The 69,326-nt window shown below is 48.8% G+C and overlaps 1 long non-coding RNA gene across 1 annotated transcript; it reads left to right on the forward strand.

Moving 5' to 3' along the window:
• Positions 1-12,798: 12,798 nt before the first annotated feature.
• Positions 12,799-41,579, forward strand: LOC128150182 (uncharacterized). The gene is made up of 3 exons (XR_008237964.1): positions 12,799-12,902; positions 13,340-13,477; positions 41,147-41,579. It is a non-coding gene; the product is annotated as an uncharacterized LOC128150182 (long non-coding RNA).
• Positions 41,580-69,326: the final 27,747 nt, after the last annotated feature.

The raw sequence follows: 69,326 nt of genomic DNA on the forward strand, positions 1-69,326 counted from the left end.
TTGAAACGCACTGCACAGATGAACCTTTGGCATCTGGCTTTGCCTACATTTGGGTGCAGCTAGGCAAAATTGTTGCTCTGCAGGAGTACAAAGATAATTCACCATCAGTGTTGCACATGGGGAGCGGCCACCCCCTGGATATAGGTCCCCTTAGTGCAGGTCCAAGTCGTGCTCTGGTGTAACCATGCTCCTCCTTATCATTGCAAGCAACAGGAGAACCAGCATTGTCTTCCAACTGCCAGGTGAGCTGTCTCTTTCCCATTTTAGTCCCTGTAGGAAGTTCTCAGCAGCTGAGGACGTGGAGTTTCATCCCTGTGATGTTGACCTGCTTTGAGATGCCTTGAGGCACAATCAAAACCAGAACAAAATCTCCCAAATGCTAGCCTAGTCACCTGAACAAACCCAGGGATGCAAGGAGCAATGGCCTTTTAACGCATGTGCTCTGAGCTCTTAAAAAGCAATCCTGGGCATGAAGCATCTCTCTATGAACAAGAGCAATTACTGTCCCTAAATCCTTGCTTGAGGAGAAAAGCTCTGGGTGTTTCATGGTTCAAATGATGCCTTTTTGCTTATGTTTGGACAGAAAAGGAATGGGTTTAGGAAAGCAAAGGTCTGGACCTGAGAGAAGCACTGCAGAGTTTAATTATGCACCTGTCTGATGCCTCCACGGTTGGCAGCATCTGTGTAAATGCATCTATGCTTCCAGGAGCATGTTGTAAGTGTCTACATAACTTGCTGCTGCAAGGTTGTCGCTGCTGTGTTTCAGGGTCTCCTGGTGAAAAGCTGGGTTAAAGGCTGGGGATGGATGGGCACTGTTGTGACCGGTTTAGGGTTTTTTTGCCTGGGTGTGCTTGGGCAGGGGTGAAGCGTGCCGGGGCTCCCTGCAGGAGAAGGGCTGCGTGTGAAGGTGTGGAGCATCCCTTGAGCCGCAGCTCTGCCTTGGGCCCTCCCGCAGGCCAGCAGCGTCGATAGCACAGCGGCATCAGCTTTTCAGCCACTCTGGTTAGAAAGGTGTCTCTTTTCTACAGCTATCATCCACCTTCAGAAAGGGCTGTGTGAGCCCGGCAGGAGAGCAGCTCTGCTGAAGTAAGCTCAAACCGGTGATAACAAAAATGAAAGCTTGTGAGCGTTGTTTTTAGGAGGGGGAGGGAAGAGGTTTCAGGCCCAATACCTTCAGCAGAAAAAACCTGCTTCACTTGGGAAATGCCTAGGACGGGTGTTAGCGCTGCGTGTGAACCTGGTGATGAGCAGAGCTGGAGAAAATGAGAGCCGTTGCGAAGTGAGGAAGGGCACCGTGGGTGGCTGCTAGCTGGGGGCAGAAAGAGGAGGAGGATGGGGACAGGGTTGTAAGGTGCCATAGCAGGGGGCTGCGCTGCCGAAGGTCCTTTATGGGTCTGTGGTTTCATGCCTGAAGGGCTGGATGTGCACCCAGGACATACCCTGGGGTGCCTGTGCCCCTCTGCAGCTCCTGATGTTAGCTTGGTCGTACTTCACCTGGAGGAAGGGGCGAGTGGGGCTCAGCTTTGTCATGCTGCACCGATGGCCACGACACGAGCTCAAAGTGTGGGGTAGCTGCTTGTAATACCCTGGTGTGGTTTGGGTGCCAGAACTGGAGACAGACCAGCTGGGGAAGAGCTTCAGAGCCTGAAAGCGTCTTCAAGTTTGACGAGCCATAACCCTTGCTAGCGAAGCGCCATCAACAGAAATTACTTTGGTGGGGCTGGAGCACAGATAAATCCACTGATGAGGCTCTGGTACCACTCTAGGAAATGTGAGTCATAGCTACCCGGGGCTGGTGGGAAGCCCTGGGAGATTAACTGGTCTCCATAGTGTAGGAGAGAGCACCAGCCTTTATCCTCTGATCCCACCTTTCCTATAATGACTCTAAAAGGAGGAGTGGGCTCAAGGCAAGAGAAGTATTTTTGTTGTTGTTGTTTCAAACCAGACTTTATCCTGTTAATGAAGAGCTTTTTCCCCCCAACCCACGTTACCAGCCCCGGGAGAGTTGTTTTGTGCTTTTTCCATGTTGAAACAAAAAAACCCAGCCCTGTACTTGGGGTCAGAGACCTGTACTTTGCCTGCTGAAGACAGCAAAAGTAGGACAAGAAGAGGGGGAAGATAGCAGTGGCTGGTGAGCCAAGCAAGCAGAGCCTAGAGGAGTGAACCACTGCCCATTGCAACAAGCAGCATTCACAACTAAGGCATAACAAAGTCAAACACACTATCTTGAGAGCCCTGAGGGGTGGGAAGACGGAGTGGGGAGGGAAGCCGCAAAGGAAACATGCATTGAGCACTTGTTCACTGCCAGAGCTGTAACCACACAGTGTTACCGTAGCAGCGACCATCAGCTTCATCTGATAAAAATAAGCAAGGAAGTCAAGTGTATGAGAAGGAGAGGATGTCAGAAGCCAAGCATGAAAATGTCACAGCAGCTTTGCTTTTATTTTCAATACTTCCTTCTTTATTCTGCCCTCGGCTGGCTCAGGACCCCAGGTATTTCCTGCTCCATCAGTCCCAGAGTGTGTCCTGCCACTAAGTACCTCTCTCCCACACATCCCACAGACCCAGGTGCCTTCGTGGCTGTGTGCTGGTGTGCGTGACACCCTGCCGTACCTGCTGGGAGCCGCACGCACGCAGCCTACGGCTCTGCTGCCGGCCGCAGAGATGGAGCAGCAGCCAGCACCTGGGCCGGCTACGGTGAGGCAGCTCCGCAGCATCTCTGGGGTCACGTTGGCTGATGCCTTTGGCTCTGGCCTGCAAAGGTGGGGATCTATACAAGGGAAAACACGGGAATAAAATCCCAGAGTGGTCACTGCCATGTAACAGCCCGCTCCTGCTGTGCTCCAGGCTGGGGTGAGGAGACAGCCCAGGTTTGCGGCTTTCTCCAGCTGTGCTGGGGGAGGAAAAAAGGGCGGCTTTATTACAGGGGTTTTAAACTCTTCCCCACATGTTCTCTGCGTTCAGAAGCGTGAGCCGGGTGGGTTACAATCAGCTCAACAACTATTTGTCAAGTGCAAACCCCCGAGCGGGGTTTGACAACTCTTTTCCACTACGGTTGTTGCCAGCGCTGCGGCTGTCGAGTCTGCTTTGGATGCTGCCTGCGGGGGTGAGGACCAACCCCTGCTTCAACCAGAGCCGCGGCGGGATTTCCCCCAGATAAAACCGTGCCTGTTTGGTGACCGGAGTGGCAACACCCCTGCGTCCCGCGGGCTGGACGTGAGCTGGTTGAAGCTGTGTGGTCGGGCAAACTGCAGAGGTGGAGGTGCTCGCCATGCACCCTCGGGTGGGGAAACCCTTTCCAGTGTGCTGAAAGGGCTGTGCATGTGTGGGATTTGCCACTCAACCCCCCTACCCTCCCCTGCTCTGGCACCCGCAGTTCGCTTTACCCTCTGCACAGCCTTTTAAGTAATGGGCACATTCTGACATTGAATTGGGTTTAATCCGGTAATGCTCCAGCTGATGGGATTTGGGATACCCTCACAAGAGGGGAAGGCAGAGGGGCTTTAGAGCAGGGTCTTGTGCGCAACCTTCCTCTGACGATGGGACCGAGGGGAGGCTTTGCAGGGGCTCGTTGGGGCTCGTCAGTCCTCGCCAGGCTCAGCTGATCCACGCTGGGGTTATTATCCCCTGCACCCGAGGACAAAAGGACTTCACAGTGTTCAATCCCATGACCTGTCTATCCGTGGGACGCTCAGCTGAGCTGAAATGGGATTTGCCAAAATCCGCAGCGCTCGGATGCCGATTCGTGGCTGGGTCTGCTGCGGGTGCATGGCTGCGGTAGAGGGGAGAGCCTGCCGGCGTTCGTATGGGGCAGGCAAAAGCCACGTTGCGTGCCACCGCACACCCTGCCGGTGCTCCCAGATGGACACCCGGGCTGTCCCGGCCCATTCCAGGGCCTTTCTGAGCTGCCCAGCAGGTGCTTGCATTTCACAGACTGTATCCTGCCCGTGTGCTCTTCTCCACACAGCATCCGTTCTGTTTTTTTCCTGGTAGCAGCCAAAGAGATTTCTCTAGGGCCTCCTCCTATGTCTGCCTTGCTTAATTTGAGCAGCTAAACCTCTGTAACTACTACTGACCTCTGTAAAACATGATTGGCTATAGTTTTCATGAAGTATAATATTTAACTTAAGTATTTGATGCTTTGTAGGGACTTGCCATCAGTCACTTTCCATACCTTTCTCTTCCAACAAACCTTAGACATTTGTTTACAGGGGAGGTTCCCGGTGTGATGAAACTGCAGTCAGTTTTGAGGAAACCTGATCAGAAGAAATCTCCAGAGCCTCTGCTGTCAGGAGAGATGGTTTATTTGGCTGAGTTTCACTCAGGCAGCCAGCAAAAAGCTTCCAGTTGCAGACCCTGTGATGCCACCTCCCATCCTGGCACTGGGCTAGTCATGCTGAACTGCCTCTGCCATAATTAAAACTTGGGTGTCTAGCCTGAAATAATTGTTTAGTCTCCTCCTGTACTCCACAGAAGGAGGTAAACACCTCCAGAAGGTGATTCATTTTAACAGCCTATCTGGAAAGAATGAGTTCTTGGAGGTCCTCCGGCTCTCGCTAGCGAGAAGATGTAGATAACCATGTAGTTTGCGTGCCTGACTCTCAGGTAGCTGAAGCTAGGTGAGCTGAACCTCACCCCTAGTTTCTTTTGTGCTTTCACCTTGTTGAGTTTGCCCCTTCACACGTCAATGCCTTCGTTTCTATAACAGAAAAAGGTCTATACATCCATGGCCAGCCATTCTGCATGCAGCCAGTAGATCAAGTTCACTGTAAAATTCACATTCCTTAATTGCCAGAACCGCTCCCCCCCGCTCCAAACCAGCAGGGCGTCAGTGACACAAAGTGACATAACAGGGTGAAAAAAAACGCAAGAGGGAATGGGAAGACTGAGGAAAACATAGCAAGAGTGTGCCGTGAAGACCATGGATGGAGGTGGAAGGAGAGGTTGCGGGGGTAAAGCACATGCAGCTTGTGCCACCTGCATGCGGCTTGCCTTGGCTTAACTTGAGGGAGGAGGGGAGGGAGGAAGGCAGAACTGGCCTCTGCCTCCCAGCCAGGTCCAGTTCAGGGGCACATTCATTCCCACTCACAACTGCCTAGCCCATGGACATCGCGTCAACTTCGATCATGCTGAAAGTCAGGCATGCGCTGGAGATGCTACCCGATGTAGGCGAGAGCTTTCCAGAAGTATGGCCACATAGTACAGGGCTCCGTTTAGCTTGGAAAACATGTGGTTTAAATAGCATCAGTCTCCCTTGGGAGGAAAATTAGTTTAAAGTGTAAGAAAAGAGAGTTCATGAACTCATTTTCTGAAGTGTCTGAACCCAAAATTAGCTAGAGAGGTTCACAAACCCTTCAACTTCGTGAGGCTCATCCCACCTGAGCTGAGGAAAGCAGTTAGACCGAAAAGGTTAAATACACTCCTCGTCTTTTGTCTCCAGCCCAGCTGTAGGGCCTGATCCTGTTTGCTCCCTCACTCCCACATGCATGGTTTCCCTCCCAGAGAAACCTCTGGCTGCAGGTTGGCTGGACTAGACTCTTCCCACAGATTTCAAGGGGATGCTGATCTTTTAACCTCCTCTGCTGGGGTCTTGCAACCAGTCTGTCTTACCAGGAAAGAAAATATGGGAACCACCAGCGTGCTAGAAGAAACAGCAGCTTCCCCCGTCCCCTCACGAAATGCAGGCTCCGTAACACCCCTTGAAACGTTTCGCAGGCTGAACGCCCATGAGTGGTGGTAAGTAGCAGATTGCCATTTGCCCTTCATCTGGCTGCAGATGCAGTGGTATGTGGCGATGTATGGGTAGTAAACCACTCTGTGAGCAGAGCAGATGAAAGCCTCTGTAAAAGCACGGTAGAAGAAGCATTGTTAGCGAGGACAGTATTTTTACTTAGCATCTGTTGATGCCAGCCTCACCGTAACTAGAAAGATATGTGAGAAAATGATGCCTCTAAAGTTTTATTTCATGTCTTGCCTGCTATTTACCATGCTATAGAAAGACCCAGTCTAGAGCTACTTCAATGTTCAAGTGCTTAACACAAAGGTGCGTGAAAGGGCTTGCAGGTTTAGGACCTGTTTTCCTCACTCAGCTGCCTTGTTCCTCCAGACAAAAGCAAGCCTTGGGAAATGACTGCCAAAGCTTTGCCCGTGACCAAAATGCAGTGGAGGACTGGCGGGAGGACGGGTTACCGACAGGCGCTGATAACAAGCTGACTTTGCTAATTACTGTTTTTAAAGTCCAAAGTCATTGGAAAAAATGAGTAAAGTTACATTTTGCACACCAGCGACAAGAAGAAAGCGTGCTGGAATGTCTGAGTCACCGCTTTGAGCACTCCTAATTATACAGAGATATAGCTTTCATATGCTGCGTTACATATTACAAATGTGCGGAGATGCTTGGAGAAGCCTGGTGGCTGTCTTTATGCATGTTGTTTACCAGAAGATTTGAGGCTAGGTCAGATGACCCCCAGTTAGAGGGGGGTTTTTTTGGTTGGTTTTTGGTTTGGTTTTTGACTGTGGGTTTTTTTAGATGATTTTATTTGTTTTACAGAAATTGGAGCGAAGTCTGAAACAAGCAAACTGAAATAGTAGGTAATGATTTTCTTCCAGCCCTGATGTGTGGTACAGCACAGGCGGGAGCGTGGCTCACCCACCCAGCTGCTTCATGCATGTGTGCTTCATGCAAGCACACACTCACACGCGATGTGCCTTTTACCCTGTGTCTGTACGGTGCCTGTCTTGAAACCTGTCATGGTGCTTGGTCCCTTGGGAGTTTCTCTAACCCAGATAACAATTTTGCTCTGTGCGTCTGTATCAGCCCCTTGCTGGCAGCCTAAGTGGCACATGGAAACCAACCGCTGGTCCAAACTTCCAGACCAAATTGCGGTGGTTGCACCAGTCAGGGCATGGCTGGTCTCTGCTGATGGTGAGCCCTCATCAAGGGGCAGCGGACCTGGGGAGGTCTGTCCCGTGTCCTGGTGCATCTGGGTGGTGCATGCTAGAGGTACGGCTGCCTCTGCAAGAGGATGCTGCTCTGGTAGGTCCTGGACCATATCTGCCAGCCCTGGGTAGGTGCCTCAGGCACCCAAAGGCATCTCAGAAGGCAGTAGGTACCTACGTACAGGTTTCCGCATACCTCCTCGGCCTTCACGTGGGCTTCCTGGGCAATCCCAGGGCAACAAGCACGTGGGCTCTGCTATAAACCAAGTTTCCTACAGGGCACGTGGACCAGGAGCTGGAGAGCCAGTGCCAGTCGGCACTGAGAGGTGTAAAGATGCCCTTTCGCCGAGTGACCTCGTGGGATGCTGGTCCCGAGGCTGTGGGCAGAGTTCAATACCAAAGGCAGTGCCAGCCCCTGTAATTGGGCATGCTGATAGTACTTTTCCTGGATTACCTTTGCACCCATGTGACTGAGCTTTCCCAACAAAGCATGCGAGCAATTAAGGAGCTGAGGCCTCATTAAAAAAACAACCACACAACAGGGCTTGTGACAGGTAGCTGGTGACTCTAGCACAATTACCCGATAAGCGTAAGGCTTTGGAAAAATCCAGCGTGGAAAGGGTTAGGAGCTCAGTTGCATAATTCTCTTAATAAGCTGTTTTGTCATAAGCCATATCATAAACAGGCAGGAGCGGGGGCAGGAGGATGGGGAGGATGAGGAGGAGGATGGAAGGCTCCTCATAGCCTCCGCAGGCTGAGGAGGCTGTAGGTCGTTCTCTCGGTGGTGACTAATGTCATTATCTATTTTTTCCCCCTTGAAGTGGTAATGTTTCATCTGCATTTTGGCCTCTTTATCCTTTTGTTCAAAACATGACTGTTTGCCTTTTCCTTCTCATCCCCCATCGCCCCACTCCCTTGAGATGGGAGGGATGCACGGGGCAGCTCCCGGGCTCTCTGAGGGCAAGGATGTGCAGCCTCACGTGGTGGGCTGGGAGCGAGGGGATGTATCCATCTGGGAAGAAAAAGGGCAGTTTATGAGTTTTGGACCCCAGGTTTATATCCTCTCCAGCAGAGCTGGCAGTGTCTGCAGCAAGGAACTCAACCCCTCCTGCTTCACTGCCACCAAAATTTCCCCAGCCCACAAGCGGATGCGTCAAGAGAGGCCAACATTGCATTGCAGTGAGGGTTTGGGTTTTTTATTGCGTAACCTCCCATGAAAATCATGCCTGTTGGGTGGACTGGCTTTCTGCTGGCCCAGGCTCCCAGGAGACACAGTGGCGGGGACCCCGTGCCTCCCCAGCTCCTGAGGCAGAGGGTGGCTGACGACCGGAGCTGGTAATTGCTGCGGGGAGCTGAAGTGACAGGCAATTAGGCACTGGTGTGGTGGCCAAGCCCCATCATAAGCATCAGGTAAGCTGGTCTCCCAGGGTGCTTGGTTTAGTCCCCCTGGGCCTGGCTTTTCACTGCACCAGGGGTTTTTTTTAGAGCATTCATATTTTCCATCCTATGGCGGGGATTATGCCTGCTTATTAGTGTCACCATCACCCCAAGAAGGAGAGATGCCCTCAGGCATGGGTACCAGAAGGAGGGCTGGAGGTGCTTTGGCTGCACCCGTGCTTTCCAACAAAGTCCTAGGAGAGCAATGGGCAGGGGGAGGGCAGCATCGCCCGGCGGCAATTGCACGTGCAGCGACATGCCCGTGCGTGTAGGAGCATCTCAGCCTCTTGTGTTTGCACACGCATGTGTCTGCGCACGTGTATATGCGGATGTTCAGCTAGCTCGTTGTGAGACAAGGTTTTCCCCACGGTACACAGTGCTGGGAGGGTGTGTGAGCACGTGCGTGGGGGTCACCGGGTCTTCCTCCTGCTCCCCAGGGTGTACCAGAGTAAGGCAGGCCTGCTTTATCTTGTGGGAAAAAAATCTACCCAGCTTGAATGACATAAGAAATGACCTGAAACATAGGGCTGAGGCACAGTTAAGCATAAAAAAAAAAATAATAGGAGCTTCCTGGTAATGGCACCCTGGGGCCTGGGTTGTTTTATGGTGGCAGGTCAGTGCCATGAGATGGGTAAGGAGGGAGGGAAGGGGGCCCCTCTCCCAGCTCTTGCCTGCTTTTCCCCTTTTGGGAAGGCATTGCTTTTGTATTTTACATCCGAACACTTTTTTCCCAGCTGCTATCCCAAGCTGAGCATTAAGGACCAGCTATTAGAGGCAGCTGGGGGTGCAGAAAGGGAGGAAGGCTTCAATTTAAATGAGCATTTGAAGCTCAGGGCTGGAGCGGCTGCACTTGTGAGAGGGAATGGAGGGGGGGATCTAATTTTTAAATAAGCACCGTCCTACCTCTGCCTTGTGCCAGCTGCCCCACACCCCCCGTAACAGTCTCCTTACCACGATGCAGAAGGAAAAAAAAAAGAATAAAAAGAGAACGGGGAAATTCTTGAGATTCTTTCCAATGGAAAAAATGTCTCCACTTATCACTCAGTGTCAACAGCGGCAGACACCTGTGTTTAAACACCCAACGACGAGCAGCAAGCCAAAAGGTAACCTAAAGCCTCTGCTTCCACCTCCCTGCGCGCACGCAAGCGGGACAATGGACTCGGATGCCTCTCCATCAGCCCGGCGGGGCTGCGGCCAGCATCTCGAAGCCATGTGAAGGCGAGCTCAGAGGTGGCAAAGCTGGCAGCATCCTGCGGTCAGGAAATGCCTGCAGCCTGGCTGCCGGCCTGAGGCATTATCGTGCGTTCCTTAATTAGACTGTCACCTACTTATCCCTCCCTCCTCCCCGTCCTCCGCAAACTCTTGCTTCATCGCATGCAGGGGTAAGCCGTGGCGTTCGCTATTTTCCTGGCCGGCCAGCCTGCGTGGGAAGCTCAGGAAGGAGGATGAAGGACGTGGCACAATGTGGTGGGTAAGCACTGGGAAACCTAGCGTACACTTCCCCCAGTCTGGGGATGCATGGAGCGTATACTCTGGGGTGAAGCGATGCTCTGTGAGCGGCAGGGTTATTTGCTCTCGTGGTGCCACAGCATGGCCCCTCATGCTGGCACACCCGAGCCCCGTGCTGCTCGTCTTCATCTGCTGGGAATGCCAGGCACTTCACGTACTTGCTGCATGGGGATTTTTTTGGTCAGCCCATCAAACCTCCTGTTCTTCCAAATGCCGCATCCATCACTCTCACTGCTAACCAGTACCCATGAAGCAGAGGGCCTAAACAGACTTTCCCCCATTCACTTCCTACCTTCTCTCAAGTTCTTGTTCATGAAAAATACCGAAATTTTGGGGAAGAGGATCTCCAAACATTACAGCAGGCTTGTGTTTTCCAAGTCCTATGAAATGCTAAGGTGTTGGTAGGAAGCCACCACCATGTGACAGTCTGGTCAGGGGAACACCTACTTCCCATCCCTCAGTCCTCACCTGTTTCCTGTGTGATCTTGAGCAAGCTGCTTATCTTCTACATTAATTTCTTAATTAATGCTTAATTTCAGCTTGATTCCTACAGGTGAAGAATGGAAATAACAACAACACTGAAGCCCATTTGTAGAGCGTGCAGAAATACACTGCATGTGAACACACAGAGATGGTCAATGATTAGTGAACATAGAATCATATGAACATAGAATCATAGAATGGTTTGGGTTGGAAGGGACCTTTAAAGGTCATCTAGTCCACCCCTCCTGCAATGAACATACATCACCAGACATCACTGAACACGTATCCATTGTGTTTGCTTCATTATTTCTATTGCTGCTGCTTTTCTTTTGGCTTGGTTAGTGATAATGCTACTGAGATGTTTTCTAAATAGTTTTAAACAACAAAAAAAATATCTCTTGCAGTCAATAGTAGTTAATTTACCATGCTAGGAAGATGCATCTTCGTTAAGGTCCATGCATCCCACAGCATCTAAGCCACCAGAATGGAAATGTTGGCTCACACCTTCTTCCAAGACCTAGTTCATCCTGGCTGATTCTTGTTACCTGAAGTGCTTGGATTTGGTCTGTAGTCACTCTCAGCACCTCTTACAGCAAAGCAGATGCTCCAGAGGGGGATGTATAAATTTGGTGAGTTGAAATGTTCTCTAAAAGGAGAGGTCCTTTCTCAGCATAGGTTTAACTGTTTAAAGTGGGACTCCTCTGGTCCGGCCACACCACGCAGCCCATTTTTTTTGCTAATAGAGTTGAAAACAGTGAGAGTTTTAGCTGGCATCGCTGTTTCATTTGGAGAAGTGATTTTTTTCTCATGTTATGCAATGTTTTTCCCCAAATCAATCCACTAAGCAGTGTCCCCCAAGCGCTGCATAATTCAGCATCATTTGGTGCCTGTAATGTTACAATTACTCTTCAAGGCTCATTTGCTTCAAGGTCTTCAGGCTGTAAAGTTATGGGAGGGTGGTTAGTTGATTTTCAGGAATGTCTACTCTCTGGCAGGGGCTGGAGAAGGAAGGAACCGAAAAGAAATGCATGCAAATTCAATGACCTAGCAGGAACTTCAGAGGCATTTCAACACAGTGATACCCACAGGCAAAGAAATCGTAATTGTTCAGGGGAAATAGGGCCTTGCCAACTTCTATGATTTTATCGGGAGTCTCGTAATTTCCAGAGTGTCCTTAAAAGCCCAGCTGCTGGAGTCATCCCATTGTCAGGCAGTCTCAGCTTCCTTTTAAATGAAAAGGAACGTTTCCAGCCTTTTTTTTTTTTTTTTTTTTCCAGAGAAAACCTTGAGAAAGTAAAGTATACTGAGGGTTCAGAAATGGAAGGAAAAGAGAACCCAGGTCATATTAAAAACAAGCAGAAAACCAACACAGAAATGCACGATCAAAACCATGCTCACTCAGTGGTTTTTTTGGAAAAACTCAATGCCAAAACCAAATCTATTGCCATTTTCATCTGGACAACTGATTTGCAGACACTTGTGCTTGTCTGTCCCAACCTTGTACCCTTGCCTCGCAAAGACTCAGGTGGCTCCAGGATGGGGCAGGAGGGAGATGCTGAAGGTCCACCTTTGCTCTTTTTCTTTCTCTTCTCCCCATTTTCATCTGTGACTTGTAGTTATCCAGCTCTCAGGGGCATTGTCAGCCCTAAAAGTATGTGTGCCCTGACACAAATGCTTGTTGCTTTGCTACTGTATGTATGAACTACTTTTATATCGTCTTTGGGCAATACCTGCTTAGGTATTCCCTGCTGCCTGGCACAGCAAGCTCTTACAGTGTAGATGACGGTGGCATCCAGCGTGGCTCGCTGTCCTGCATCACTTCCACCTCTCTGTGCGGTGTCTTAGCCCACCTGGCGTTGCTCTGCTCCCTGAAGGCACCGCTCTCCTCCACGTTTCCATCCAAGTTCACGTCTACAGGGATGTCTTGGCACACATGCTGCCCATGTTCCCTGGCCACAGCTGGCATCTGGCTGCCCACGCAGCTTTCCCCATCGTGAACATCATCCCAGCCCCGGGGCCCGTGCGGTACTGGGATCTTCTCCCCTGGATGAGGGTGCGTGGGATGGCTGATGGAGGACATTAACTTCATCAGAGCCAGTGAGAATTTGGTGAGACCTGAGGAGAGTTAACCTTCACAGGGAGGCTTGAAAGTGCTTTTGTAGGGGAGGAGCTGGCATGGACAGTTTTTTGAGAGCTAAAGTAGTGGTGTGGAAAGTTGGCTGTGCTTTTGCCCCCTGTCATGGCTGCAAAGTTAAAACCGTGATAAGTGTGGGGGAAGGTGGAGGGATTGTAGCTCCTCCGTGTTGTGGTAACAAGGTCTGGTGAGGGGATTAAAAACCAGCTGCAAAGGCATGGTTATGCTTGCAGGGTAACTGGGCCCTTAATTATGTGAGTAATCTTCCTGAGCGGGCTGGTGCAGATACAAGTGATGAGTAAGTGCTGCAAGGTCACGTTTGCAAGAGGAGTGTAGGCTGGAGGGCTGGCCAAAGCCTGCACGTGGACTTGGAGGAAAGGCAAGGGAAGGAGAAAGGCAGGTGAGCAGCTGGGCGAGGGGAGGAGAGGAATCTGTCTTGGCCAGAGGACATTACCTGCCTTTCCTAGGAGGGTTGTTATAAAGACCTGAGGTGGGATGCCTGAACTGAAAGTGAAGAGACTATCTTTTTTTTGAGCAATGCACCTTTCCATTCAGAAAATGGCACTGGGCTTTTTTGTTAGAAGCCATGAGTCTTTACAGCACCTTTCAGTAGTACCGTGAGTCTATCCCCCCATTCCTCAGAGCGGTCGCTCAAACAAGGCTGGAGATAAGTATGGCCAGGGATGGAAAAACTTCACGTTTTTAGAAGCTTCTTCACTCAGTACTGGATCAGCACCCAAAGGTTTCAGCACTTACTTTGAGCATGTTTGGACTTAGCTGGGGCCTCCTGGAGGCAAAAAATAAGCTTTGTCACAGCATTTGTTCTGCTTCCAACAGGCTCGCGGCAATGCAAGCACAATGCCGCTTTCCTCCAGCCCTCTGAAATAGCCCTTTGGCTAACCAAGGAGCCTCCCCATCTGTGGAAGCTGGTGACTTCAATCTTTTCCTGGCGAGCTGTCGGCTGGCACAGAGGAGGTACGTGTACGATGTTCTCTCCATAGTTATGCTGTTGGTCCAAAATACAAATCCCAAACTTCCAGACTGGATTTTGCTCTTTTTGTGTGTGGAAGTATGAAGTGTTGCAGTTCTGCAGGCCACTTAGGGAGCTGTAGCAGTTGCGATGTGAGGAACTGTTCGATGTGAAAACAAAGTACTAGACTCTGAGCCCTTTTCTGCGCTACCTTTGTGCCAGCAGCTCTGTGAACACCCAGCGCTGTGCGGGAAGGACTCCTGTGCCCTTCATGCAGCGCTGAGCTGTGATCCCCCTTTGCTCTTCATATTTCAGTGAAGTCTCTCTCTCTGTCTCACTGTCTGCACAATTCTGCCAAAGGTTTGGATTCCTAATGCTGCCAAAATGTCTTGCTGAAATCAAAGAGTGAAAATATTTCTGTTTCTGAAAGGACGCACGTTGCTGCTGACAAGGAGTGAAGTCTTTCTTTCCATAGACAAAACCCCAAATGTCTGTTCTGGCTCTAAGTAGATATTAGCTTCAGCCTAAGGAAAAGAGCAACAAATCAGGAAAGCCGAGTTTCCTGCAGAAAGCCCAGTGTTTGCCTGCCCGGTAACTGAGTGCTAATTCCAGGAATAAAACAGCTGCTATCCTTGCACACAGGCAGTTGTCTCGGAATTTAAAGAGGAAATGAAATGCAGAAAGGAAACAAACAAAAAATTAAAACGTCATGTATAAAACCATGCCAAAGGTATAGAGAAGCAGAAGTTCTCATTCAACGAAGCGTTACATGATTGCTCGATAGGTCAGTAAACAGTGTAGGTGAAATTCTGGGTCCTCTGAATCTGATTGTCAAAATTTGGAGGCTGGGTCTTTCTCACAGACCAAGCTGTGCATGTGTACCTCATTTTGCCTAAAATGCTTAGTCTGCTTTCATGCTGTTTGTGGGAGAGGTTGAGTGCTGATCCATGGAAAAACAGTGCCTGAGATGTAACCAGCACTAAGTCAAGGCGGTCCGGCAAGTACAAATTCAGAGAGACTTCAAAATCTAGGAAAAAGTGTTCACCAAGACAGTTTCCGCTACTGATTGAGTTGTAACAGAGAGTTTTACATGTGAACTCGCACAACCCCCATTACTTTATCATCTTGGTGCTTCATCATCTTTATTGCATTCATTCTTGTGCAGCCCTAGGAGATGCAGGTCTCTCCTGGCACAGGTGAAGAATATAATCAGAGTGATTTACTTATCCTGCCTTATCCTGGCTGGTCTTGCGTGTAAAAGGCCTTTGTCTTCAGCCGTGGCTTAGTACTGATGCAAGACCTTTTCCTGGTGCACTTCTGTCTCTGCCCCTTCCTCCCATCGAGAGCAAAATGGCTTCTGCTGTATTTAGTAGGGATGCTGTGCAACACTGAAGAGCAATATCCTGAGGTAACCCCCAAAATGGCTTTTATTCACGCTGTGCTGCTTCTTGCTGAGGGGTCCTGTGTGCGCGGGAGTTGCTCCTAGCTTCCCATTGCCACGTCTGCTTTACCCTCCTGCCCCGTATTCCCCTCTCCTCCACAAATTCCCTCTGTGAGACTCCTGTTTTCTTCTCTCCCCTGACCTCTGCTTTGCTGTGCATCCCCACTGATGTGCATGACCTGGGTAGGGTAGGCTGAAGGGGTCTGCTCTCTCCTCCTGGGGCACCTCGGGGTCCTGCTGGCATGCCCTCCCTTTGCAGGAGGCTCCTCTCCTTGCCCATGCAGAAGGCACCGGGCCTCTTTGTGGCATGACATGGATCTGTGTGCATCAGAAAACATCATAACTCTGGAGAAGGGATTGCTTTGGACCAGCTGAGAAGCTGACATCCCTCAAAAGGCTTTAAAGCTCCTGTCATTGGCTCTACAAGGACTCCGGAGTGCATTTGCATCTTCTAGATTGCCAGAGAAAAAAACCTTCCCCTGTCCTTTTTGCCCTTTCCACTGTCAGAAGATGCCTGGGGAGAGAGAAGCTGCGCTCCAAGCCATCTGACTGCCCCTCTTTGCGCTGCTCCCCTGGCAGGAGGTGGGAAATCACCGACTTCACCATGCCTTTTGCTTTGCCTCCCTGCAAAGTGCCACCACTGGCAGGGAGCTGCGGCTTGGGCAGCCTGCTGGGATGCTTTGCTCTCTCTTCCTCTCTCCTGGCAGCCTCCTGACTGCATGGGAACAATGGGATGACGTGACCGGAGCCCTGTAAATACTAATTCCCCTTTGAGGCTGTCGCACCAAACAGGAAGCTCAAACAGCCCCAGAATAGAAATTCAGCCCTCGCTCCGCTCCTCAGCAGGGGCTGCTCCCAAAGAATGCTGCCCGCCAGAGCCCTCCTCGCGTGGCCGAGCCACTCTGCCCCTCGTAGCGTTCCCCAGGCCCGGTGCTTTGACTGGACCATGCTCATGAGGAGGTCATCTCCTACCTCGGACTGGCAGGCAGGTGGGTTTTGGGACGTGCCTTGCCCTGGCAGAGCTGAGGGTGGCAAGTGATATTTCCTACAAGGATGGATTTATGTTGGGGGGGAGGCAGGAGCCTTGGGAAGCAGAACCAGGAGGAGGTGACACTGGTTTTGGGGACAGATCGCGGAGGTGAGGCTGTGCTGTGCCTGCTCGTGTTACCCCTGCTCTGAGGTGGGCTGCTTGTTGCCAGAACTACGAACATCACATTGACCTGCCGATAACCTCCCCTCTCAAAACTCATTTTCCCTTTTGCACTGAACAGTGGGGCATTAGCACGTGAACTTGCAATTGCTGCCGGGCTGTTGTTACCTCTGTAACACGTTTACTGGGACATCTGTTGAAATCAATAGGCGATTAGGAAGTACCCTGTAAAGGAGTGAAGTGTTGATCCAAGTGAGGATGCACCCTGCGTGGAGGGTTTGGATGTGTCAACTGGATTGCAGGACCTCTGCTGAAGCAAAACTTTCATGCCTGCTCCCTTTAAACTGCCCTGAGCGTTCAGAGCACCCCCTGTGCTACCTTCGCTTGTCTTTCATATTTGGTGTATTTGCAGTTCTTGTGAGTGGGCACGTTGCATTTAAATGAGGCTTTGGTCATCCTGACCTGCTGCTCCTTATCCTGCAGTCCTGTAGTCCAGCAGTGATGTGACAGTGTTGGATTTTGGATGTCAGGAGATTAATTGGTGCTGAGCATGTGCGGGTCGGTGGCGCAGAGATAACGCTGTGTGGGTCGGTGGTGCTGAGCGGGTGCAGAAGGGTGGTGGTGCAGCATGGTATCGCACGTGGTCTCAAGGACAGGCACAGCCTTTTCAGGAAAATCCTTTTGTCCCCCAAGCTTTGACTGGCTTTCTGTGAAATGAGGATAATGGGTCTCTATCTATCAGACTGAGCTGTTTGGAGCAGGTACCATCTCCTAGTCTTTGTGCAGTAACAAAGTCCCTTATGCTGGAAGTGAGGTATTACCCGCACCACTGACCTCTGGTTTATACCATGGCAAGAGCCATGTTGCAGCCAGAGCTAAATCTTTGGTGTTGACTTCAGTAGAAGGTGCTTGGGCTGGGAAGGGGCTCCCAAGAGACAGTTACAAGAAAGGTGCCCCAGCGTGTGTGGATGAGTTCCCCCTCTGGGTGAAGAGAGATGCGATGATGCTTTCCTGAGGGACGTAGGTTGGCTTCCTAGCTCAGGGACTCATCAAACCACAAAGTTTACCTGAAGACTGATGCACAGCTGTGCTCTGGGCATGCAGACGGACTATGGCGTTGTAGGCATGTCCTCCCCTGCCAACCTGTCTACCTGACAGCATGGCAGGTCTTGCCTCTACCCATCTTGAGACTCTCCATCGGTGTCTATATTGCTTTAGGCTTTTCTGGGTTAGGAGAAGAGTTCAGAGGGCTGGGGACAGGCAAATGTGTTTGTCCCTTTGTGCCATTGACATGTTTTAGCACAGCTTTCTCTGGTATTTCCTAGAGTTAGCCCTGAGCAGCTAAATGGAAGTAAAAATGGGGAAATCCACATGGAGGAAGAATACTATGTTTGGTAAGCTCCAGCCTGGCTTCTTGGATGGCTTCAGGCAGCTCTTTAAAGACCTGTTTCTAGGGGCTTGCTCTGAAAATGGGGACATCCTGACCTGTGTTGGTGACAGAGGACACAGCTTTGCTTCACTTCCCTGACTGTCTTCTGTGCTTCTATCTCATTTCCATTACTGTTCTTTAACCTCGGTCTTACCACCTTCTGACTGCTCTCCAAAAAGTGCAGTCATGATGATAACATGCTGCTTTCATCTGCAAAGTACACTGGTACCTATTGATGAAAACACCCGTAAGATACTACTGCACTGCTGGTAGGGGAAGGATTTTCTGCCTTGGCACTCAGCATCTGCCAGGCTTCCCTTGCATATATAGGTAGTCAGGAGGGTCACCAAGCTTGCAAAATTTCAAGATGGGAGCAAAGCTTCCTGATATTTCCAGTAACCATCTCTAATCATTATTTTAACTAGGGGAGAAGGGATTGAGCTTGTTACTTGTGTGAGACTGAAGGTGTATCTAGTTTTCAGCAAGCGTTTTGTAGGATAGCGGCCCTCTGGGAGTTAGGCTGAGATAAAAGAACACATCACTGCATCCTCCCATGGCTGTGCCTGAACTTTCCAAGTTATACCACCATTTATTCTCAGCTTCTTGCCCACAGTGCTGCTGATAATGCATGTTTCCAGCTTCCATCATGCACAAGGTTAAACATGACATCTCCTGAAATGCTGAGTGTCTTCTTCCCTGCACCCTCAAGGTGACAGGCTAGGAGCAGATCTGCTGAGGAGGAAAGAAAAAATACTTGAAGACAGGGAAATGTGTTTTCACACTCTGTTTCCAAGCTGAGATTGGAGGAGAAAAAGAGCAGGGACCGAGCTTCTGTGTAGCACAGTGATCTGTCAAGAGCAGTGGCAGCTGGGAACTGCATGGCTCAGGAGGCTGGGTAATGGGCTATGAAAGTCCTTCACCTCTGGGTTCACAGTGTTCAGCCAGGCACTGGCCAGCAGTGAGGGAATATTGTTACTCTGGCAGAGCTGCTCAGTGGTTTCTGTGAAGACAAAAGGACTCACTGCTGTTCTGACAAGCCCTATTCCTGCTGCGGCTCCTAGCAAGTGCTTAAGGAACCAAAAGCTGGTTTTGACAACACCGTTGTTGCCCCATTGGAAATTACTGGGAGAAATGGCTCCAGCTAGACCAGCTGATACTTGTGTGCACCTGTGACTTGGGCACACAAATGTTTTTCTCATCTGTTTAGTGCCAGATACAGAAATGTGTGTGTTCAGTTCAGAATAACTGAAGAGATGGGCTGGATATCAAAAAGCAGTAACTGGATGGGCTAGCAAGACAAGACGTGAATGGGAGTGCATTCACACGGGCAGACCAAACCTTGTCAGTGGTAGCTGGGAGCCTGGAGAATCGTCCAAGATTACAACCAAGTCCCTGACAGTCCCTTCCTGGGAAAAGGATAACTTCACGTGTTGATGGAAACCACTACACACTCTTGCTATTGGTACCTTACCAAAATGTTGCTGTGCCAGATACTGGAGAAATTTGCACCCAAGATAGAGAACTTTCTAGCTGAAGGATAGCTGGCTTGAAGTTCAGAAAGGGAGCAGTATAAAAAACACTTGCTATTCAGGAGAGCACTGGCAAGGTGGCATATGCTTTTGGTGAATTTTCAGGCATCAACAGTGACAAGGTGTAAACCTCCCTGGGTAAGGCTGCAGTTGGCTGGAGGTGGTGAAAATACTAAAAGGTTGGTGCAAATTGTGACTGCCTCAGTGGCTGTGGGCAAGGAGCGAAATAATTGGCTTGACCTCGGGATAGGTGTCAGACAGGCTTGTGCTCGAACACCGGCTTGTTTCAAGAGACATTGGAAAAAAATGTTCAAAAGAACCACTGATGTAGCCCTCAGAGGATGTGAGAGTAGTTAACTGTATGCTTCACTGATGAGACTGGCCTCAATGGACCTTTGCAGGAAGACTGATGAAAATTTTTAGGAAAGAGGTTCAGGGAGAAGACATGTTAGATCTAGAGAACTAAAGTGAAAAGACAGATAGTGGTAATATCCAGCTTGGCAAACACATTCCTGTGCAGATCTTAAGAGGCTGCAGTGCTTTACCCTTCCTATGAATTTTAGGCATCTTGGCAATGCGGTGACAAGGAACCTTAAGCATTGCCTCAAAACCTGGTGTCAAGCTGGGCATGTGACCCTGCTCTAGCTAAACTCGCCAGCTTTTAGAATAGGTCACCATGCTACGATGTAGTGTAAAATTAAACCGGTGGCGCCTGGTTCAGGAACCTTGTACCGCGTGTGAGACAGGCATGGACAAAACCTGGCATTCTGAAGTTCTCTGAACTGGGAAGATGGCAAAGCGTGGCTGCAGCCTGGATTTACAGCACCATCAGTGGCGATAGACGTCAGGGTGTGTGGGTTAAGGGATTGAAGGGTTGCCGCCAGAGTGAGCTGATGGGGCTGGCAGCTGCTGAGCCGGGCACCCTGGCAAAGCTGTGACCTGGTTGAAGAGCCTGGAAGCGCACAGAGGTGGTGAAGGATGGAGGGAGACGGCTGACCACTGGCTTGTGTGTGTGCGTTTGCTGCTGGCGGCGCTGATGCCCGGCTGTGGTACACAGCATAAGGCAGGAGGGAAGGGATGGGACGCCCAACCTGTTGTGTGGGTGCAGGCAGCGGTCGCATCTCTGATGCTGGGGTTGGGGGAGCTGCTGTGGGCTGATTGTCAGAAGGACTGCAATCCTTCTGTCAGGGATCAGGGGAGGGGCTGGGGCCGTTTCATTTACCTTAACATCCCGTGCCAGCTCCCCAGAGCTCCTTGGGGCTTTCTGAGCCTATGCATCGCATTATTGCAGTGACCTTTCTTGAATTGCTTTGGGCTCAGTATCAGCACAGTCTACCCCTGTCTATATTGAAAATAGGATTACTTTCAACTTTCCACCTCAAGAGGCAAATTGGAGTCCACAGAGCAGGATTTAAGCCGTTAAGGCATTCCTATTAATTAGTCTTCTTTCCAGCAAACTCCCTGGAAGTAGAAAAGGCAGAGGTAAGATGCAAAGCCCCTCATCTCTGGGGTGGGCTCTGCCAGAATTGTTGGGGTTTTTTTTCAGTTTATTCTGCTTCTGAGGTACGTATGCTCACTAATGTCCTGTGGGGGGAAAGCAGGGTTTAGCAAACAAAGCCCTGTGAAAAGGGAGAGCCAGAAATAGAAAGGCTGTGAATATAGAAGCCCCAGGCAGTGTCTTCCTCTGCCTGGAAGAAGCTTTCCTTATTACAAAAGCCACCTTCTGACTGGCTCTCTGATGGCCCCTAGCAGTTAGGGGAAAGGAAGGCCATCAGAGAGACAATTTTCTTTTTGAGGCACAGTAAAGACCTATTCATAAAAGAAGCAGCAGGAGGGAAGGTGGGGAAGGGAGGAGGAGGGAAACAAAGGGAAGTTCAGCCAGACCTTCTTCCACTGTACGAAAACAGTCTTGGTATTAACCCTTTAACACTGCTTTGAGCATCCTCAAGCCCTGAAAATCTGCTAATTAATCCACAGGCTGGTATAAGGGTAATAGGAAGATGGGAACTGAGTCCTGAAGGTTTTGCTGGGTTATCCATCACCACTCTACCCTCCCTTACCCATCCTGGCAGGCAACAGCGTGGTTTCCAGCAGGCGTATCCCTGCAAAGGACAGGTCTTCTAGTGGGGAAACTTCAAAGCTGTTTCAGGGAGACTGGAAACTCTCCTACCTTTGAGTTTTGTTCCAAAACATTGCCTGCTGGTTCAAACTTTCTGGTCTGGGCCAGGAGTCTTCGGTGAAACTAGCTCTTTCAGTGAGAAACCCGTGAAAACTTTGCACAGGGCCCGATCTGGACTATGTTTTACCAAAGAAATGCTCTGCTTGTGGTTGGTCCTTATAAATAGAAGTGCTGGGACCAAGGAGAAAGTTCCTGGGACACAACTTTGAATGGCTGAAAGGAGGCAAATCACCAGGAAGCAAGCCTAGGGGAGATCTGGCAGTATGAGGCTACTAAGTCTCACATGCTCATGTTAAGGGTATGGACATGAAGTCCTCTCTGGAGACAGTGTGACAGGTATTAAAGGGTTAAAAAATCACAAAGCAGAGGGAGTTCTGGGCTTTAAAAAATGATGCTCAGTGTAGTTAAGTGGTGCCCACAGAAGACAAGATTCTGCAATGTTTCTGTGTCACTCCGCATCTCAGGTTTTTTTTAAAGAAATATGTTGTATTTGTTTGGGGGAAGTAATGGAAATTCATAGGAAACATGAAAAAGCTAGTCTCAGACTGATTTCCAGGAATTTTCCTAAGAACAGGTTTTGATTTTCCAGGTAGCAGTAGTCAGTCGCACAGTCACAGCATGCGCGTGCCTTATAACATCCTAGTGCCTTCTCTGTTAATACCCTTCAGCTGAATTACGTCTTAACATCAGATATGACAGGGTTACGACCATACTTTTTGTGCCTTAGGTGTCCCAACTGGCTTCAGAGGGACAGCCCCACACCAGCAGCAATACCTCTGTTCCTGGGAGAAGGGTTTGCGGAGATCCACCTTGGAACTGCAAACTCCAGACACAACTCCTCTTCCTCACTGACCCCTTCCCGACTCTTGTGGCCCTGCTGTATCTGAAGCAGAAGCCATGCTCGTGTCTTGATTCCTTACGTGCAGGCCAGCAAGGCTCTGATGGGGGATACCGTACCTGACAAGGAGCAGGCATGGGGCGAGCAAACCAAGCAGCTCCTGCAGAAAGCTCAGAGGGGATGTGGAGTTCATTCCTTGTGTGCAAGTGGCTCGCTCCATAGGTTTGATCCACTGATGTTACACTTCTTGTTAATAATTTTCAACAGCAAGTCACTGGGTAATTCAAGACCTGAAATAAGGGACATCTGAAAGGCATACAAACACATGCCATGTCTGTTGGGATGCCATATAAGTTGCTCACCTGAATTACTTGCACTTAAAATGTATCAGAAATGTTTATGGCAGCTAAGTACAGTTAGAGCTCCTCAGGGTGACGGAGTTGTTGAGGAAGGGTTAAGTAGAAACAATGGGATAAACAGGGTGAGGGGAAACGTAGGCTGAATACCAGGAAAAAATTTCTTGGTGCTAAGGTCACTTGGGCTGCGAGAGGGGGAAGTGGCAGCTCACCCAGGCTGCCTTTGCGGGATGGCTGCGGGATTGGGGATGCTGAGCGAAGGGGGATTGGGTTCTACAGAGATGCTGGCTGCCTGGTGTGTGTTTTCTGCCTCCGAGAGCTCACGAGTGGCTGGAAAGGGAAATGTCCTAATGCTTGTGCTCCCTGAGGGTTTATACTGCAGCCCAGCAACAGGGTTGGGATCTGAAATAAGGAGGCAAACCAGGGAGTGAGTGAGGAAAAGGAGTGGCCTTAAAGGAATGCATTGGAAACGGTTTCCCTGAATAGATGACAATCATTGCCCAGAAATATCTGCAAAGAGAGGTGTGAAAAGGACACCTTTGGCCATGAATCAGGCTGATTAGGGATCCCTGTGGGGCAGAGCAAGATGGTAGGCTGGGGTTGTGCTCAGACTTGGCACTACGGTGCCTACGGCAGTTTCGGCTGTAACATTTTCCTGCAACCCCTACCCTGGTCAGGTCAGCACATCTGGAGAAATCTGTGCCTCTCTGCAGCCTGATTTTGTGCCATGGTAGAAGTAAAGCGTGTTGCTTTAAATTGTAACTAGATAACCATAGGCTGCAATGTGGATGCACAAAGTTAAGCTGTTGTGTGCAGATATGAGGGAGTTTTTCTGTCTGCAAGGAGGGTGGATCTAGATATAAAATACATAGAATAAATACAGGATCTTGGAAGAATTATTTTCTTCATTTATCTTTGGGGAGCATTCAGCCCTTTGTGCTGAAAACAGTTTACAATACATGAGTAAAAGGAAACAAGGCTCCAATGAGACACTGGAATATGCCCTAGCTTTTCTGTATTGCACCTTGCTACAAAAAGTAACTTTGGAAGACTGATTTTCCTCTTGCTCTTAAAGTTTATGCGGAATATTTTTGGGTCAAGCCTTTCGTCACCCTTGGAAGGCTGTCTGAGTGGAGATGGTCTTTGTGTGCCGAAGCTTGACTCCTCCGCTTTCTGAAAGGTCGCTGTCACAGCACAGAACACAGATGGCTGACACCGAAATTAATTCTGCAATAATTCACCTACCAGTCAGCTCACTCAGTTGTGCCCCTGAGCTAGTGTAAGTGGCACCCCAGTTACTAGAAATTCTCTTTAATTCTTCTTAGTTGCTAATTCAAGTATCAACTGAAGCTGCACAAGAAGAAATTGCAAAGACCAACATTCATTACTTGAAGAAGTGACTTGGGAGAATTGCTCACGGTATATTTATACACCTGTGCACTGTGAAGGAGGCCACTGAGCTATTACCATTATCAGGAGAGCTGTAACCAGGAAACCTCAGGAAACCATCAAGTTATTTCAGTCCTTCTCCGAAGCTCTCAGAAGAGGAGGCCATATGGGAAAGGGATTTATCATTGAATTTGAAGGTATTGGCATCTGCTTTTGTTCTGGCCTGGTATAAAACATCTGAGGACAGATAGTATTTAAAGGCTATTTTGCGGTATGAAATTGTGCGGTGGGGACTTGGTCTCGTCCCACTCCCTGATCTAACTGGCCTCCTTTAATTCAGCTTTAGTAAAGATGTTGCTGCCTGAAAGGTGTTGGGGGGGAACTCAAGCCTCCTCCCTCTCTGCAGAGTCAGAGGTGAAGAACTGGTTGGGGTTGTTCACTTTCAGGACTAGTAGTGGCATCATTTCTACACTGTGGGGGGGACATAGTTGTTCAGTCCATCCTTGGCTTGGCCTTCCCAGTCTCACTGGTGATGCTGATGGATATGTGGTGTGAACACCTGGATGCTCCCAGCTGGTGACCGGGCAGCTCCTGAGTGACACTGACTGCTGGCCACGGGTGATAAGCATGCCTTTTGTAAAAGACCATTAATCAGTCTAACACTAAGAAATACAAAGTGGGTGTCACTGACACTTCCATATGGATATGCTGGCCCTACTGCAAGACCCCTACAGGGGTATGAGCCAAGAACAGCACAACCAATATTAGAAGGGATTGCTCTGGCTGAGAAAGCATTAGGGCAAACCTGGGTTTTGCATTTTCTGCCACTAGTGACACCAGGGCAACGATATGAGTGGTGAGGCATTGGACAGAGTCTGCTCAACCTGTCAGACCCTCCTGCCTCCCCAGTACTCCCTCAAGAAGCAGCTGTGACTGCAGGCAGTGACCGAAAAGAAATGACGCAGTTAATGAATGGGAGAAAATCAAGGTAGTGAGATATACCTGCCATCTTAGCTGGTGGCAGAGTGTGGATAATGATGGTGGGGCAAAACAGCCGTCCCTGGCTAAAGCCACAGAGGGGTCCTGGGGCAGCCCAGGAGAGCAGGCAGTGTTTGGCTGGATGCTGCACTACATGATCATCACTTTTCTTCCTCCTGCTCAGAGGTCCTTTCTGTCTCCGTTGGTTTTCCTTTCCATGTTGTTGTAATTCTGCTTGGGTGAGACAGAATTTGTTTTGCTTTTAATAGCAGAGGAAATCCACCAAACACTGTTAAAACTGAGATGCAATAAGCTTGTTCTGTAATGGTGAGTGGGTAGCTGCAAGACACTTGGGGGTTGCCTGGAGATGCTAGAGAAGAGTAAACAGGGATAGGAAGTCCCTACCCAAACAGAAATAAGAGCAGAGACCTAAACTACGGTTGAGTGAGTACAGAAAAGCCTTTGTGATATTGCGCAAAGTTTAAAGATTTGACTTCATCATTGTGGAAGCGCCTTGTGGGGTTTCTAGGGAGAGGGAGCCCTAGGAAAGGGGGCTGAATATCTTGAACCAAAATGTCCAGTAGGATGGAAAGTGCTCATGTTCCGCAGAGGCCAGCTCCTAAACCTGGTGGAAATGATCTCCAGTGGCCTGTCAACTGGGGAAAGCAACCTACTGGATTACTACAGATCTTGAGATTTTCAAGGGAATGGCAGTATTTTATTTTGTTTCTCTTTCCTTTTTAAATCAGAGCGAAGTTGTTTCTTCCTCCTCCAACCACCAGACTGAAGTTCCAGTCTGGCTTGCACCCACAAAACCACACTGACTTCAGTGTGTGAGCTGAATTTAGCCTTTGGCCCTAAAACCCACGATAGTCGAGACACCTCAGTTCTGGGTTTGGCCAGCCCATATGAATGTACGCTCACAATGCAGCCCTGGAAATTGGGGGAGGAGAAGTTGCTGCAACCTCACTTTTTGGCCCTTCAGGTTTTGCTGATTTTCACACAGCTCAGTTTGGCTTAACTCTATTCTAGCAAAGGCATCTGCACGCCAGCATGGTAAATGGCAGTGTGGATTTTGGCCAAGCTCCATTATGCAATAGAAAACAAGACGCTGTAGCCGAGAGCAAGAGTTCGGGGCTTCAGAGACCCTACCATAGACTATTTCATCCCAGGGATTTTTTTACAGGAAAGCCTGGTGGGTTATTTGTTTGCTTTCTGATATCTACTTACCCACCAAGCTGGTGCATGGAGAGCTTGGTCCCTGCAGCATGCACTCGTGGAGAGTGGGCGCAGACACTCATTTCCAGAGCCAGCTCCGGCTGGAAGCAGCTCTGGGTTTCCTGCACGGTGTGGTGAAGGAGCCCAGCCAGAAGCAGTGCGCTGGAAGCCGTAGGGCAGAGGCAGCGCTAGCCCCGGCGAGGCTGTGCTCAGCCACAGCCACCAAGCTCTGCCGGAGGGTGGCTGAGCGAGGGGAGCCACGCGGTGCTTTGCTACCAGCCCACTGTGCTCCCTGTGGTACCCATCCTGCCTGCTTGTCCCGGGGCATCCTCTTCCTCCTGTGCCCCAGACAACGGAGAATTAACCGGAGGAGCAAAGTGGCTGTGGCCTCTCTGAAACATTTTCTACCACCATGTGCTTCAAAAAGCTGTGGTCCTTATTCCACTTCCCAGTGTGGCAGGTGGTGTTGAGCAAGGAAAGCTGAATTCAGACAAATAGCTGTATTCAGGCATCTGGGAAAGAGGGTTTGGGTGTCACAGTTTATAACTGATAAAACTGAGATTTCGTTGGCCTGATTTTTTTTCAGAGATGCTGAGTGCATGTGGCCCCTGTCTGACTGTGCTTGTAGCATGGGCATTTGATGCTCTCAAGATCAGGGCATGAATGTGTTGGGCTAGGAGCCTGGACATGACAGCTCCTAGATCCAGGAGCCCAACCTGAAAACCTTCCCATGGTAGTGCAAAGCATAAAACTAGAGGTGGGAAGAAAGGCAACTGTTTTCAATCCTGTTCTCTGCTATGTTTTCTAGGCCTTTGTAGGACTCTCTAAAACTCTGAGAACAAGGCAGTCCAGATCTCTGGGTGATCAGTGTTCAAAATATTCTCCATGCTGGCCTAAGACCTTCAACAGTCATTGATCTTTGGGTACCTGGATGAAGGAAATGCAGACTTCTTGCACTGCAAGAAGGACGAGCTTACAGGTTTTGATGGAGAACTGGGTTTGATTGGGAGGTTGGGTTGGACTGAAGTCTCCCTCTGACACAGACTTTCAGTATGACCACAGCCATGTCACTTAATTTCTGGCCCTGCTGAATGCAGGGACAAAACTCTGACTTCAACAGGATGGGAATTCAGCTAAATAGTTAAAAAAATACTATATATTTGAAGATTCCTCATAGGAAGTGACATCTCTTGTTGGATCCAAGGTCTCTACAAGCTTGTGTCTCTGACGCCAGGCAGCAGTGAGAGGTTGGCGATAAGGACATAAAGAACAAGGCACGTGTAGGACAATTGCTTTTTAATTTTTTTTCATAATGTGCTTGCCATCGTCTTAGCAAATCTGACATTTGAGTCATTGTGTTCTCTCTGTCCCTTCTTGGTTATCTCTTTGTTCCTGGTGAAAATGATTTGACGTGCAGCAAGGCCAATGCGGTGTTTCAAGCCTCCTTGCCTCTGCCTGCTTTCCAGCATGGTAAGCAGCATTACCACAAGCTTGAGTGAAGAGCCCTCCCTAGGCTTTGAATCAGATGCTTTCAGAACAAGCCCTGAGTTCCTGGGAATATTTAAAGCCGCACACAGGAGAGGGTTTTTTTTAGATCTGCATTGACATTCCTGTGTTATCAACCTCCAAAGCTTGCTGCTTGCGTAGGAAGGAGAGCCGTGAACTGTCTAGGCATGTGATGTTCCACGCACTTAACCCTATCTCTTATCAGCACACACGAGGCTGCTGTGTGTGTCTTGTGGAGAGCTTTTCCATTGCCATCAGCAGCTTGTTTCTGCTCCTAAAGCTGCTTTTCGTTTTATATATATCCTGCCCATTCTCCTCCCCAAGGTACTCGTCCATCTGTAACTGCAGCTACCTCATTTTCTTTGAAATCCCTTTTGCCCTGCCTGCAAGCCCAGGGCAGGCTATTCCAGGGGCACGTGGGCAGTGTCCTTCCCCACCTAACAGTTTTGGGAAGAGCCTTCTCTGAGGCAGTGACAGCAGTAGGTGCATGCTTCAGAGGATGCTGATGGGCAGGGGGACTGGTGGCGTGGGGAGCGGTTCCCCGCAGCCAAAAATCACCCCCATGTGTATACCTCCTTAGCATGATGGTGAGTGAAGATTAAAGCACATGCAATAAGCAGGTATAAATATAGAGGTAGATAGCTATAGGGAATTATGTCCTTACAGGACACGGGATCAAGCAATGACTCCAAGGGCCAGACTTTGCCTTGTGCATCGGTTGCAGCTCGATTACCACGATGGGCACCACTGGGACGTGTGGCAGTGCTTGCAGAACCTGACCCCTGAAGGAGTCCTTTGGAGAGACTGATTAAGACAACCAGGCCATAAAAAAAACCAAAACCCTAACAACTTTGGTATTTGTTTAAGAGATTAGATAAGCTGACAGAAATGCAGAAGATAATTGTTTACACACGCACAGACACACATACACCAGGAAGAAAATTCTTTTCCAAAAATAGCTACTTACTTTTTATTTATAGCTTTATTTTTTTCTTTCTTTTCCTTTCTTCTGAGATGAAGCAGAACATTTACATAAGGCGCAAGGAGATCTGATGATGAATAACCATTTCTTGTGCAGACCAAAGTCCTCATTAGAGCTGCCAGCAGGGATAGATGTCTGGGCCTAGCGGAGCACCAGAATTAGCAAGTATCATTTAACTGTCTGAAGTCTTTAACTAATGGTAGACAATCTCCTAGAAGTTCAGTGGGTTTTTTTCATAGCATCTAAACAGTTACAGGCCTGATTTATTCAGTCTAAAAGTTTCATGGGACAGAATCAAAGGCTTAGCTTGTGCCTGAGCTATACCCTATTCATTTTGGCTCCTGCTCCCATCCTCTTGATCACCTCCCAGCCAACAAGAAAGGTATAATGCTGACACTGGGGGAGGTAGGGCTCTGCTGCTATCTGAATTTTACAGAGGGAGGAACCAAGGCATGCTGACTTTTGCTTGTTTGGCTGTCTCCCGAAGGCTTTTCTGTAGACCTCTGTGAATCTGTGCCTAAGGCACTGACCCAAGATCACTCAGAAAATTCTGGGCAGAGCAGAGAAGTGATGATGTTGCATTGCCAGGTCATCTCTACGTGCTGCTTCAAGATCAGAGTACGAACCTGAGGGGGACTTGCTTCCTTCTAGCGCTGACTTCTGCTAAAATAAAGCAGCTGTTAGCCAGGTAGCTGTCTTTCCTCTCCCAGTAGCTCAAAACCTCTTGTGCTGCCCTTAACTGCCTGGCAGGACATCCTTCCTCCTCATCATTTGGGGTCACAAAGCCATTGCTTTGCAAAAAGGACTTTGCAGCCGGCAGGTAAGGGCTGCCCCAGGTGCTGAATTCGGTCTGGTTTCAGAGCTGCAGCAGTTGTCTGTGGCCACCTTAAGGTAACCTTATTTTCTGTTCCAGCGTTGCTACCCCCATTTCTTTGTGGCAGAAGTGCTTGCGGTGTCCTGAGTGCTGCACTGTGGTCTGGGAGGATGATGAAGGCAGAGGAGGAGGCTGGTTACAAAGGAGAAGCCTTGCTCTCCACAGTGCACGTAACACCTTTGGCAGATGCCACCACCAGGAAAAGGATCATGGGAGAAAGGGCATGGCTGTTTAATGAGTTTTAGAAATGTGTTCTTTAGCTTTGTGTGCATATATTTTTAGTCTCGTAGAGTACAGAACTAAACTTTGAACAAAAATAGCTCTCCACTTACATAACATCCTTGCTTAGAAAACTCCCACAGCTTAAGCTCTCTGGAGGCTTCTGGAGCAGAGGGCTGTCAATCACATTGAAGCCATGACTCAGGCGTGTACGCACATCTCAGCAGTGCAAAGTCAAGATTTGCAGTGTTTACGCAGGATACTCTGCACAAGGCGTGTGGCAGCAAATGCAAAGCAGCATCGTAGCTCCACCATCTCAAAGACAAGGCAGGGTGTTGACCAGAGCAGAGAGATGCAGACGGAGCAGTGCTTCCCCTTTCTTCCCACTTGCCCTTGACCAGGCAGGGGGAAGAAAGGATGAGGGAAGGGTTTTCATTCTACGGGTTCCTGGGTTTTATTTCGTTTAGGTCTTCTTGAACAGTAGGCAGTCCAGACACTGAGCCCTTGCTCTCTGTTGCCTTGCAGTGGGAGTTGTTGGTCATCTGATACAGCCCAGTTTTAGTGTCCCCGTGTCCCTGGCACTGCTGTGATTAACAGTCCTAGCCAAGAAGCTCTGGAGCTGAAGAGGTTTGGAGTCACAGCTCTCTCCTTGACCCTCTGCCTAGGACAGAAGCATACTCATGCTATGGGGAAAGTTACCCGGTCACAGCCGGGGCTTCATTTATTCCGGTGATAAACAGGGGAGTGTAGTGTCAAGGGTGTTCATTCTTTCCATTTGCACTTTGAACATGCATGGTTAGAGATTAGTAATGTGTCATCCTTTCTTCATCCTGTTTTCCCTTGGCAGCCATGCTGTACGTGGATGAGCCTGGGCAAGTAGGTGATACTGGTTTGTTTGCCAAAAGTAACATTACATTGTGATAGCACACGTTGACTCTAAAGGACCGATTCTGCTGAACATGCTTGTTTTCCTGAGACACCAAGGTGGAATGGGTGTCGGTTAAAAATAACCGACCTCCCCATGCCGAGCCTATGCATTTCTTCCTGGGAAGCCATTTTTAAGCACAGATGGTCACCAGATGCAGTGGTTATCTAGGGGATCAAAGCTGGAAGGCCACCATGGGGATGAGCTGAATTCTTTCCTTTTGCTATCAGACCTTCTCAAGTGGAACACCTTTTTGGTCATCCTCTGGTGTGAGGGGAAATGTCTGTTTGGGGGCAATATGTGAGAACCATCGGGTCAATGAGAGACGTGCGGTGGTGGGTGTACGTGTGCATGCTTAGGAACAAACATTTACTGCGACGCTGATGGATTCTGAGAAAGCCATGGCTGTCCGCCGTATCTCAAAATAGCTCATGAAAACAGGCGGCCTTACACTGCTTCCATACTCTGCAACGGAGATGTACAGCCCTGAAATGTAATTTGTTATGCAATTTATCGAAATAGGTATCCTCCAGGGGCTTTAGAGCCCTAGTGAGAAAAGACAAGGAAAAACTAGGGACTAGCTTTCTTTAGTGAGATAAATAGTAAATTGTTTTCCAAAAGCCTTGGAGTGATTTTATTGGGAGTCTTATTCGACCTCAGAATACAGTGGTACATTTATAGAAAGGTTATTTTTATCTTAGCTATGCGGAGGATGGTGCTAAAACATCCATATTGTTAGTGACTGTGAAGAGAGTATCTTCCAGTTCCCTGTCTTTTCAACAGCATTAGCTTTGGATGCTGTCGTAGATCAGGTCTCTCCTGTCTTTCTCACAGAGGCCCACATACACATCACACATAAGGATGCATATGTGGTCTATGGTCACATATGTCAGGGAGAAAGCATAGCCTAGCAGATAAGACACTAGACAGATTTGCTTTCTACACTACTTTTCTTCAATACATCAGACCAGGTGTACTACTTGCCCACAGACTCAGTGCTCTGACACCAAAATGTGGGGACCCCCACCGTGTGTCCCAGGTGTTCTGTGACGACAGGATCCACAGCTGCTCTGGAGGTGCCATCAGGTGGCCCTTATCTCTCATACAGCAAGGCTGAGTTATGTTGCATGCAGGTACCACCATTTGCTTCCCACTTGCTTTGGCCTCAGCCACCAGCCTGACTTGTCTCATGCTGGCAGCTTCTACCTCCAGCTAAATTTTTTTTTTATTTAGAGAAGTTCAGACATTTCTGAAAATAAAGATAGTGAAAATTCAGTGTTTTTCCCCAGTTAAAATTCTGGCAAGCTTCTTCTAGAATAGCTCTAATATTCATACTGCTGGGAATTATGAAATTTGTTGGTGCCAGGTCTGTTTGTCAGCCTAGTACCTCTAGGTTATGCTATGTCAAACCTCTGCAGGGGGAAGTAATTTGCATAAGCTCATATGGATTTTACAGGAGAAATTCCCAGAAGATTTTATATGCTTTAAGCGAGTCCAAGCCAGGGACTGAGTAAGACTTTGGCAGCTGGCAGGTTTGTGTCCAAATACCTGAGTTGGAGGCAAGAAGACTTTCTTCCTGTGCTGTTAGTGTTCACCCTGTCAATACACAGACAAAGATCAAACAAAAATCCCCGAGAATATTAATAGACCTGTCTTCAGAGCAGAGTCTGAGTATGGTACAATAAAAAGGCAAACGGATGGGTGTAAAATGAAATCCTGAGTTCTCATTCAGTGAGTGATCACGATCCAGAATAGGAACTGAATGTGGGAGGGGGAAATAGTCTGCCGTCATGTAGTTGATGATTATGTGGTGCTACCTACACAGTGAGTTAAGGAGCACACTCCTGAGCGTTTCACTTCATAGCCTAGGCAAAAGGAGTCGTCTTTCAGTGTGGGCTGCTATGAATAACATGGCATGCACATCCCCCAGAGATGTGTACGATACATCCTCCTTAGGGTGGCTTCTGTATTTTAGTGGATATGGGAATTTGTCTGCACGTACAAACATAGTTTCTTGTATTTATAAAAACTGGCCCTGCCAGTACCTGTGCGAGAGGAGGGTGTGTGAGTAGGTTTATACCTCCGCAGAGCTCAATGCATGTGTCCCTGTATGCCCCGGTAGTTTGTGTTGGACCTTCACAAAGACCCCTGTTTTGTCCAAGTCCCACTGCAGTTGCTTAAATCCGTCCTTCAAGCTCCCTTGATACCTCGTTGTTGGAGGAAACAAACCCCAAAGGCCTTTGGAAGCTCTTACTCCTATAGCTCTTCTCTAATGCTAGCTTTTTCTGCATAATTTGCTGTTTCCACAGCCTGGATAGAGTCCAGGATCCAAGAAGGTTTTGCTATTGATTTTTACAGGACCAAGATGTTGCCATAGGTGTTTAACATCACTGCTGTAGCTGTGCAACCTGACATCTCTGCCTAGGCAGGCTGTAGGAATAAACCCATTTACACCAAAGGCTTTTCCCCACCTGTCCAGCCCTCCTTGCGCCCGAGAGGACTTTCTGTCCCTGAACAATGGCCTTTCCTAGGATGTTCAAAGTATTAGAAGAGTGCAGATTTTCATGCAAAAGCAAGTCACAGGCAGATCTGATCCCTAGCACTTCACTACAAACAGGAGAACAGAACTAGCATGGAAATGTAATTCCCTTACCCTCATTGAGTAATACCTTGAGTGCTTGCACAAGGCGGGGCTAGTCAAAGGGCCAGTACCATCAAAAGTGGCACATGATGCACAACCAGCATCTTCTTTGTTTAAAGCTCCACGTAACCGAATGAGCTTTTCTCAGCAAAGGAAAGGCAGATACGTGCTGTGTCTTGTTTGTACCCACAATGCCACGCACATGTTCCTAACTTTTTATAGAAACACTCTTGATTCTCTGGGTGTGGGTTGGTTTTGGTTTTTTTCATCTGCGGGGATTTATCCCACCAGTTGGTGTAATCAGCTCCCAAAATTGAGTGATCATGGGAAGCTGTGCAGTGAAAATAACTCGTGAGAACCAAAAAAGAAAAATGCTCAGGACATCCAGGCTATTAATAAAAGCAAGTGTTGCAGAGCCCCATATAAGCTTGCTGCATCAAGGACACAGAAGTAGCTACTCAAACCATTTTGGCTCTTCCAGCCAACAGAGCGCTTCCAGCTCACGTTGAAGTTGTGACATTTCGGTATCTGCTCTGTGCAAGAAGAGGAGGTGCAAACCTGCCCGGGGGTCACGGCTACAGCACAGCGTCCCTCCCGCTGAAACACCGTGGAGCACCCCGTGGCACCTCTCCTATGGAGGCAGCAGGCTTGCTGGTGATTTTGGCATGGTTACACCTGCAGTTGGCTTTGGAGATTCTCAGCCTACAACACGACTGGGTTTCTTCCACGCTTACTCATGAGCATGAACGCTTCTTTAATCCAGCGCCAAGCTTCTTCCTTCTTCATAAAGTACTTGCAGCATCGATTTCCAATCTTTACACTATGGGAGCAAAAGCTAACCAAGCTGTAATGTTTTCCATTGCATATTTAACTTTGTATGTATGGCGTGTCATTGCCAGAGCTTTTATTTTCAATTCTGCAGCCTGAGAAGTGCATGCACGAGGTACATCTTTAGTGAAGGAACCCATCCAAAGTGATGCCTTCTCCACCTCAACTTTAAAGATCAGCGCACGAACAAATTGCTGCGCTTCTGAGAGACCGCTGCTATTAATATAGAAAGAGGCTGTTTTACTGTGATCCACATCTTCCAGTTGGATCCCAGCCCCCACCGTGCTCTTCCCTCAGTATTGTGCTTATGCCAAATCAGCAAATGTTCGGAGAAACAGGATAGGCCACAGCTGTAAACCAGCGATGGCATCTTGTGCGTTGGGTTGTTGGGGTTTTTTTTAGTGTGAACGACTGGAGTAGTGCAACATTGAAATTGCATTGGCTAAGATAATAAATGGATCAGACAAATATAGTTGGGCATATGCTGAGTGTGGATATGGGTTTTTAATTTCCCTTCTTCAAACCAAGATCTATAATAAGATGTTTCCTGGCTTGTGTGTGAGTGTTTTTAATAGCTTCATTTTTTTTCTTGCTGGATACTTCTGGATGTGGCTGTACTAGCCAAGCCCTGCACAGTAGCTACAGTGAATATTGTTTTACAGCTCCGAGCTGAGAGTACAGTAGGTGCCATAAACTATCCTGCAAGTCCACTCTGTCAACGGGTGAGCACATTAGCAGCCTTTCTTTGCAAACTGAAGCAGCATCAGAGATGGCAGAGGAAAGAGGTTTTGTTTGCAGCAGAAAAGCACGCTTCTCCACAGCTGGATGGCGGCTGTCAGAGCAAGGGAGGGTGTGCTTTTGTTTTATCTGCCTCTGCAGTCATAACAGGTAGTGGGGTTGCTCCCTGATCTTCTCCCTCGCCGATCCCAAATCCGGTCCAGTCTGGCTCCCAGCTCTTCTCTGGGCATCAGCAGATCCCATGGCCGTGCAGCAAACAGGAGCTGCTGCAGGATTAAGGGGCAGGGGGAGCTGGTAAGCAGAAGGCTTCACACAGTGTCACGCACACGCATGGCAGCAGTAGTTAGAGCTATGGACTTGCCCGAAACCACTCTTCACATAAGCTTTTCTGAGTCTGTACTGCATCCTTCATCTCCTAAGCTGAGCTAATTCAGATTCATATTCACCATCCCTGTCCCACATTACAAAGTCAGGCCATGCAAGCAGCACAGAGCTGACCAGGTTTCTCCATCGTTGCAAGAGCTGGTACGTCACCTACAGATAAAGTAGGGCCTCAGGGCTGAAGTGAGTCATGTATGGTGACCACTCCTTGCACTGGACTTTAAAGTACCTGCCAGTGGAGGCAGCTTATTAGAAGCTCTATGAAATGTGCGTACTTGCTTAAAATCCCATCTTCACATGTCATTTGAATGATGAATCTCAGCTTTGACTTAAACAAAATGATCACATATCCAGTCTTAGCAGTTTTGACCTAGATGGCTCAGAAACCTGAAGGTGTATCCAAGGTATGCTCTTATTTTAACCCACAAGATTTATTTTTAAAGCCAGCATCATTGCAGCCGTCTTCAGACTGGAGCCAGTTCCCATGTCTCAGGTAGGACATTTCTAAGCCTCCTGCATAATACTCGAACTTTAATTGGACATGAGTCAGCATCGTAATGATGTTATGAAAAAGGCAAACATCACACTAGGAATGTGGTCTACAAGAAAAGGTCAAACTAGCTGGACCTACTGAGACTGAAAGAAGAGAAAGCTGAGGGAAGGACATGTCTCCAGGGCACAACAGGCCATCTGAGAGAGGGAGACATGTTTCTGCTGTCATAGTAAGACACTTGCATCCCACCTCTGTGGGATCAAGTACGGGGACATCCCTGATTGAAAAGGGACAATGGAGCAGCGGTGGAGCATTAGCCCCTGCTCTGACAAAGACTTCAGTGGGACAATATTTTACTTCTGTATCTCTGATCCTTATCTCAGGAATGGGAACATCACCATCGTTCTGCCATTGTTAACAGACCACATAATCAGACATTATAAATTCAGGGCCATGTCAGTCTGTCTGATATGTAAGTTGATAGCTCCGAGTGGATGCAGAGTTGGGAGTCAGAAGTGGCTTTAGGAAAAACTGAGCATGAGTGTGGGCTCTCTGACGGGTGGAAAGGGACACCACCCTGATCAGCTGCGGCTGTTTTCTTCTGCAGGCAATAACGCACATTCCCCCTGGACCTTTGAAGCAGTTAACAGGGGGAAGGGGAAGAAAATAGGACCCAAACCAAGCATTTCTATAGAGACACAATTCAGTCCTGTGTCTTAAATACCAGTTCCCATTATGCTTTCGCCAATTCATCCCCAGTGTGATCCCGGCTCTGATGAGCTAAGCCCTAACGGGCCCTCTTTGCAGGGTGCGTGCGTAGGGCAGTATGTCTGGAATCAGCTTTACAAAGGGGGTCGATGTCTCCCCCTTCCCTCCATATCCAGCCCGGCCGTGCTCAGCTGCTGGGACAAGGAGAGCTGGGAGCAACTGCAGGGGCAGCTGTGCCGCCGAGGAGCACAGCCCTTCTGCTCGGCTTTGGCCGGGGCTGCCCCGCCGCCGGTCCCACGGCCGTGCCACCGTCCCCGAGGCTCTGGGCTCAGCTGCCCGTTCGTTAGGACTGGCTGCAGACGTGGCCGTAAGTGCTGGGGAAAGCGCTGCTGCTAGAAAGGTGGCTCAGCGGTGGACGCTGAGCAGGTTTGGCCCTTAGAGAAAGGACTTTTCCGTGAAAGCTCCATGGGCTGGCTAACATACCTGGTGTTTTACCAGGAGCTCTCACCTGCCTAGCCTGCACTGTGACTGAAGCTGCAAGGACGCAAAATTCACATTACCCTGCAATACACTGCGAATTTGTCTCCGTTCCTCGGACCTGTTGGGTACCAGGTCTACCTGGGCTTGCGTTTCACCTTTGGGCTGAAATGTCCCATGGCCAGCCTGCTGTCAGGAGCATATTCTGTCTGCGCTCAGCTGATTTATCACAGCCTTGGTACTGCATCTGTCCTCATTTATTATCCTATATACACCAGGTGGGAGGGCCAGGGTGTCTCTGTGGCAGGAGCAAATCCTGGGGTGCAGGCATCCTCATCCTGGTACAAAAGGCTGGAGGCACGTGGCCGTAGCAAAGCCTCTGCCGAGGTGTACCAACATACTCTGCCTGCAAGGAGAGCACACCTCATTGCCTCAGCAGGCACTCCAGAGACAGGCTTTTGCTCACAAACGTGGTGTTTGTGTTCCCTTCCTCCAACAGTTCTTGCTTCCCAGGCATTACCAACACATCTGTGCATCCCTTTGCAACAGCAAACCAAGGCCCAGGGCGCCGTGCATGTCTCCCAGGTCACGCAGTGACTTGCAGATGTCTCTCTGTCCACGCCATCTGCGTTGAGCCCCTGTCTCTTCCTATGGATGTGGTGCAAACCAGGAGTTAATATTGCACGACACTTGCTAAATAACGCAGAGATACCTCTGTTTTGGGAGGGTGCTTAGGAAATTCTTCCTGTTCAAATCAACCCGCAGCTGGCTGCTTTCCTCCTGTGCTGGCTTGTACCGAGCGATCGCTTCCCATTTTTCTTGATTCCAGCTTCACAGATGTGCACGGACACCTCATGCCGGCCTGAGATCAAGCTGATGCAATGATGTTGCACCTGCGAAAGCCTGCATGCAAAAATGTCTTATATAACCAATAATTAGCTCTGCGATTACTTCTGTTGCTGCAGCAGCATCGTCTCCTCTCGGTATATCAATCATCAGCTTCCCCCGGGGGACATTTTGGTTTTTCAGGAGGTTGCAAAGCTTTGATCGGACGCCACGGAAGTGGGGTGTAGACATAACCATCCATAAACTCTTCCTGACACCAAGCAAGATCAAAACTTGCTGGTGACGGTACAGCAGAGCACGAGGCAGGGTACACTGCATGGTGCCTCACGTGCCCAAAGGGAGATGTGAGATATTCTCCCTGTCTTTGGAGCAAGTGGGGTTGGTAGCAACATCCTTCCTCTCAAGCCGTGATGGGAGAAGGGGTTAATCCACCACTGACACCAAGTGCTAAAGTGTTTCATCTGGCAGCCGGTGCCAGGCAGTAATACACTTTCGACAGAGAGATATTATGTAAAATGGAGTGGTGACCCAAGGAGGTGTAATTAGCTCTGCTGTCACATAGGAAAGAACATGTTTGTACAGATTATTTCCAATTTCTAGCAACACCTGCTCACTTGCTTTAACCAGATTTCTCAAATAGGGACTAATTAGCACTTCCTTGGACGCCCAGCTCTCTTCAGGCAATGGCTTTACCTCTCAATCGGTATTCCTTCTGCAAGAAAGCACATTCATTACTGTATCAGGAAAAGCTGATAGAAGCAGGAAACCATTTTCATGCCTAAAACTAATTAAAGGAGAAGGCAGAGCTCACTGGATCTGGACTTCCTTGCTCATGCAAGGGGTGAGGGTTGTGTGGCGAGTTTCCTTCTCTGCATCCTTGAATGAAAATGGTATTTTGCATCTGTATAATTTCTGAGGGCTGTGGGTGAGGGCCACGTGGTGCTGCTTCCCCCAGGGTTTGAGGCCAGCAGCCCAGGGCAGGGCTTGTGCCACCCCAGCAGTGGCACAGAGCTAACCCTGACCGCCATGGTGGCTTGGGACCGAAGGGAGCCCCTTATAGCATCTGTGCTGGAGTCATCTTCTGAGTGAGCCTGTGCTGGGGGGTGGACAGGGCTCCCTTTTTTTTTTTTCTTTGCAAGGGTAACTATGTGCAAGGTGCTGACCATAGTTAGGTATTAACTACAATTTGGGAGTTAATGGTGTTAATTGATGCTACTGTTTGTAGAACCAACCCCTTCCTAAAGCAGAGGACTGTGATGAAGTTAATGAAGTTCCCTGTGGTGTTACAATGCCACAGGTGAGTGTGCCCAGGCATGGGGTGTGTGTGACTGGGAGGGCAGTCCTCCCAGCTCAGCCCTTGATCCCTGCTACTAACCACCAGCTCTGCTGAAGCTTTATAGCAAAGAAACCCCTTTTGAAAACCTTCTGCTTTCCTCCCCTGCATGAAGGGATGAGATGTAGCCATCTAACTTGGCTGTCCCCAGCCCTCGCTGCCTTGTGAGAGGTGGGGATGACCCTTCTCATCCCATGACACATTCCTGGAGGTGTTTCTGTTTCCTTTCAACACCCTTATCCATGATATCAATCCTCTTTTGATAGCTGCAGTTTGGTGGGTTCTACAGCACTGCAGTCTTCAGGAAAAGATGCATTTTTGGGAAGCGATTTGTACTGAAATGACTCCCTTACAGTCTGCCATGCACTGTCCACAGAGCAGCAGGTGAGAAGGCATGGCCAGTCCCACCTTCCCCACGTTTGAGGCCATGCAACCACACCTCATCCCTCATGCACCGAGTCTGTTAGCTTGTTTTTTGGCTAAAACATGTCTTCCAGGCAGCTATCCAAGCTGGCTTGGACCATCTCAAAAGATGGAGACTCTGCTGTTTCCTTTGGCGTTTGCCTGCGACTCTCAAGCTTGCACTGTTGATGTATTTCTAACTCAGTTTGTCCAGCTTCAGTCTACAGCTTTTACTTTTTGTTCTCCCTTTTTCTGACAGAGCCTTTTAATGCCTGCAGTTATGTGCTCATGCACTGTAATTGAATCCACTGTCTCAATAAGATAGATGACTCCGGATGCCTCCCTATAGGCATCTTCTCCAGCTCTGAAGCTGGTTTTGTGGCCTGGTTCTGCTCTCTTCTCAATTTTTACTGTGTCTTTTTGCAACCATGGGCACCAGGACACTGATGCTGTGTTTTAGCTCCAGGTTAAAAACTCTTCTGAATGTATATGTAAGGATCTTGTTAACACTTTGTGCTACAGCATCACCTCCTGTTCATCTGATATTTCCCTCTATCTCCTTCCCTGCTTTTCTCTCCTACCTGTAACGCACTGAACTCTTGAACACTAAAAGGAGCAGAAAGGGCATAATTTCAAAACTCATTTAAGGAAACCAATTTTTTTCCCCTACCCAATCTATGTGGAACTCGCTGCCATAAAACAAAAGCGAGGCCAAGCAGGGCAAAATGTCCACAAATAACAAAGACATCTAGAGGAATAACCATATTTCATTTTTTTTAAGAGCTTTCAGAGAGCTGTAAGTCTTTAAACACTCTGCAGTCTTAACTCCTGGGGGCTTTGGAGAAGTTCTGCCTTGGGAAATTTGTTCAGGTGGGGTTGTGCAGTGAAACATCTGGCAGTGCTGATTGCCAGGCCAAGGTAGAGAAGGAAAAGGACCAACAGCCTGAGCCAGAATGGCAGCTCCTACATATCTGTGATTGTTGTCATGTCCCTCAGAAAGAGATGTGTGACCTTCCAGAGACTAGAAATCCCTATTGCCCAACTGACCTAGTTTATTTTCACGCATCATTTAACATGCCCTATAATATTTTATAGACTAATTTCTGTAACTCAGCATTGAGCTATTATTTAATGAAATGATCCCCAATAGGGACCTTAGGAGAGCTAATTGTACATAAAAGCTTTGGGGGTGGGGTGGTGGGAAACATCCACAAATGCTTTAAATACTGAATTTTGCCTCTCTTAATATTTCATTATTTATTTATTTTTAGCCTCAATTCTGGTTGCAATTCTGCAGATACACATCGGCAGTGGTATTGATGAAATCTCTGGTGCCAGTGCAAACCAGTATCAGAATCAGGCCCAGAGAAGTAGTATTTTAGTTTTTCTATGACCATTTTGCCAGCTGCGACCTTATTTTAATGGCATTGGTAGATGTATGAAAAAACAGTTGCAGGAGACTTCTAAGGGGGGGGAAATTTGAGGTATTCCCTTTATCAGTGGGTCTGAGTTTGGGTATGTTTCCAGGCAGCTCTGCTTGAGGTCTCCCTATGGATCTCTGTCCGTATCCGCAGCAGCAGAAGGCTGGGCCATGGGTCGGGCAGCGCTGAGGGAACCCCCTTGTGAGAAAGGAACACCTTCTTATTTATTATTTTTTACTGCTTTTTTCTAAGCACAAAATTTGCAAAATAAATATGATCTATCAGTTTTTGATGACCACTTGGATGCTTTGCAAAAATGTGATGAAACGTTATTTTATTATTATTTATATTCTTATATTCTTTATTATTTTATTATGTCCAATCTCTCAGCAGACCTGCAAGTGTTACAGCAGACCCCAGGGAAGTCTGGTGTGTTGACACGACTCACGAAGGATTGCATGAAGTCGCCCGTCATGACTTTGCACTGGGGAGCGGGGAATGAAATGGAGCAAATCTTACCCTCCAGGACATTGAGGACCAAAGAAACTTAAGGAGCACCTGAGTGCTGTTGACGGTATGAAGTGCAAGAGGACATAGGAGCTCTGCTTTTTGTCCCACAGAGGCTTTTTAGCATGCCAATCACCATGAAATGATGACAACTTCCAGTTCAGGCTGATGAGTAGTTATTTTTCCTGCTGCTGCTGAAGCCACTGGAAAAATCTGATTGATCCAGGATGCCACGTCAGAGCCTAATTCCCCTTTCTGCAAACACCCATATGCTCATGTTTAGTGCTTAATAAAAGGTAAGCTCCAGTCAATGGGAAAATGTGCTTAAGAGCTTTATTCGCTTTCTTAAGTGCTTTGCTGGGTCTGGCCCCATGCAATGTGTCAAGCACACATTAGCCTCATCTTTTATTGCTGTAATACAGATAGCTCCTCAGAAATAACCCTTTCAACACAAAGGTGGGGTTTTTTTGGAGGGGAAGCCACCCTGTGCCTATACACTTACTAATAATGATATGCATTTGGGTGATGTTCTGGCTGTGTGCTCTGAGGAAATAAAGGGAGGGAAACATGATGGTCTTGGAGCAGGTACAAAGCTTTCAGATGCCTGGCTTGGATGAAGTTGCAGAAAGCATTTCTTTTTGTGTCTCAGGGCCTGGCAAGATAATAAAAGATAAAGCAAACTGTACGACAATGGAAAATGCTGAGCTCCCTGAGTAATTAAAGGTTGTGTAAGACAGTCGCATGGCTTGCAAGGATTATTAATACAGTCACGTTTGCATTATATAAAGGGTAATTAAAATGCAGCCTGCTTACCATTGATTCCACCCCTTGCCTGGCATCCGTAGCAGCGGGTGCACAGCCAGGCTGCAAAGGCAGCTCGGGAGGCAGCGACTGCCAGCGAAAGGAGAGGCTGCGGGGGGGGACCAGGATGCCCCCGACCGTGGGACCACCGCTGTGCCGTGGCTTTGGACAAACCCCGGACAAATTGCCCTGCGGATTGCGTCCTCCCTCGCCGGCACGGGCAGGAGGGTTGGCGAAACTGGGGAGCGGTGGGGTTATAAGCAGCTCTTGATAGAAAGCTAAGCTGGCTGTGGGTCGCAAGTCAGTGCACCTGAAGAAACTTTGCCAGGGGAGCCTAAGAAAGCCGGGAGGCGAGGGATGTCTAACACAGAGGGAGGCCACTGGCTACAGCCACTGTGCAGCCGGGAGCCACCCTTAGCCGTAAGCAGACTGCGTTGGTTTTGCCAGCCCCGCTCCGTGCGGACAGGCATCCGAGCCCCGTGGGTACCACACGATGCTCTCGGGAGCACGGGGTGGCACAGGGCAGGGAAGAGCGGCTTCCTGAGGCAGTGCAGAGCAGACCCAGGCTGCCGATGCCAGCCGGCCCCATTGCAATTCCCAAAGCCCAGTTTCATTAACGAGGCATGAAAGGTGGGAGTGGGCCTGGCTGTGGTTTTCTGGCAGTCCCACCTCAAAGATGAAGGGCAGCTTCACTCCTATGATGCTGCACGTGAAAGTGCACGCCAAGAGGTGTCTGAAGCGATGCGTTATTTGTGTGGAGGTTGCAGCGAGCATTTTTCACTAGTTCCCAAAGCAGGGAGAGGCGAGGTGCACAGACCAGGGAGAAAGGAGTGTAAACTCCCTGACGTCAGCTCCTGTGAGCCCTTGAACCCCTTGGTTTGCATTTTCTATTGCATAAGGTACCTTTTGGTGCAGAAGAGGGGTTCAAGTGGAGCTGGGGAGGCTCGGTCTCCCCAGGATGCTCTGCTTTTTGGAGCTCTGTGCTGTCTGCTCCTGGCAGGGCTTGCAAAGGAAATGCCTCAAACCCACGTAAAAAGCTGTTGGGATGCTGTGAGCACGCCGAGCCTCTGTGTTCCTGATTATTTCCCTGGGACTCCTGTCCTCGGTGCGAGGGTGCTTCTCGGGCAGCGACAAAGGCAGCGCCTCCGAAGGAGCTGGAGATAAGAGTACATGTGAGAATGAGCTAGACCAACTGTTTTCTCCATGGAAACATGATTGGCACTCAGCTGTTAGGCCCAGTAAATCCAATTACATCTGTAGACAGAAATGTGTTTAAAAAAAAAAAAAAAAGCCAAGCTGGTGTAAATGAAAATATAACCGTATGCTGTAGAATTGTTGGAGCTATTCTTTGTTTTTTACAGTCCCAACTACATCTCATACCCCTTGTGGGGTGTGCGTGTTGAGTGATGTCTCCCTGTGGTGCTGCTGCCCCGTGAAGCCACGGTACCCCATCCCTGCCTTGCGGTGGCAAACGCTGCCTGGTCCTAGCCCCGATCTTTCCTAGGGCAGCCAAATTACAGGGCTGGACAGGCAGCCAGCACCGAACATCTAGAGAGTGAGGTATTTCTAGAAAGTCACTTTCCATGCAATGGGCCTGAATAACCAAAACCTGAGCTCCTGGAGATGACAACCGGGGGCCTGTAGCCTTTCTTCCAGCCACTCCTGCCCCAACAGCCCTCCAGTGGCTCATGAGAAATCACTTTTAAATACAGATTAGCATTGCTTGCCATTCAGGGGACCCTTTTTAAAGACACTTGAAGCACACAGAGAACTGCCGTGAGGTGGGGAGGCTACAACCTGAGTTTGAAAACCCTGGTTACAGATGGATGTCTGGCCTGAATAGCCACCATGAGCTTTCTTCCTGTGTTTTTATAATTCCGCATCCCCACAGGTGATGTGTTCTCCATTGGGCTGGGAGTGAAAATAATGTCTTGCAGCTAAAAAGCTGCAACTGGAATCTGAACACAACACTTTTCCAAAGAAACCCAGGCAAATTAAGATCAAAAGTTCCCCCAACCTCAGCCCTACCCTTGATGCAGCGTTTTAGCCCACCCAGCCTCCTCCATGCAGCCCTGGGTAGCATTGCCAGCACCTCCTGCTCCCCAGACCACCGCACCAGGCAGGGGAAAAGCCCTTCGTGCCGCCTTTTCTCATTTGCAGGTCACGGGGAGGAATCTGCCAGCAAAGCCGCAGACTTCAAAATGGTTTTTTTCTGTCTGTGGAAGGAATTAATTGCTTTAACTGCATGTTGTGGTGGGTACAATTTAGTTTCTTTTTAATTGGCATCTCATCTGCGCTTTCTGCATTCCCTTGTGACCAGTTTGAGGTCTATTTTGCTCATTTAGTCCCTGGGTGGCAAACCTGTGGAGAAGTCAGGAGACATGGATGGCTTTTCCAATGCCGCTACTGACTTTGCTTGACTGGCTTTCAGATGCTTATCCAAAACATGATTTGGTTCCTCCATCTGTAAAATAGAGGTTGTTGCTTTATCCCCCTTAAAAACTGCTCAGAGAGCTTGGGGTAGAAACCAGCCAGTGGGCTCCAAGTTGACTGAATTTCTGTTTTTCAAATCCGTGACAGTTTTCTCTTAATTCTGTGCTTTGAAATACAGAGAAGTACGGAAACGTTCAACTTTTTTTTGGGGGGGGGGTGGTTTTTAAAAGCTCTATAATTTTGGTATGGTGGAAAACTTAAAAATAAATTCTCCCCGCAACATTTTAGCCTTGCACTGGACCAAATCTTGAAGGAAGCAATATTGCTGTTGGTTATAATTGTTGGGCTTCGGCATTTCTCTGTTGTGGAAACCAAGTATCAGGGTTAGACGCAGGGTCTCATCCCAGCCATACTGTGCTTTCTCATCTCAGTTATTCCCGACTGAAAGCAATAAAATGCCTCTCATCCAAAAGGATACATTTCAGGCTCTTTGGGGAGGAAATACCACTCCGCGGTGAGAGGCAGCTCCTTCTGCAGAGGAGCACGCTGGCGCAGGCAGCCAGGCACGCTCCTGCACGTTGAAGCACGGAGGGGAATCACCCGGCTTTTCCAGGTGGACTCTGTCCCCAAAAATCAAGCCCGATTGACTGCTCTGGAGAAGTCATCCCGCCCATCTCCACAGCAGCCGGCAGGTCCGGGTGTCATTCCATGGATTCAGAGCAAGGTACATCACCCTCCAAACCACCGATACCCTTTGCAGACCCTGGGCAGACGGGGCTCCATCCCACTTCGCCAGCAGCTGGAGCAACCCACAGCCCGGAGCAGCGGGGTGTTCGTTCCGGGGACCGTCCCCATCCTGCCCCAGCGGTGGGTCCAGGCTGGATGGAGACACCCTGGCCCGTGGCCACAGGAGGTTCTCCCGTTACGCGGGCAGCCCCACGCAGGTAGTTTTGCTTAATGGTATTAAACAGACAGTGATAATGTTACCTCGGGGATCAAGTGGTGAGCTTTGTACGGTGTGACCTGCGGCAGCAGCGGGAGCCTCTCATGCCACCGAGAGGCTTGGGATGTCGTGGGGAGCCAGCGGGTAGGGGACATTTACTGGGGAAGGAGGCTAATGCCCTGGAACGGGTAGACCGCTCGCAATAAAACCCACCTATTCCCAGGTGTACAGCCCCTGTGTTTCAGTTTAATTTCATTTTGCAATATTTTAACTTTTATTTTGGGGCCACCTCTGAACGTGCCAAAGCCATTCATCCCCCTCCACCTCCTCTTGCCCAGACCCATTGTCAGCCCAGGGCCACCTCTGAACCTGCTGAAGCCATTCATCCCCCTCCATGTCCTCTTGCCACTGCTTTCCACCGCTCCCACCGCTGGAAATGAGCTCCACAGTTAAAAACAACCGGTTCAGAGGCGGCTGTGTGTCTGCGGCTGTGTGTGTCTGGGGCGGGGAGGGGGGAGAATCAAATATCAAATAACAAATCAGTGAGGTGGTATCAGGATCTGCTTGCTGACACGTGGGCGGAGAGGAGAAGGACAATGTGCCCAGCAGTTGCTGGCTCAGCTCTGGTGACACCGGCGGCTTGTCCTGTGCCCTCCCCGAAAAGCTGGCCCCCACTGGGGTGGGAGCCGCAGCTGCCTGCCATCCCCTCGCCAGGGCAGCCGGGCTTTGGGCCATGCATGGTGCATCCAGCTACAGAAAGAAGATGCTGTAAGGGGGAAGTTATAGTGTGTATATATATATATATATATATAAGTACATATATAGAGATATAAAGTGCTGCTCATCTCCATTGTCAATCCAGCAAATGGCAATTTCAGCCACATTAAACCATTAAAAAAGCTGCTCCCTTAACTTCTGGGAAGGCAGCACGAATTTTGGGTGGTTTTCTGTCGGAAGGGAGGGCTGATGAACTTTTGATGAACTGGGGCTGGAAGCAGACAGTTGCTCCTATTGAATCAGCATCGTGTAAGGCTGGCCTCATTAATGAATGTCAGAGACCCCGCCTGAATCAGAGGTTTCAGGCCTCTGCTTTTTCTTTTTTAATTGCATTTTCCAGAGTTCACAGGCCAGAGTAAGCGGGGAAATTTGTGATGGGTCAGAAATGGCTGTGGTTTGGAAAGAATTTCAGGCATCCTTCATGTGACCTCCTCCTCCTCCTTGCACACAATTGTTGCTTTTAAAAGAAGCAGCGATAATGGGGGACCAGGGGATCTGCCTTGCAGAAATCTTGCCCTCAGCCCTGCCATTTGCAAATCCCTTCTTTGATCCATGGTGGGGAGCGGTCAGTGCTGCGGAGGGGAGACGTCCAAGGGCAGGGGGCTGTCAGCCAGGCACCCCTCGATCCGCTTTCCCGATGGAGCGGAGGAGCCAGAGCCTACAGCGGCAACGAGGCATTTTACAGTAGCAGCTTCAGGAATTAGTCAGCCACTGCTCCTGTGCCATCGGCAGGGTTTGGAGTTAATCCGGAGCCTAGTCAAGGCTTGCAAGGCACTGGGAGTGGATGGGACTCGCTCCCTTAACAGCCTGTTTGAAGATGAGGGGGGGAAAGCCCCCCACACTCCCTTGCTGACTCAGCTGGCCTGGGCAGCCGGCCTAGTTAATCTTAAATAAGCCAATTAAGGCTACACCTTAGGAATGCCTCTTAGCTGAAGGTTTGCTTGAATAAAGGCTGCAAGGTTTAGCTAATAGTGCCTCAAATCCCAGTAGAGCGTTCCTTACCTAAAGGGTCAGTCGTGCCCCCCTCAGCTGTTCCCGTGCTGTGGGCAGGACATGACTTAATTGAATTAAACCCACCAGGCAGCGAGTGGCAGCCCCGAGTCGCTCAAGAGCCAGTGGGTCTGGAGCACAGCAGTCAGGGGAGCAGCTCAGGTCTGTTGGCCACTAGGTAAGTCGTGATATAGCTCCTGTGCCTCAGTTTCCCCACCTGCAAAACCAGTGATGCTCCTGAAAGGTGCAGGACATCCCAGCGTGTCCTGTGATGAACATGCAGTAGTTGTAGCACTGGGTTAAATCAGGTGTGTGTCTTTGGGGGTGACGTGTTATCACCATGTACGGGGGGAGGGCCCCAAGGAGCTGGGCTTTTGAGTATCCACCTGACAGCCTGGTGGTGGTCTCCCCACAAATTGTTTTTAGGCTTCCTGATGAAAAGATGAAGCAAGGTGTCCTCAGCTCCCGCTGACTGCCCTGTGCTTCCTGACATGAGTGTGGTTGGTAGGAAGTTTGACCCAGCAGGAACAGGCAACTAACTATTATGCCTGCAAAACTCCAAAACAAATTGCTTTCCTCGGGCCTGAGACCTGACACCAGGGCTGGCCGCAGCTCACCTCTACCTGCGGTTCCCAGGTGGCAAAAACCTGCTCTAATTAAATCTAAGAGGCAAGATGATATGTAGGGGCCCAGATCCTTACTTAGATGTTGTGCTGCAAAATAGGAGGGTGTTTGCAAGAAAGGGAGGGATGGGGATTTCTTTCCCTTCTTTTTTTATTTTATTATTATTTTAATTGTAAGAAGAAAAGCTCCCTTCAAAGAATACCTCCTTTTGAATTCATAGTCCTCCAACCCAGTATTTTATGATCTCAACAAGAAGCTCATAAAAACAAATGTTTGGAGAGGGGGAGGAAGAGGGGGCGAAAAAAAAAAAAGAAGGTATAAAAGAGGCACCAGCAAGTCTCAACTGAAAACATGGAGCGAGGTTTCCTAAGGTGAGAGTTCCCATAGAAGGAGCTGAGCTGGCTCGGGAGGGGAGGATGCTTTTATGGGATACCTTGTACTCGGGCTCTTCTCTGCGCTGGTGGGTCAGGAGGCTTGGCAGCAGCGGCGAGGTGCTCTCAGCGCAGGGGCATCCTGCGAAGGGGAGGCGGGGGGGAGACGATGGGCTTTGCTTCACTCGCTGGCAAAATCCTCATCCCAGGAGGGGTCTCGGGGGGTCTGCGAGGGGATCGCCCGACTAGGAGAGGGAGCAACTTGCTCGGAGGAGGTGTGGGGCTGGAGGATGCGGGTGTGCGCGTTGTAGTGGGGAGGGGAGGTGCGTGCAAAAAGCTCAGAGCTTGACATTTCTGCAGGGATTCAGGAAATGTATTTGGTTTCTGAATCCTTTCCAGCTCCAGAAGGTCAAAGGCCCTCTCCTGGATGGAGACAGGCTCTCCGCTACTTGAGTGTGGCAGACACATCGCTCCTTAAAGACGCTGAAGGCTAGGAATGGCAGGGCAATACACACTAAAATCATGGAAATGTTTAAAACCTGGTGTCCTGCAGCCTCCATTTTCCTGTGAGGGAGGGGGAGTTATTTTTTTAATTTTTTTTTTTTCTTTTTCCTTTTGTCCTCATCCTCCCCAAAGACTATGCTGTATTTAAGAAGAGGTTTTTGCATGTTCTGGCTCAGCAGCCTCTGAGCACCTTCCCCTTCTGTGCTGCTAGTAAGGAGCAGGCTTTGCTCTGCAGAAGACCTCTTGGTAGGTCTGCTCTCCTGAGTGCACCTTGGCCACATGGCTCAGCTGCCTACACTCCAGGGAACTTGAGCACCGGTTTCTACCGTCTAGATAAAATCAGGGCTCCCTTCAGGAACATTAAAGCCAGTGAGGAACATCGGTCTGATCCTCTGCCCTTTAGCCTAGCGCGGCTCATTTTTTCCTGTGTTAGTCTGCCATGTTTTTATGCTGGATTACAGAGTCCTGTCAGTGTCTCCATGAAAGCAGATAAACTGCAACCAAACCACCTCCCCTGTTTGCCTGCGCCCTTCAGAGTTCTTCCTCCCTGTACAGCTTCTGGGCTATTCCCACCTTTTCAGTGTCCTTTTCAAATCGCAAACCTCAGCACCCAGCGCAATCAGTATGGGCTGCGTAAAACCAAGCCCTGCTTTCCCTCCTTATCCTCCATCACCAACGCATTAGGAGCTCATTTACCCCTTTTGCTACAGGGTTGTACTGGGAGTTTGGAGTTGTTTCTCTGCTCTGATGGGCTAAGGGGAGATCTAATGTGCGCCTGGGACCTCTGGGTGCACAGGCAAGTGTCCCCTGGAGCCAGCAGCGGTGGCCTGCAAGCCGTGGCAGCAGCACTCGCTGCTCTTTTAAGGCCATACAAGGATGTCGTCCCTAAAGGGGCATTAAGGACTCGCTCTTGACATAACAGTATGTCTTGCTTTTGCTTTTTCTTTCTTCTTTTTTTTTTTTTTTTTTTTTAACTCATAATCAGTGTAAAGATGTGTAAGAGTGGCTCTTTCACAATTTGTTCTTTGGAAATGGGAAAGTGTAATACGTCCCCTACACTTGCTGAAATTTTCTCAGTTTTTCTAAAACAAGAAATTTACCTCCAAGCCAATGTCCGGAATGGAAAATTTAGGATGAGTAAATATTTTTGAGCATGTGTGGGGGTTTGGTTTTGATTTTGTGTTTGGTTTTTTTAAAAGTTGCAGAGAGTGGCTGCCTTTTCCCCCTGACTCCTTGGGGTGCTGCAATGGGATGTCCCCATTTTGGGAGGCACAAACTGATGTGATTCTCCTTGGTTTCCCCACTCCTGACTTGGGGGACTGTGACAGAAACCCCGGGGGATGACAAACTGTGTAATACTGTCTGTGCACACACTGGGATATAGGTGAGCTTGGGAGCAGTGGGGAGGCTGGGCAGGGCTATGGCAGATACCATCTGTGCATTTACATGCATGTATGCAGATGTGCACATGTACAGAGCCGTGAAGATGAGTGCTCTTCCCTGCACCGCACCCAGATGTGTATAGGAAGAAAGAAATACACTTTTATAGGCTTTATCTGCTCTCTTATCCACGCATGTCCTCAGAAATAATAATTACTGAGCGTAAGCTGTTGGGAAACGGCTGCATGAGTCCATCCATTTGCTGGTAGACTCATTTCCCCCGCATCCTTCCACCCCTGCATTTTAGTAAGGAAAGGGATTTATTATAAGGCAGCATTGTGGAAAAAACTTCCTTAGAGAAACACGCTAGATGATCTGGGAAAGGCTTGAGTAATGGAGCTTTTTGTGGGCTAATAGAATAAAACTGCTCCACAAAAATATTATCGTTGGGAACATGAGCTGAAAAGGGAATGATTCATGTGAAATACGGGATGTGCCTGTATTTCATATGAATCAGTGCTATGCAAAGTGGGAGAAGGTTGGGGCAAGATGAGCACCCGAGACCTGCCCCTAAGCACGGAAAAGATAAAACGCCTTTATTAAAGACCTCAGCAGGAGGTAGTAAGAAGGGTGAGATAGACTTGGGAAAAACACAGGATGGAGAGTCCCCAGGGCTAACGAGAAAGCCATGTTAGAAGCCTGGATGATTGCTGATAGCGTTATGATTAAGGACAAGCAGGCAGAATTTCCCATGATACTCCATGCAAGCTGAAACAAATCTTTTCACCTCTGTGCACCTACACTACCTCATCTAGGAACACAAGAAAAGAAACTGGTGCCAAAAAGGAGCTTTGTGGGCTAAACCTGCAGTTTCCTGGGAGCTACTGCTTCAGAGGAGACTTAGTGGAAGAGATTAGGGAGGGGGGAATCTGTGACCTAGTAATCTTTTTTTTTTTTTCTCTCTTTCTTAAGGAGAAATTATTCCCATCCACTATTTAATGTTTCACAGGCAGCAGAGCTTGTGCTCCTAACTCACTAAGGGCTTTTGAAACCCACCCCTAATTTCTTCCCTGATGTTGCTGCTGGCTGAGGTGGTGGAGGAGAAGTAGGAGGTTTGGCATTTGTGACATCTTTGCTTGCTTTCTGCCTTGCTGGAGACCTCATAGTAGCGCTGAGGTTACTTGGTGATGCATGCAAGCTGTGGGCCCCGGGGGACAGATGGGGCCAAAAAGCTGCTGTGTTTCCTCTTGCTGTACCTTTGAACATGCGCCTGTATATCGTGGCTGGGCTGTTCCTGCCTCTGACAGTCCCCTGAGGTACCATATTGCTGTATTCGGGCTGGGACTTTCTGTCACACGCTATATTAAGGCTGTGGATTTGCATTGTTACCTTGCGAGGCTTAATGAGCAAGCGGCTTGCTTGTTGCACCAAGCGCTTGCCTCTCGTGGGCTGTGGCAGCCTTTGAGTGTCTCTGTGTTGTGTGGTCAAGGATGCTGCAACAGGGGAGAGAAAATAAACACCAGGGTATAAACCTATCTGACCTCTAAATAGAAGAGAGGCATCCTTTATTTAAAAAAAAAAAAAAAAAAAAAAAAGAGGGGGAGAAAGAAAAAGAAAAACCCAAACCTTCTTTATCACAGGTAGGGCTTCGACACCCACATGTCCAAACTGTTTGGCAGGTTATGGGTAACTTCTATGGCTATAACCCACTTGAAGGTCCCTGTGATGCCTCACTTCTTGGAGGTAGCACAAGTACTATGCCACCAGGCAGGACTGGGGCTGTCGGGTGCTTGGGGGGATCCCTGACTGCCAGGACTACACTTTCCCTGCACACTCATGGCTTGAACTGCTTTGTGGGGTCTCTTGCTAAAACAAAATGGTCTGGGTGACAAAATGGAAAAACTGGTCACCAGTGATTCACAGATAGATCCTAAAAATATATGGCTATTGTTCCTTCCCTTATGACCCAGCTGGGATGAGTTGTTTTATAGAGGAAGCAAGAAGATAAACAAACAATTCCAGCATGTGATGGTGAAGGCTGTGGTCCAATTTTTTTCAGCTGCCTGAATTCGACTCCTAGATCCTCCTTTGCCAACAGGCTCCCCCTCTCCAGCTCCCTCTTCGAGCAGGAGGGCTGGGAAAGGTGGCCGAGGATGTCTCCATTGAACGCTGGGCTGGGATACTGCATGTAGGGACACGCTGGGGTGCTCGGGCCACGATGCTTCTCCTCACCAGGTCGCTGAGTCAGGGCTGGGGAAATGATGCACTGTGACGCTGGCACGGCCTCGGGAGTGGGAAGCTGTCATGGATGGGAAGTCCCACTGGTGGGTGTCACTGGTCTGGATGTGGTCCTTCCTCAGCGTCTGGAAGGCCACCAGTGCTGCTGGCAACGTCTGAGGAGACGTTCGTGTGAAATGATCTTGCTGACCCCAGCCTGGCTCTACACCTCCCATTTTCTGTGCTAACGGGGATATTCCTGCCCAGCTCAAGCTGAGCCACCCCGTTCTTTCCACCTCCCAGCGTAGCTGTCACCCTGCTTAGCAGTTTAACCCTGTCACCTGGAGCTTGGTCTTTTGGAGTGTAGGGAGGAAGCACAGCACTCATTAAGCTAAAAAACCAACCCAAACCAAAGCATATTTCAGGTGGCATGAACCTGTGGGCACCGGGATACAAATCATTGCTTGGGAGGAAGCTCCATTTAGTATTGGGTTGATCCGTAACAGCTCATTTCAGGTTTGGTGGTGGGGTTTTTTGGTTCCATCTTTGACCTACTGGTTCCATTCAGAGAGGGCGCTGGTCCCTCATGTAATTGCACATGCCTGCATTTGTACACATTTCCTAAATCACAGACTGATTTAGCTCAGAGCCTCACATGGCCTTGATTTGCCCCCCTGACATTATACCAAATGAGAAAAATATGGAGTGAGGCAGCACTACTTCTCAGTAATCAGCTCTGCAGCTGGTGTGAATCAACCCAGCTCCCTGGGTTTCTGTGGAGTTACACCCTTACACGCCAGAGATGGTGCAACTCTGCACACGTGAGGGATTCCTCTAAAACCTGTCTCAGTGTCAGACCTTGCACAAGCACCCAGCCAGCAATATTTAATTTTGCAAGCACTGTGCCCAGCCACTGCTTTGCTTTTCTTGCAAGTTGGCCATCCTTAGCAGAGCAGGAATGGGATGAGCACATCTGTCTCAGGGCCACCGCAGTGCCACTTTGCTGTATTTCAGCTGGGTGATGGCTGGGAGGCACTGGAGGGAATGAGGCTGCCTTAGCAGCTCCAGTCTTGGTGCTTTGTCTCTGACAGTCACTTTCCAGCCAAGGAGATAAAGCCAGCATGATCATTTTTTTCGGGGTGATGGGCAGAGAAGTCTGTGCAATAACCTCAGACCCAAGCACCCCCCTCAGCTAGGGGCACATAGAATCAGAATGGTTTGGGTTGGAAGTGACCTTAAAGATCATCTGGTTCCAACCCCCCTGCCATGGGCAGGGACACCTTCCACTAGACCAGGTTGCTCAAAGCCCCATCCGACCTGGCCTTGAACACTTCCAGGGATGGGGCATCCACAGCCTCTCTGGGCAACCTGTTCCAGTGCCTCACCACCCTCACAGTAAAGAATTTCTTCCTTATATCTAATCTAAATCTACCCTCTTTCAGTTTAAAGCCATTACCCCTTGTTCTCTCACTACACGCCCTTGTAAAAAGTCCCTTTCTGGCTTTCCTGTAGGCCCCCTTTAGGTACTGGAAGGCTGCTGTAAGGTCTCCCTGGAGCCTTCTCTTCTCCAGGCTGGACAACCCCAACTCTCTCAGCCTGTCTTCATAGGAGAGGTGCTCCAGCCCCCAATCATCTTTGTGGCCCTCATCTGGACTTGTCCCAACAGGTCCATGACCTTCTTATGTTGGGGGCCCCAGAGCTGAATTCAGTACTCCAGGTGGGGTCTCACCAGAGAAGAGCAGAGGGGAAGAATCACCTCCCTTGACCTGCTGGTTACGCATCTTTTGATGCAGCCCAGGATACAGTTGGCTTTCTGGGCTGCAAACGCACATTGCTGGGTTGTGTTGAGCTTCTCATCAACCAACACCCCCAAGACCTTCTCGTCAGGGCTGCTCTCAATCCATCCTCCACCCAGCCCGTATTTGTGCATGGGCCCACCTCTCAAGCCTGTCAAGGTCCCTCTGGATGGCAACCCTTCCCTCCAGCATTTTGACTGCACCACACAGCTTGGTGTTGTCAGCAAACTTGCTGAGGGTGTACTCCATCCCACTGTCCATGTCGCCGACAAAAATGTTAAACAGCACCAGTCCCAATACCGAGCCCTGAGGAACAGCACTTGTCACTGGTCTCCACGTGGGCATTGAGCCATTGACTGCAACTCTTTGAGCACAACCGTCCAGCCAATTCCTTACCCACTGAGTGGTCCATCTGACAAATCCATGTCTCTCCAATTTAGAGACAACGATGTCAAAGTGGGACAGTGTCAAATGCTTTGCACAAGTCCAGGTAGATGATGTCAGTGATCCAAGATTGGATGTGATCACTGATCGTATCCATGATTCGAGCCTGGAGCTGGAGTTTGGTCAGTGGTTTCCTGACGAGTTGCACCACACTGGGTTTACCACCCCAGAGCCCAGCTCTACCGCTGCAGAAGCTGCTTTTGAGCTTGGTTTAAACCAGTGAATTTAGGATGCAGGCTGCCTGGGGGAGTGCCTCTGTACCCTGTCGTGTTTGGACAGGAGCACCCAGGATTTGGCAGATTTGCCCTTAGCCCTCAATAAACCTAAAGAAAACCGAAGCATATTCTTGCAAAGTATAGATGCTTGTGAGTCCATAATGTTGTTTTCATTTTGTCATGTGAAAAAGAACTTGCTATTCTGAATTATTTTTAATAACAAGGTTTGCTGCTTCAGTAGGTTGGCAGTCTACATACCAGGTCAGGCTGGGCTGCTGGGCGGGAGGTGTCCAACCCTCCAGCCCAGTCTAAGCCTTCACCACACAGCACTCCTGCTGATTTGATAATCTTCCACGCGTTTCAGCTCTTCCTAAAGGCTGACATGTGACACCTTTCTAATGACATCTGGAGCGCTATCACCTTCTCTGCAGCTTTGGACACCTGTAGGAGTTCATGCTGTCACCCGATCGCTGGCTAGATCAGCGTGATGTGCCCTGGGTGCACCGCTAGGTTCAGGCTAGTGCGAGGAGGGAAAATGGGGGGGGGCTGGGAACATCCCTCATGGTCCCCATCTGAGAACCTCAATCAGCCCTCAGGACCTCCTGCCCCAGTCCACCTCTGCCAGGGCTGCAAGTGCAAGGTGGTCTTGGGAAGCAGGTCATGGGATGGAGGAAGGTAGGGGAGAAGCCATCATCCTGACATGGTGCCTGGGTATCTCGCGCAGTGTGGGCACCTCAGGGAAGGAGACAGAAGGGTCCGTGTCCCTGCAGCTCACAGGGAACAAAGGTCTCTTTCCATCAAGATCCATTATGGTGGATTTGAGGTGAAAGTGAGACAGAGTTCTTCACCAAAAGGCACAGCAAGCAGCCACCCTCACTCAGCATTTGATCTCAGCCTTTCTCCTGTCTCTTGCTCCCTGCTCCTTTCACTGAGCACCTGGAAATGGCTGACTAATGAAGATGTGCAGATGTTCTTCAACTTCTGCATTATGCAGCACGTGGCTAAAAATAGCCAAGGTTGCAAGTCCAGGCCCAGCTCTGCTGGGAGAGATTTGCAGGGCAGAGTCAAGGAGCAATTTGTCCCCCGGTGCCATGGCAACAGATCTCAAAATTTGAGTGGCAGGACAGTGGTGGCATGGCGATGCTCCAGCGCTGCACGGGATGACCTTGGAGAAGCGGGCAGCAGCAAGGTGGACCATCATTCCCACCAGCTGCTTGCAGGAGTCCCTCCTGCAGCCCCCTTCCCCAGCCTGCAGCCATCAGCTCCTGGCCAGCAGCAAAAAAGAGGCTTGTAAAAAAGGGTGGACTAAAATAAGGAAAACAAGCATTGTTGCATTTGCATTTAGGTGACAAAGATAATAATCAAAGAATTACCAGTAAAGGTGATACAGGAAAAATTACAGCAGGGAGTGAGCTGTCTTTCTGGTTTGTAGCTGTAGCATCTGAAGTTTTTAGTTTAGCAACATGCTGCCTGTTAGGTGTGGTGCTCTAGGTTCTTGTGGGATGACTCTGGTCCATTCGAGTAGGCTGAGGTTTCTCTAGGAGACGGAGCTCACTGAAAGTGTTATAAATGCTGTGCCAGCCAAAGGGAGCAACGGCCCCTCCTCGGCGGTAGCTGTCTTAGCACATTGTGGCTCTGCTGTTTGACACGTTGTCACACGGTCTCTGCGGACTGATGGGTAAAACTTCACCGTTTAATGGGAGGGAAAAGGAGACGGGAACTGAACTGAGATAAACAATTCAGACACTTCTGTAAATATTTTTTCTGTGAAGGGTCAAGGTGTAGGAGGTCGATATTGTTCTTCACTCCAGGTGACCTTAAAAAAAAAAACACAAAAATACCCCCCAACTTTTGCTTGCAAAAAGTTGTTGGATGCATCTTTGTTTTCCACTCTGTTCTCGCCTGAGGGACATGTGTGACATGATCAACCTCAATTTTCAGAGAACGCTTGAGATTTTTTCAGGAGCTTGAGGTTTTTCATCATCTCAGCTCTGAACATGTTACATGACTGTTTGAAGTGGGCCCAGCATCAGACCATCTCATGCCCCTTTGAAACCTCAGTGTGAGTACTCAAAACAAGGTAACTCAAATCACCAGCTCTGCAAAAGCGCCTTCACCCTGGCTCCAGGGTGACTTATGCATATGGGCTTTTACTGAGATGACCACGAGTACTTGATGTGCTCATTTGAGTAAGGGAAGTGGTGTAGGAAAATTGAAATGGAAAGGGGTACAGGCCCAAATGTTTGGGTACGGGAGAGGAACTGAAGCGTAGCCATGTTTTGCAGAAGTCTCTGCCTCCACCCGTGCTTGTGCTCAGAGCTGAGACTCCTCCTGCACAGAGAGGTGCTCTCCTCCGTGGAGCTGGGTCCAAGTCACAGGTTGGAAAGTGCGACTTTTGAGGCTGGTGAGCTTGGTTCAGTTGAGTGAAAATACAGAAACCATTCTGAAAAACATAATCCAGATTTGGGTTTAAATTTTATGTGCAAATTCTCAGATTTTATGAGTTTGGGCACACTGAATTTTCTTTTAAGCAGGCTCATTTGTCAGTAAGGCTGAAGAAAAGTCCCTGCTTTATTCTGCCAGCCTCTTTTATGGGAAAGTTAAACAAATGTACTGCAGAGAGACAGTCCTGTCTCCAAGGGAGGGACCTCCCCTTTCTCAGAGTGCACTCTTGGGCAGGTGTCCCACTTCCCGGTTTGGGACTGAGGAGGAAGGATGGAAGGGGAAGCCTAATAAAAGCAATCAGATCAAATATAGTCATGGAGTGTAGTCACCAGCATTGCTTCTGGGACTGGGCATCCCCAAACTCCCATTCTGATGCCAGAGCAGATTTAACAAGGTGTGTTAAACGATGAGTTGCTTGAAATGAAAAGCCTCTGTCTGGTGTAATGAGCACTGCAAGAAAAAACATGCTGCAAGGATCAGACACGTGCAAGATGCAGGTGGGTCTCCAGCAGCTCTGTCTCTTAAGCTGCTGCGTGAGAGTGTTTCTGCATACAGCCTTTGAGAAAAAACACTCGTGGAGGTGCAGTTCCCCTCGGCTAGAGTACACCATACTTGTTTTGTCCTGGGAAATGCTGGTATCCCTCAGCTCATGACCAGGGGCAGCAGCTTCATCGAGCTTTGCATCTTTGCCTGCATATTTGGGTGACCAAAGCATGGCTCGGAGCTGGCGTTACCCTGGAGCAGCAGCACAGCACCTCCCTGCACTTTCTCACTTGTGTTTTCCACTGCTGGATGGCCTCTAACAAAGCAGAGCTCATTCCCACAAAATCCATATTTTTCCCTGTGATACCAGCCTCTTCCCTTTGATAACAGGGGCCTGTTGAGATAGGAACCACGTGTGAAATTGTGCCCAGGGCCCCAAGCAGGGCAGGCAAGCAGCTGTGTTGCCCTAACAGGAACCCACGGGAAGGGTGACAGAGCAGGCAGAACACCTGTGGAAGTCTCCAGGCACCAACAGCCCACCCTGCCTTCGCAGGGATCATCCTTCACAGCAGCCGCGACGTGGAAGTAGTTAACGGGCACGGCTTCGGCCGCTCATCGAGCTGCTCGTCAAGCTAGTGGTGGCTGCAAGTTGGGTCATGGCCTTCTGGTGCTCCCTCCGCGGAGGCTCTGTGACCATCCACGATTCACCCATGGGTGCTCCTCAACCAAGGCACAGCACCGAGGATGACCTGCATGCTCTCCTCCTCGCCCCAAGTCGGGCTTGCACGGACACCCTACCTGGTCAGAGAGCCATGGGGCTGATTCCCAGCTCTAAGGCCAGCGATGGGGCTGGGGTGCTCTTCACCCAGCCCATGGAGAGCTGCCCCGCAGGAGGTGCTGCTCTAAAACCGCCGTTCTTTGCAAAGCATCGCTGTAGACTTTCCTCCACCACCCTAAAAATATGAGGCTATTACTAGGGTGAAAATGTCCACCATCCAGTTCCCAGGAGCAGGTGCTGTTTCCAGCCGGGTTTCGAGCCGTGGCTGCCCCGCAGAGGGAGGATGCAGAGCCCCAGCACCGGTGACCGCAGCACTCGGTGCCATGCCCAGCGCTGGCAGGAGCAAGGCAGCTGCGGCAGCTATTAGAAGCTATCATCAGTCTTCAGCCAGGGTGGCTGCGAGACAAGGGAGTGATTAGGAAATGGGAACGTGAGTGATAAGTCATCTATCAAATTGACTTATTAACCTAAATGTGTCAAAGAAGTTTCCACTGAGAGGAGAAAATTTATTTTTTTTTTTTAGTTTGGGCTGATTTAAAAATGGAGAAAAAGACTAATTTGTAATTGTTTTTTTTTTTTTTTATAACGTAAGCAACATTGCTTATCAAAGCTTCAGATACCACATGCTTATTTGTTCACCTGTCTCCAGCTTGAAAACAGCTAGCAGTAAAGAAGGGCAGATTGGGACCACAGGGAGAACAGGGTGAAGAGAGTCTAACTTTTCACAGAAACTCTCATTCCAGAGATCATTAGGTGCTTTCTAAGAGACTAACACTGCTGCACCGCTCCCTGTCTGCCTCTTGCTTTCTCTGCCTACATGGTCTCTTGCGGGCAGATGCATTTGCACTGCCTGCGCACTGAACTGGGAGGATGTGAGCCAACTCAGACTGAAAGCCACGTAGCCCCTGTTAGCTTGGTTCCCATCCAGCTGGCTTGGTGTACCGAAAGAGCACGCATGTGTCTGTCGGCACGGACTGCAGATAAAGCCTCATTGCCTTTTGATGGCATAGAGGTATGATATGGGACCTATAGTTCTGCTAGGAAAACGTATCCAGCTCTGGGAGTAGCTCCGACAGACAAGCACTGGTTAATCTTGCAGTCTTGCTAAGGTAAGATGTTGCTGCCCACCCTGCTCGAGATGACCAACATCTACAGCAGATGACACAGCTGAGCGCAGTCTGTGCGTACGATGGCGTTGCAGCACTGACTCAGTACACTGATGTTAGCTTAAAGCAGGAGGACGTTGCCTGTATGAGGCAGACATGGTGGAGAGCAGTGGCAGAGGGGATGGTACCACATCTGTGCGGACATACGTTTTTCCAGCTGCACCTCTACTTGCTGAAGAAATTACTGCATCTGGTTGCCCGTCACTGACCTTCGCTAAATATTTTGATTCCTTTAGATCTGCTCATGGTGTGGCTATCTGCAAAGGACCCCAAGGAATTTGAACCACATTCATGTAAATAGCCAAATTCTTGGGTTTTATGAGAGGAGGATGTCTTTTGAGAGAGGTGGCTTAGGCAGTGTTCCCATGAGTAGCTCAGTGAGGAGATCTCAGATGGTGATAACCTCCAGTAGGGAGGTTGTGAAGAGCAGTCAGAGTTGGACTAGCTGCTCTTTGACTGCACATACGCAGCCCTCAGCTTGGACCAGGCTGACCCCCATCATCTCGGCACTGCAGTACAGATGACACCTCTGGCCCCAGGACTCAAGGAAAGACTTTGGAGAGCAGGAGGTGATGTTTTTCCTCCTGTGCCTACACTGCTGGTGGCTGCACCTCACCGTGACCTGATGAGTGTGGTTGGCCTCGTGCTCCCAGGTACAACCGCCTGTGAGATGTCTTATGAAAGGCCTGTTGGTCCATTTATCAAGGCCAATCAATCTCTTCCCTAAAGAAAATGATAGGACCTTTAAAACAAGAATACAAAATGAGCAGAAGATACTGCAGTGAACCACCTGCCTCCAGGACGCATGACCAGAAGTGTGAGACTGTCAATAGGAGACCTGTGCTGCTTTTCACACACACAGTATCTGCTGTATAAAATGAAATAAGATGACAGTTCCATGTTTGATTTTATTTCTTCTCACTTTCAAATATCCTGGGTGAGAGTCTTCATATTGAGGTGTCTCAGTGCATGTAATATTGAAGAAAAACAGTGAGTTTTGAGGTCTGGTGTGCCAGACCAGTAACTTCCCACAACCAAAACCTGCTAAATTAAGACCCGCATCTGGATGTAATGTTTTCAAATTCATTTCTGCTTGGAATCTAGGACTTCAGTTTGGCCATTATAGAAGGGTTTTTAAGATGGCCCATCTTAGGAGAGGAGATCTTCTCCTAGACTTCAGGGATGTTCATAGCTGGGGCCTTGATTTCAGCCCAGTCCTTGTTTCAGATCTCTCTGGATAGGACAAGTGCATAATTTTTTGTCTCTTAGGAGAAGAAAAAGCAGAAGCTTCCACACTGGGGTGATTTTTTCCCTCCATCAGACTTCATTCTGTGTAACATGCTTAACTGAAGTCCATCAGCTTTCTGCTTTCAGTGGCAACCAGGACTTGCTGCCTCCCTCTCAGGAGCAGGCGGCTGGTGGTCCTCGTCCATCATGTAGGATGCCTCTGCACGGCCACTGCCACTGCTCTTCCTCCCGTGGCAGCCGTGTGCCCTACAAGGTGCATGTGGGAGAGGGGTCGTGCTCCTTCTGTGGACGTCAGGACTGCGCAGAGGTGACCACTGCCAAGGCGTGAGGCTACCAGGGCTGAACACTTGCTTCAAAGTCACAAGGCTGTGAGAAATCAAGCAGCGCTGGATCATTCCAGCCCAGTGCAACAATTTACTATGAAACCAAGAAAGAGTGTGAACCACAAAGTTGGAAAGGCTAGAGCCAATTCCTGTTCTAGCCCCTGCAAATTCATTCCTTCCCCAAGGAGCAAAAAATAACCCAGCTCTTCCACTCCCTCTGACAAACTCCAATCATTTTTATAAGCAAATAGCAAAAGCAAATCAAAATATTTTGGCGATCCCAAAATGTTGATTTACTTCATGTTCCAGCCATAAAGGAAATAAAGGGTTAGAGATCAAAACTGTTTTCATGGTCTTGTCTAAAATGGGAAAAGAAATCATGGCAACTCAAATGTGTTTAGATAAACTTTGCCTCTAGTTTTGTGTTTATGCCTGGCTACCACGTTATTTTATGGGTGCTAATTTCTGTCAGCATTAGAGGCATGGTTGCTGTCGGTCTTCTGTTGGCTAAGGCCTCTTTGTCCAACCTTGGCAAGCCCAAGAGAGACCTGACCTAGGTTTGCCAGACCAAGGAAGCCCCTCAGGCTTTTCAGAGCTGAGGTCTGCAAGGTGCTGCCATGGACTGGGGTGCTTGTTGGAGCTGGGTTTGACATTTGAACTCTCTTGTTGGCTGTATCTGTTCTTGAAGGCAGCCACCCCTCAGGGCATCCCCAGACCACAGGGGTATGTAGTGGATGGTGTCAATACTGCTGAAGGCTGAGTCCCTCTGGAGCAGCCTGGCTGCACCCACGCTGCATAGCTCTTGGCTTAGGTCTTTCCTGGGCCACAAGTTATGGCCTCGACACATCGTTACTATTTTTCTGTGGGTTTCTTTTTTTTTTTCTTTCTTTTTTTTTTTTCCCTTCTTTTTTTTTTTTTCCCCAAAAGCTTGAAGAAATGGGGGGGGGGGGGGGGGGCGTTGTAACCAGACAGGCTGGTGCTTTCATAACGTGATGCTAATGGTATGTGTTGCATGCTCTGAGTTATCGTGTGCAAATATTCAGAAGAGGTTAGTGTGGAGGGTCCCAGAGGAGCACTGAAGGACCAGCCCAGGAGAAGGGACCAAAACTGGGGCTTTCCACACGCCTGCATTGCCCGCCTCATGGGAAATGTGGGGTAACAGTCCCATAAGCTGTGCTCGTTTTTCCTTCTGGAAGGAAGTACTTTGAGCAAACTAGGAACAGGTTGCCCAGAGAGGTGGTAGATGCCCGATCCCTGGAAACATTCAAGGTGACACTGGACGGAGCTCTGAACAACCTGATCTGGTTGAAGATGTCCCTGCTCATTGCGGGGGCGTGGATTAGATGACCTTTAAACGTCCCTTCCAACCCAAACTATTCTATGATTCTATGGCTCTATGGATATGTGGTATAGATGATCACAGACTTAGGGCCTGGGAGAGAGGTAGGAAACTAAGCTATCTGTCAGTGTAGGCACACTTATTTACATTTTAAGCCAGAATTGTATTGGTGGGTTTCCAACAAAAGGGGGAAAAAATTGGATTAGTCTTCTGGATTCAGTGGCTGCACTGGAAGAATTCAGCAAGAGGAAAGGAGGAGGAAGTGACTTATTCCTCCTGAAAAGGTAGTGTGGTGAAATACAGCGTGAAGTTCAGCAGTGGTAAATATAGCTAAATCAATTGAGTTTAGTTCATATCCTGAGAGCCATAAACGTACACAGGTGAAATTTTATGAGCTTTTAAAAAGAACTTTATAGGCTTAGAGGGAGAAGCAGTATAATTTGAAACTAGCAATGGAAAAATAATGTAATATGGATTGTGGCATACCTAGAAAAACCTGTTAACTTAACCTACAGAAGGACCATAAAGCATAAGCAAGGAGAAGAGACCTAGGGATCTCTTTTATTCTTCTCCAGGACCTTGATCCAATCCTCTTTCAAAGCTCTAGTACCCATTGAACTTACTCTCTGGGCAGTCTTCATGCGCCAGTGTCTCAAAAGGAAAAAAAGTGAAAAAGAGGGAAACGTGCGACTCTTTGGTAGGCTCTGCTAGTTCTCCATCACTGCACCCTCTGGTTTTCGTCCTGGGGACTAGAGGTTGCCTCTCTGCACACTTGATCAGAAGCAATGTTCTAAGACATTTAAAGATGCCTGGTCTTGTCTACTTGGTGTGAGAAGCGTGGCCTATAGTCTCACCTGAGACATTTGAATACCAAAATGCCTGTCTCCAGAAGCTCTTATATTATGAGTAAGTTAAGTGCCCTTAAGAGCAGAGGGGCGAGAGCAGCAGAGGAAGCTCAGAGTTGTGCAGGCTCCCTCATGCAACTCTGGCATTTGAGACCAGGGCAGATGTTCCACTGACCTCTCCTGGGTTCCTGCTGAGCTCTGCTAATGCCTGGAGCTGTCAGTGGTATCTCCTGCTCTATGCTGTGTTTAAGCAGAAGTTATCAGTTTCTCTGGATCACAAGTCAGGCTGAGGAAGTTTTTGTGGAGGGGAGCTCACCTGTGGCTTAGCCCAGTGACAGGCTGGTCAGCTGTGCCATCAGCCTCTGTTCAGCCAGAGGCCACGTTGAGATAGGGCTGAGAGCCATCCCTCAAAATTGCCAAGCTGTCTGATCAGTTTTAAGTAGCAGCATTTCCACAAGTTCAAATAACCTAATGTTGTGGGTGAGTGGGATGCTATGTGAGCGGGTTGCTTTGATTTGGTGAGGTCCTCCTTGCTCCTGACAGCGCTTCCTTAGACCTCTTACTCTTCTGAGTGTGGTAAGGCAGGCTGTGCCCTAGAGACTTGCACTTCAAAGGAGAAGTCTTTGTGACTAACCAACCCAGTCTGGTTCAAAGTCAGACATTTAGGAGTGAATATTCAGCAGACAGCTAGATTTAGAGCAGTAATTAGGGCAAGAGCCTATTGTTGACCTCTTCTCACAAGCAAGAATTTATGCTAGAATAAAAGTAGCCGTCCAGCACTGCATTTGAGACACAGTCTTCTGAAGCAAAGGCTTTATTCCAAATAAAACATTTCCCCCATGTCACTAATCAGATCTGGCTTTGATAGAAAAGTCATCAACAGAATACTCGTATGGTGCTAATATCTAAGCTTTGCCTTCCTCAGTTGTGTTTGGTTATATATATATATATATATATATATTTAAAGCTCCCCTTGTTAATGCACCAAGTATGTGTAAGCAATTAACAGAAGATTGTGTTTGATTACAGCTTACAAGAAAGTCTCCAGAGAAGTTTGTGTTCATTACTCAGTGAGCAGCCCTTTCAGCCATGAATGGTGACCTTGGCAGAAGGTCCTGGAGACCACGGAATTAATTGAGAAAGCTTTAATAATGGCTGGTGCATGGAAAAAAAATCCATATGACTAGTGCATTGTTTGCTGGTGACGATACGTTTGGCAGATACCTACCCCGTTACAAATTCAGATACTGAGTTCATTGCTGAGCTGCGCTTTCAGGGTAGATTTGATGACACGCTAGAGGAAGGCAGCTTTGGAAAATGTTCTTTGATATATTCTGAAAGATGTTTTGCAGTTTGACAAAAGTGTAGGATCGTTTAATGGGAGTCTGTTGTATTTAGCCAGATGCTTTCCTGGAATAGCATTTTTCCATGGCATCATAGTTACAGAAGTGGTTGTGAGCACATTCGCTAACTCATGTGGCCTGAACAAGTTTTCTTAATGAAAAGAATAGACTTATGGGTTGATTCCGTTTGCTGTTGTTCCTTCAGTCATAGTTTGCTGTTTGTGAATGCCCTGATAATTCTCCACGTCTTTGAATTCATTGAGCCTAAAAAAGGGGGCAGAGGAGAGATGTTAGTGCAGTCGTAACTTCCTACGCAGGCATGGCTAAGCTTCAGGCAGGGCTTGGAGCTCCTTAGATAACACTATGGAAGTACAAAGGGCTAGTGTACGCAAATAGTGTACGTGGGGTGTCTTTCCGCAGCGATCACATCGTACCAGCAAATGAACTGATGTGTATTATCAGGTACTAATTTTCCCCAAAGTGACAGTACACTCGCTGAAAATAAAGATTGAAAGGAGCCTTCATGCCATAACTTCTCTTTCTCTGTATCAGAGTATATTGAAGGGACCGCAGTGTTATCTCTCCTTGTGAAGCCCTAATTAAACAGTTACATCGTATCCGTTCAGAGCTCCTGGCCTCTGTAATTATAGGACTGTGTCTTCTTGAAACATGTGGACCATGACTGTGGGGAACCCTAAGCAGTCCTAGAGGACTTGAGGTTTTAATCAAAGCCCATTGAAGTCTTCAGGATTCTTTGTACTGACTTGGATGGGTTTTAGATTGAGCTCTTGAAATCCAGCAAGTTTAGGTAAAGAGGCATGAGTAACAAGTCGTTTCTCAAAAGCTCATTTTGTCATCAACAGAAAAAATGCACTGCAGATGCTCAAGATTCACAATTCAAGCAATTCAGGCAGTTTTTTTTTTCTTTCGAACAGAGAAAAACTTTTTCTCAAAAATACAGAAACTTCGAGGGTTCTATCAACTTCAAGCAAAGCTGTCCCCACTTCCCCATCCCTCTTCTGACTGAAAACTACTTTTTTCTTACTATTTAAGGTAAAACAAGATGTACTGTTAGCACAGTTCAGGAAGATTTACTCCAAAGAGGATAAAAACCTGAAAGTGTGGGCTAGACTGGAAGCCAGCATGTAGCTGGCAAGTAAGCAGCCTGCTCCTATATTGTAGGTTCAACGTTATCCTCTGGTTGGGCTTTTACGCTTATTTTTGTTAACGTTCTCCTCAAACAACACTGATGGGCTGGAGAGGAGCCAAAATATCCTGCCTGAACACCTGCGAACTTTGGATCTGGAAGCAAATGGGGGCATTGGCGTCGGCTCTCTGTCAGTGTGATGGATGAGACCGCAGTCGGGTCCGCGTGGTTTTCAGGGGCTCGGGTCTGAGCCTGGCACTGGACTTTGACTTTTAGGAAAGGCCAGCTCTTCCCTGCCATCCCACCACGTGCCGGGCAGTGGGATGAGCCAGGCGATGGGGACAAAGCGTCACACAGCACAATGAATAGTGTTAATATGAGTAATTATTGCAGTATGTCACTGCGCTATTTTAAGGCTGCTCGCTGCATGCCAAAGAGTGCTCTGGGCAGGGTTTTCATTACAAAATCCTGCCAAAGCACTTCCTGAGGGGATCGTGATAAATATAGATAGCAGAGAGCCGGTCTGAATCCACTGCAGCGAATAGGAGCGGTGCGCATGCCTTAGGGTCCTCAAGGCTCATAAAGCAGAAGGTACTTGAGTTGGCTGAAGTCCCTGAATAATTTGGCTGACTCCAGTGAGGAATTTTCAGGTAGCCTTTTGATATGGTATATAAGACACACTGGGGAATTGGCTCCCAGCTCGCCCTACCAGCGCTGTGGGGGTCACTTTTATTTCTGGCCCTTGATTAGTCGTGATGGATCCCTGTCAGATGTTTTAGAACAACCGCTTTTCTCCTTTGTTACACAGCTTCATTGTTGACCATCTGTATAACATTGCTCTTTGCATCGTGTCATGGCAGAAAAATAAAGAACAAAGGAAAAATGTTTGGCTGTTTTTAAACTCTCCCTTTATAGCAGGATGATTCCCAATTGCACATGTACACGAGCAGCACTGCTGCTAGTTTTGCAAGCAACTTTATCTTCTCCTCACTGTCCCAGGGGCTGCCAGAGGTGCCTAACCCAGCTGTTTTATCCGCAGTGTTGTCTAAGGAATACTGAGTGACCCTGGCTGTTTGTCTCCTAATGCTGCCAGACCTTGACTTTCTATTCAGGTAGTGCAAAGTAATGACTGTATTGAAGTGTCTGTACAGGGGGGTCTGATCAGGGTCACCTTGCCTGGACCAGTCGGTCTAGTAGCCCTGGTGCTGCTGCAGTGGGGACCACTGGAAGCCAGCGAAACCCGTGTGCACAGCAAAGGCTGTGATGGGTTTGGCATCTCTGAGAACAGTGGCACCACTTCCAAAGCAAAATGGCACGCCTCATGGGATGGCCGTGCATTTCATAAAGGCTGATTTTCACCACCAGTCCTGCTGGGGGGTGCTCAAAAGTGCCAGGAGGTGTTTCGTGTTTCAGTGGGGTAGTGGAGTTGGGGGGCAGAAGTATCCCCATGGTGACGTGGGAGTGGAGACGTGACGGACTGTACTACTTCTGCTTGGAAACCTGTAGTCCCTCCTTCAGGGTCTGTCTCTGGGGGCTGGTGTAGCTTGTTTCCCCATGTCATTGTCAGTTGTAGGCTGTTACCGGAGTGTGAGATTGGTGTTCTCTGTGCTTGTCCTGGGTTTCTGCTCCTGCTTGGCACCAGCGTACCCTCTGCTGAGCCCTCTCCTGCTCCAGACCTGGTGGCTGAGGCTGTTGTGGAATCTAACTTTAGGAGGTCTTATGCATTTCTTAAGTTGAATATTGATTTACTTTGAAACTTTCTTGTCTCTGTGTCTGTTGGACTCTTCCATGGGAAGTTCCTCCAAGAGAGGCCTTTGAGTCCTCTCCCCATCCTGGCCTCATAAGTGACTTCATCTCCTCTCCCAGCAGAAACCAAGGAGCTTGCTCAACAGATGAAGTCATGAAGAGCAGTGGGAAAGCTAATGAAGGGGGCCCATTCCTCCTGCAAGCCAAAAGCCCTGTCCATTCAGAGACAGCAAAATGCCCCTCCTGTAATAATTCCCTGCTGTATTTTCCCTTCTCCCCTCATTTCTCCTAATGTCCTGGCTCCTGAAGCCACCTGAGAGAGCTGCAGGACAGGCTTTGCAGGTTCCTTTCTGCCATCTGCCTTCTCCTGGTCCCCCCTCCTGACCAGGCGCATGTTTCATCACCTCCGCACCGCGCAGAGCTCTCCCTGGAGTGTGCACAGGGAATGGAAATGTAACAGCAAGTTAAAACTTCCTATAGCTTCCAACAAGTGTGTCATGTGTTTCATATGCTTTTCCAGAAAATACCTGTGTGCTTTGAAAATAATATTGCCATGATGGCTCTAAATGGTTGAGGAGAAGTAAAATACCGATCAGCTCACCGAGAGGGGTGATTGTGCATCGGCAGCAAATGAACTTTGATGTCTGTATCTAATAGACCTTATAGCTCCATGGACTGCAGGAGGAAAGACACAAACTTCATGGTTATTTTCGGTTCTTTTTCTTTAAGGGGAAGGCTATCATAAATTCAAAATTGCCTGTACTAGATAAGGGGGATGTGTGAATGTGGTTATTGATGTTTATTATTTATTTTATTATTCATGAGAAGAAACCTGGATCAAAGTCAAAGCCCGTTCTCTCAGTTCCTGTATAATTACATGGGTAAAATAAAACCCCAAACTGTCTTGTTAAAGTATGAGAGATGCTAATTTGCTCACAAGTTTGTTACAGGGCGATGCAGACAAGGTATCTAGTAATGAGTCCTGAAAAATGCAGGAAAGGGTGTTCTAGTAAGGTGAAGCCTCTTTGCAGCATCTGCATTGCTTTGGTTGTAAAGAATAACAAGTGACTTTGCAATAGGGAAAATGTCAACTCCAGCAGTTTTGCTCCTCTGCAGAGAACTCCCTGTACCTGCCGGGAGAGCTGGATCAGTTGACTGCTACCTACTCTATTTAATCATCTGTTTTTGTGAGTGCCGAAAGCTGGAAAACAGGAATAACAACATGTTTAGAGGTCTGATCCTTTCTCACGACCCACAAGGACTGTTTCCACCGCTCATTCCAAAGGGAGAGTTGCAGGTAGCGGAAGTGGAAAAAGTTATGAGGAAAGATAGCTGTGAAGGTTTGGTTTGGACATGTTCATCCGAGCTAAAAACAACGATTATTTCCACTTCCCACCCTCATTGGCCTAAACAGCAAACTGACCTGCAGTTGCATGTGAAGACATGCTTTTGACATACTTCCCTGTAATGCACATAAGACACTTCGGGTGGGAAGGAAAGATTTGGGGTTCCCACCTTTTTTCCACCCTAACCCTCTCCTGTTCTCTTAGCTCTCTTCTCCTCTCCAACGCGTGCCTTGACTCCTCTGCACTGTGCTTCAGAGGAGCTGTTTAAAAAATGATGAGTTATTCCAAGCCCCAGAAATTACCACCTCTTAGCCACAACTATAAAAGACAAGACCAACCGTGGCAGAGAGCATGCACCAAAT

Source organism: Harpia harpyja, chromosome 13, assembly GCF_026419915.1.
Source record: "Harpia harpyja isolate bHarHar1 chromosome 13, bHarHar1 primary haplotype, whole genome shotgun sequence".
Lineage (NCBI taxonomy): Eukaryota > Metazoa > Chordata > Aves > Accipitriformes > Accipitridae > Harpia > Harpia harpyja.